The sequence below is a fragment of the Passer montanus genome, unplaced genomic scaffold, assembly GCF_014805655.1.
Source record: "Passer montanus isolate IOZ18808 unplaced genomic scaffold, ASM1480565v1 scaffold5, whole genome shotgun sequence".
Lineage (NCBI taxonomy): Eukaryota > Metazoa > Chordata > Aves > Passeriformes > Passeridae > Passer > Passer montanus.
The window spans coordinates 5,159,134-5,210,755 of NW_024369929.1; the positions used below are offsets into that span (position 1 = coordinate 5,159,134).

General features: G+C 38.6%; 1 protein-coding gene across 4 annotated transcripts; it reads left to right on the forward strand.

The window, feature by feature from the left end:
* The first annotated feature begins 1,009 nt into the window (after positions 1-1,009).
* NEDD4 (NEDD4 E3 ubiquitin protein ligase) lies at positions 1,010-50,277 on the forward strand. Of its 4 annotated transcripts, none has more exons than XM_039723230.1 (29): positions 1,010-1,108; positions 10,884-10,957; positions 12,451-12,529; positions 13,640-13,678; positions 14,073-14,126; positions 32,045-32,095; positions 32,914-32,975; positions 33,306-33,408; positions 34,076-34,245; positions 34,798-34,915; positions 35,023-35,190; positions 36,939-37,004; positions 37,604-37,723; positions 38,126-38,332; positions 39,445-39,522; positions 39,781-39,835; positions 39,925-39,983; positions 40,826-40,891; positions 42,164-42,393; positions 42,953-43,074; positions 43,176-43,246; positions 44,714-44,809; positions 45,876-45,949; positions 46,105-46,165; positions 46,711-46,770; positions 46,870-46,977; positions 47,572-47,668; positions 49,843-49,915; positions 49,993-50,277. In XM_039723230.1, the coding sequence occupies exons 1-29, from the start codon at positions 1,064-1,066 to the stop codon at positions 50,093-50,095; spliced, it is 2,709 nt and encodes a 902-aa protein (XP_039579164.1). In that variant the 5' UTR covers positions 1,010-1,063; the 3' UTR covers positions 50,096-50,277. The 4 variants fall into 4 exon arrangements, with proteins under 4 accessions (XP_039579164.1, XP_039579165.1, XP_039579163.1 ...); XM_039723229.1 differs by lacking the exon at positions 1,010-1,108 and adding an exon at positions 1,248-1,564; XM_039723231.1 differs by lacking the exon at positions 12,451-12,529.
* Positions 50,278-51,622: the final 1,345 nt, after the last annotated feature.

Consider the following 51,622-nt stretch of genomic DNA (forward strand, 5'->3'; position numbering starts at 1 on the left):
GGCTTACGGTTACAAAGCTCAGACTAAACCACTCTGTTTACAGCTTTCTTAGCACAGCTCTTGCTGTTGTTCTCTGCCTGCTGGAAGGTGGATGGTCAGGGAGGCATTCCTCAGGGATTGATTCACAGCCTTGCATGGAGCATGGGGGGCAAGCAGATTTTTTTCTCGAGAAAAGTCTTGACAACATCGTTGTTTTGATTTCAGACATGGCTTTCACAGTTTATTTTTTTCCTGTCCTCTGGCATTCTCCTCGTTTGGATGTGATGTCAGGTCATCTCCTCGCACAGCTGGGACTTCCTTCCTCCTCAGAGCACCCTGGAAGGCAGCACTGCCACATCCTGGCGGGGAAAGTCCTTTTTTCCTCTCAGTGTTCCCTAAATTTTTGAAATTTCAGGTTCCCTGAGTACGAGGGGTTAGGCAAGAGCTCCATAGCTTAGGCCTGGCTCTCAGAGGTGCAAAAATAATCTCAAGCTGCAGCAGGAGAGGTTTAGGTTACACATTTGGAAGAATTTCTTCATAAAAAGGGTGATTAGATACTGCGCAGGGAGGTTGGTAGAGTCACCGTCCCTGGAGACGTTAAGACAAGACTGGTCACTTGGTGCCATGGTCCAGCTGACACGATGGTGTTCGGTCGCAGGTTGTACGCGATGACCTTAGGGGTCTTTCTCGACATAATGGATTCTGTGATTCTGTTACAAGACAGTGTAAACCACTGGGAAAAATTTTGGAAAGGCGGCGTTATCCCGCGGCGGCCCTGGGTAGGGCTGCCGAGCAGGGCAGGGCGGAGCACGGCGCGGCTCCCGCGGCGCCCTGAGGGGCGGCGGGGCTGAGGGCGGCGGCCGCGCGCCCCCTCAGGCTGCCCGCGCGGCGCGTGTCTCCAGGCGGGGCGTGGAGCGGGAGCCAATCCAGAGGCGCCGCCGGCACAGGGGTGGGCGGGGCCGAGGTTCCGCGCGCCAATCAGACGACGGGGAGAGGAGAGGGGCGGAGCTCGGGGCGGGCGCGGGGCGTGGCCCGGGGCGTGGCGTAGGCAAACACGGCGGCGGGGGGCGCGCGCCGTGCGGCCATGGCGGCGTCTCCTGCGGAGGTGCTCGGGCTGCCGGGCGAGGAGGTGAGCGAGGCCCCGGGCCGCCCCCCGCGCCCCCCGCTGCTCTCTCCACGGAGCCGGGCGGCGGCTTCCCCGCGGGGCTGAACCCCCTGCGGTGGGCGGGTATTCCCTGCGGACCTGCTGCGGCGTGGAGCGGGGCGGGGGAGCGGGGTGAGGCGATGCGGGGGGCTCCGGCGGGGTCGGCGCCCCGGTGCCGGCTGCCCCGCGCCCCGGCCCGCCGTGAGGTGGCGGCTGCCGTGGCGTCTAGCGCCGGCATTCCTGTCTTCTCCCGCTGGAAGCTGTGGAGCCTCCTCTATGGACGGAGGGATCCGCGTGCGCTCGCAACTTCCTCGTGCCGGAGAGGAGCGGGATTTCTTCTCCCCCCGCGCTCTTCCCGGTACCGAAGAATCGCGTCTTTGTTCCGGGCTTTGTCGCGGGCAGTGCGACAGGAGCGGTGCGCGGATTAGAGCGGGACAAAAGGTAGAGCGGTGCCCGAGCGATGGGGCTCACCCCGGCGTTGCCATCAGCGCAGCGTGAAAACCTGTCTGCGTGTCAGTGTTCTCTGCAGTCAGCCCGTGCTGACCGAGAGTGACTCCTGCGCTGGCCTCTGGCCGCGGGTCGTAGTTCCTGAGCACGTGGATCTTTTGGAGGGTGGCTGGGGCTGGTGTACCTGCTGCTGGGTGTAAGCGGCAGCCGGGCGGGGGTGGATGCTGCGTATAACCGAGGCTTGTGCGTGGGGTGGAATATTGTGGAACAGTTAACTTTATCGAGAAGAAGGAAAGTCAGGTTTTGTTTTGTTTTGTTGTTTTTTTTTAATTGTAGATACAGGAAGGCTGAAAGCAGTATCTCTGAAAGCTGTTTGGTGACCTGTGTGAAATGTCAGTAATGTTGTCTTTGAGCCAACAGGATATTTTACCAAGATTGTCTTTGATCAGCTCTTTTTTGTGTTCAGGCAGTGATGAGCTCTGTGTCAGTGCGTACTTGTTGCATCCATAATAGGAATTCAGTTTGTTTAAGCTCTAAAACACTGTTCCTTTTCTTGTTAGCATAACTCTCTCTCTCAAGTTGTGCTTTATTTATGGAGAAGTAACTAAAAAGCTATTGAATGACTTTTTTTCTTCATATTTGAATTACATAGGATTTCTAATACAAAATTAGCACTCCATACTGCAGGGGTTGCATAACACTTCCTATTGCAAGATCCTGTTTTCATTTGCTAGTAACTTTCTGAGGCTATGTACTGTACTAAAAGATTCCATGCCTTAGGCTCTCTATTTTAACATTGTTAAGCTTTGTTCAGTTTAGCTGCTTTGTAGCCTCCATTGCTATGGTGAAAATATTTTGAAATCTGCCTAAAAATTAACAATTCTGATCTTTCCTCAATCTTTTTGAGCATAAATATATTCCTTTGGAACTGGGGAAAAGGGGAAAAAGCATGTAGAAAATCCATTAAAACTAACTTCTTCTGTAATTCAAAAGCTTAGCTGAACTTTTTCAAGTGACATGTGAAAAGTCAGACTTTAATATTCAGAGAGTACATACTGATTTGTGTGCAAAAAAACTTGCTCAGTTATCTCCATAGTTTGCATGTGAGATTCTACATGCACAAATGACAAAACAAATGATCTTAGGGTTACAAGAAAACTGCTCTGCTTGCTGCTCTTGCCTAGGATACAAGAATGGAAAGTAGAGTTCTCCCTCCTTGGATGGTCTTTTTCTGTCTTCACAGAGTTTAAATCTGGAAGATTGTGTACACAGAAGCACAAGAAAAACATGGTCAGAAACCCAATTCATATTGAAAGTATCATCAAGGACTTTTCTGTTGTCCCCCCACATTGTTTTGCAGTCTTGTCATAGTTGGTCTGCACACTGCTGCTTTCCCAGGGCTGCTCTGGGGCCTGTTCTGCAAGATGGATTTGCTTTGGGTGTAAATCAGAATTGTCTAATGAAAGAAAGCAATGTTATCTGCCAAACCTCTTGTTGCAGCTTTTGGATATGATCCTATGGTAAATATAATAATTATAAATGAATTGCTATTAAGGAAGGCAGGTGAGGAGAATTGGTGTAGTTATTGAGGCAATTGAATGTATTAGTGTGGATTACATCACAACTCAAGTTTGGCATTTATGACAGATTTCTTTGTTATTGGTGTATTAATCACTTGGACTCAATAAAGGATTGCTAATATGATATTGCTGACAGAAAAAGGAGCTGGGATAAAAAAGAATGTGTAATTGAGGTTATTGTGTATACAGTGGGTTTGTGTATATGCTGTGTGTAGGTATCTGAGTTGCAGTGCCTGAATCTGTCAGGTGCAGTTGTCCTTAATTTCTCTGGCTCAGTTTTTCTTTTGTAAAACTATCCTGTCACCCACAGGACTTATGGCTTAGTTGAATATTGAAATAATGAGCACTGGTAAGGCCAGTGTGAAAAAAACAATAGTTCTGTATTCAGAGCAAGGTCTTGGCAGTAGAAAAGTAGATCTCAAACGGTATGGAAATAAGAACAACATGTTGCTTTTTATCATCCTGATAACTTTTTTTAAAGGGGAAAGGAATGTGATAAAATGTACTTCCTTCTTCGCAGCAGGTCGGGCTGCTCTCCCAGCGCTCTTTGCTGCGGGTTCCTCGGAGCCACCGGCGGGGAGCGGGAGCGTTCCCTGCGAGCCCTGCCCGCTGCTGCCCCGCTGGGCTGCATCCTCCCTGCACACCCGCAGGAGCACACTGACACTGCTGCTCTTTGTCACGGCAGGGTTTTGGGACAGGGGCTTTCTCATACAAAACTTTCAAGTTGTTAAGATTTGGATTTCTGGAGATTAATCACTCTGATCAAGCATTTCCTAATCAAGCATTGTCACTTCCATTTACTGTATTTTTGTGACAATTGACTGCAGTACTAAATACAGTATTTTCTAACAGTCATTGTGGAATGCTCTTTCAAAGACTGAAGGAAGAATTGTTGATATCTTAGCTAATGCATTGTTATTTCTTTGATTACAGGAGGAATTAATTTTTTTTCAATGGTTTGCTGTGTTAAAAATACAATTTTTAGAGAGTTGTCCAGTATCTGTTTCTGTTTTCTATTATAATACCTGCTTGCACTGTAGGGCTTTGGAATGGCATTCAGTAAAAAACCACTGAGTGTCTATGTCTTTCATAGTTTAATGTACAGATGTCTGTGTATCGGAGTTCCTGCACTCCCAGCCTGAATTGAAGACTTCTTATTTTGTTTAGCTCTTTTTGTGTTTCCCAGATAACATTCTAAGTTAGATAGGGTTTTAGATCTTTTGTATCTATTATGTGGGGTTGCTTTCAGGGATGAAACTAGAAATGGGATCTCCTCACAGGCAAAAATACACTTCCTACATGCAAGTATTTGCCATTTCAGCTTGTTCATTCCCTTGAGAACTGTCCTGTGTAGAACAAGGATTCTTGTTTAGTGCAGGTTGCCTAAGATTTCTCAAAGGCATATGGTATTTCATTCTGGAAAGCTTTAGATATATTATTATGTTCCTTTCGGCTCTGCTGCTGGAGTAGGTTGTTTGTGGTTATTTAGGTTGTACCTGGTGAACTGAATGTCTAGATACATGGTTTGTCTTCTCAGCTTCTGCACACCTTGCCCCACAACTCTTCCCGTATTGCTGTCTTTTGAAGGTGATGCTGATGAGTAGAAACATTTCAGACATGACTTCAGAGACTGGCATGGACTAATCTTTTGGATTGCCTCTGACAAAGCCAGTAGTGTTGTTTGGCTCCTTTGTGCCTGAGCTGGAGCAGCCCAGTGCTTCAGTTCCTGTTCCAAGCCTGTGGTCTCCCCAGTGCCTCTGTACGAGGTGTTTGCTATATGTGACTGTTCATATACAGGCACTCAGACAGAAAAATTCATGTCTCTGGGCTTTAGAAAGGCTCTCAATTTTTTCTAGGCTGTGAAGGACTTTACCATTGCAAGGCATGCCTAGAATCCCACATATCTGGATTGGTTGAGACTCTTGTAGAAACAGTGAAGCTTGCTGGCCTGTAGTCTTGAGAGGTTTCCTGATTTTGTTTGGAATTTGCTTGCGTTTTTTTTTAACAGCAGTGTAATTTGTGTAGGTCTGGTGGTTTCCAGAAGCTATTTTATGTCCCTCTGTTTGTTTTGTGTTGTTTTTTTAAAGCCTTTCCTTTACACAGAACTAAGAAACACTGAGTGGGACTGTTGTGGATACTGGGTTGCACATAGTGAAAAATTGTTTGGTGATTGCTTGAGGGGCTTTGGATTTTTAAAATTTTGTTGGCAAATTGGTAACTCCATTAGTGGGCTTCTGTGGTCTTGAATCTCTTCCTTAATTTGTAGTCAAATGCAGCTGTTAAATACAATCTGTAGTAAGAGCCAGCATTTCTTGATGGATGAGACTTTTGTATTTATGTGCACAAAATGCTCACATGATACAATTACATTTTTCTAGTGAATTACTAGGAAGGGGAGGAAGTTAATGACTTTCATTATGTTTAAAATATCAATTAATGTAGTTTTGTAATAGGAATCTTTGGGAATCTAAAACTTTGTTTTGAAATAATTTCTTAGAAAATGGTTGTTCTGTTGGTCACTGTAGAGTGTTCTCTGGGTTGTGAAGCAATGGTCAAATGGGAAAGTCTCCTTCCCATTTTCCATCTCCTGGTGAAATGAAGTTTCAGTGCCTAAAAGGACTTGCTATCATTTGGATGTCACCTAATGTCACCTGCCTCTCTTGAGAGGTCTGATTATTGCAGGAAGTACTTTTTTCCAGCTAAGGTTCCCCATTCTTTGGGAAATGCTTTCTTTGAAGTGAGTACTGTATGCAGACATGATGTGAATCTTCAGAAAGCTTTAATGTATAGTTCCTGATATTGCCAGAACCTTTAAAGCTGATGCTGCTGTACTGTTTTATTGTTGGAATAAGCTTTGGTGCTCTTATCTTGGCTTCTCAGTGGTAGTTGATTCTTGACCTATCTAACAGGAACAAAGAATAACAGGATGTTATTGCCTGGAGGAATTGTTTACTACCAAGTGTTCTCTGTTAGACTACTCAGTCATTTGTATATTGGCTTCCTCAAAAAAAAGCTATCTAGTAGTCCAGCAGATGCTACCATTTTATGTTTTACTTTAAATTAACCATCCTGGCTTTGGCTATAGTCATCAAGATGTCGCCATTTCTTGATCTGTGCCTTTTTTCTTACCCTTTCTTCCTGCTTGTATTTTTCTTCTGTCCTCTGCTCTTTCTTGGACTTCTATCACTAAGGTAGGATTCATTCTCCCAGTTGTCTTTGGTGTTATTTTCCTACCATGTGAATTTGGAAAGGATGGGAGTGAGAATGAACAGTTTGTTAATGCCTGTCCTTTGTAATTATTGGCTGCAATGACTGTAAGCCAGGCAAGACCATTCCAGTCTCAAGGTTGTGAACAAGTTTTAAACTGCTTATAAGGATGAAATTTCTGTCCAAGCACTGTTTTTGTGTCCAAAATGAATAGTTCAAGAATGTCTCATCTTAATGTATATTCATTGAACATAGGTAGTTTCTTAGTGACTTTTGTGGAATGAAACTGTCTTCGTCTGCAAATGCCACTTTGTTAGTTTGACACTTGCTTTGCTACTCTGAGAACACATTTTACAACTATTTTAATGCATAAATAAAAAGGATTTCTGTTTTATTATTTGTTCAAAGAATGACAAGCTAGAAAGCATTGCCTTTAAATCTTTAAGTTACTGATTGTCAACATACTGGCTCAGAAACCTATTTCATCCCTTGTTACACAGTATCTGCTAGTAAATAGATTGTTAGAGATGGTGAAAGTGGTGTGGTTTAGTAGTTCCAGCTATTTTGACTAGCATCTTGAACATGTACTTTAGAATATACTAATATGATTAACAATAAAGTAATGATAAAACCTGGAAGTTGATAATAAGATAACTATCTTGCTGACTCAGCTTGGAAAAGGATGTTTTGTCTCACTTAATCAGACCAGGACGTTTGAATAGTTTAGTCTCTGTAATATGTCTTAACCTTATTCCCCTACCCCTTAGTTTTGAAATGCTATATAAACCCTAAAAACAACTTAAGCCTGAATTTGTTTGGAGCAACCTAACTGATACAGACTGTGTGCAGGCACTCCCTGACAGAATTAGTAATTTTAACAATATTTCTTCTATTTCCATTCACTGTGTTTACCTGATTCGTGTTGTGTTACATTCTCAGAGGGAATAGCTTAACAGTTCAGTTTTGACATTATTGTATTCTTTTTGTTTGTTTTTTTGCCTCCAGCCTCTGGAATGGCTGGCAGTCAGAAGTTGTCAAAAGAAGCTGAACGTCCTTGTTCCATCTGTACAAACAATCCCTGTGCAAGCCTGTGCCCAGAGCTGCTGCCTTTGATGGGCTGTTGTGTGCTTGTCTGTGGTACAGAGCAGCTGGGCACTAAACCTGGACAACTCCCCCTGTGTGCAAAGCAGCAGAGGATGCTCAGTTTCTTTAGCTGTACAGACAGAATAAATTCAGATTCATTCAGGTTAATGTCAGGACTGCAGAAGGTTGGGTAGACGTTTATATCCAGGGAGAGACTCTTGAGGAGATAAATTGGGCTGAGAGAGCAGTCTCTTAGATAAACTGCAGTGGTGCTAGGCATTGCTGGTGTGTTCCTGTTTACTGGCTAGGTGTCCCCTCCTCTGCCGCCAGAACCACTTGAAGCATGGCAGTGGTGTAAAAGAGTAGCAAGGCAAGCCTGAGAGTGTCTGTAGTGAATATGGAGGAGTAAAAGGTACAGGCTGCTGCCTGTGTATTTTCTGGACTACAAAAACACTCCTCTTGCAGCTGCCGCCTGTGGATCTGCAGGAGTTGCTGATCCACAGTTTAGTGTATGTGGCTATGAAGGAGGCAAATAAGGATCTCCTGAGCAAAGGTGAATGAAGAGGATGAGGTTCAAAAATTGCCTTTCAAACCATGAAATTTTGATTTTGAATCTGTTCCTGGTGGGTGTCAGAATCAAGTATCCAATGCTTTGTCTCCGCGCAGAGCTTGCATGGCGTAATTTTTGTCTGCATTAGATGAGCTTCAAAAGGTCCTGGAGCTTTTTGGCTGTTCACTGCTTTGTGGGATCAGTGTGTTTGTGGCAGCTTTTTTGAGCTGTGGCAGCAGTGGCTCAGTAATTCTGCCATCAGTGGGTGAGGAGGAGAGGTCGCAGCTGCCCGGTGTCCTGAGGGCAGCTCTGCCTCTTCAGGATGTGCAGGGTCACGGCACCGTGGCCCCTTCCAGTGTCAGGCCCTTCTGCCAGTGTTTGGATCAAGCTGTCTGAATTTCCCCTGATGTTCGTGGCACACTGGCCTGACCAGAGAATAGGGAGCCTTGTATGTTGTGATTACATATTGCCCTTGCATGTTAGCGTGGGTTTTTTCCCTGGAGTTTCTGGTTGCCATAGCTTGGGAAAGGAAGAAGTGCACCCTTGAGTGTCACCTATCAGCTTGAAAATAACAAAAAGGGGTGGGCTGGCTTTTGGCAGTGAGAGTGGTTAGTTGAAAAAGTGAAAGTGAAAATGGAGACCTTTTGGGAAGCTTGTTGTGAACAATTCAGGAATTTTTTAAACTGTTTCTGTTAATTTAGAAAGGTATTTCTAAGGGGCATACCTTTTCATACCTTCATGGTGGTTTGGTTAGTTGTTCTGCTCGGCTAACTAAAATGCTGTAGCTGTCCTAGTTTGGCACTGACCCCAAATAAATAACCTTTCTTTCAGCAAGGCATGTTTAAATCAACCTTCAGCACGCCAGCATTGGGTTTGTGGCTTCTAGTTTCCTGAGGCTATGTGCAAAGCAATTTGTTTTTCTGTAAAATAGCTTTCATATCTCTATTATGATACAAGTAAACAAACCATGTGATTAAGCCAACTTTAAAATCTCAGGAGCATGGATCCTATTCTGGGATCTCCCCTGTGTGGGCTACATTGATGTAGTATTAAGCCTGACTCTGGGATGCCTGTGCCCAAAAACATCTAATTGTCTTTGCTTTTCTCATGCTTGAATAATGGAGCAAATCTCGTGGTCTAAGCAACTGCATGCAGAGACAAGAATACCTATTTGTCTTTTAGGGCTCTGTGTCCCACATCAGCCTTGGCTCTCAGTGTTTTTCTGAGAAGGAAGAGGTGGGGTTGTTTGTCAAGATGACTTCTGTCAGGTGGGTCCCATGGGCTGTGACTGAGGACCATCCTCCTGTTGGAAGGGGGGTCAGTGCAGAGGTGCTCAGGCAGAGGGGAAATGCACATGGGACTCTTGAGTCATCGCAGAAACTCACTCATGTTGAATGTCACTGAAGCCAAGGAATTGGTAGAAGATAAATTGGACATTTTTTTAGAATGTAAGATGGGTGGGCATGTTAGGATATTTGTTATATATAAAAATGTTAAGAAATAGCTCTTCTTAATTTGATGCCAACATAGTTTTTTACTTATGTTTTCTTAAATCTGGTCAGTTCTGTTGTTGTCATAAAACACATGATAATGTTATGTACCTTAAAAACCTGGTCATGACTAAGGATTTTGGAAGCTTAGACCACTTTCAAGTGGTCAGTGCTGGGAGGGGTTGTCTGTTGGTCTTCCTTTTTTGAACTCTTAGAGTTACTAGTAGGAGACAATTTCCTTTGAGGTGAAGGCTGAAGACAGACTTGTGACTTGGCTGGAACGGACTTGTTTTGTCAGTGGGTGGACATTGTAGATGTTCATCTCAGTTCCCAGGCCATCACCTCTAACTGTAGAGAGTGGGAGAAACTTGCATACGTTTTTATTATTTTCTTTTTATTTAGTGGTCTGTTCTCAGTTTTATATTTTTAGCCAGTAGTTCCTGCCTATTAGGATGCAGTTCTCTCCATTAGCTTTAAGAACCATTCCAGTTGGGGTTGGTTAGGGAGTCTAGCCCTGTGGTTATATAGAAGACCAATGATCAAGCATTCCTAGTGCTTGCTAGGAGTCTTCTGTAGAAAGCACTTCCAATAGTATGTGGAATTCAGGAAAGCCCCGGGGGGAGCATCTGCTGCTTCACCATTGCTCTTGTATCTGTTTAATTCCTTAACCTAGATTGGATCAGCTTTCCTCACAAGTGTCTCTGGCTCACCATCTCCTACAAACAGCCCTTCATCTGGAAATCTTTTTGCTTTCCAGAGAAACAATAATCATTTGTCTTCCTTCTCTGATACAGTCACAGCTGTTGGGAATTTTTTTTTGCCCCTCTTGAATTCAGTTCGTTATCAGATGAGCCATGTAGGACTGTGCAGCTGTATTAATTAACAGAAGAAGTGCAATTACTTATGTCACTCCTGTGAAGCTAATTTGTATAATGTGTAATTAAAGTATTTTTTTGTTTCTTAAAAAACTCATGCCTTGCTGGCAGGTCATATCAGTAATCCTGATATTTTAAGTATGACCTCTCTGTGCTGTTTACTAAAAATAGATGGAAGATTTTTTTGTTCTTACATTTCTTTTCAGAGTTTTACTGCTTTATTAATCCATTTTGATAAATTTGATATCCTTTTCCTTCTTCCCAGGAAATAAATGTTGTCAGAGTCTATTTCCCTCCCTCTGATGCATGCCAAGATACCATTAGGTGAAAACTTTTGTGGTCCATGCAGATTTGTCTGAGTGTTACTGATAGAGCTATTTCTGTCAGACAAAGTAACTGCATCATTCAGTCTGTAGTTTTCAGTGTGAATTCAAAATTATGCCCATCATTTCTTTTAGCTTTATTAATTGAAAATAGACCTGAAAAAGAAATCGGAATGTATCTTGACTATGTTACTTTGTTTTTAAGGAGAACACAAGAATTGTCCGGGTGAAGGTTATAGCTGGAATTGGCCTGGCCAAGAAGGATATCTTAGGAGCCAGGTAAGAATATGTTGTTAATGTATTAAGGGACAGCTGCTTCTTTATTTTCCTTCTATAGCTCTTTAGTTCTCAGTAAAGTCTTCTGTGCCTCTTGAAAAAAAATAATTCAAACTCCTTCAACTGGCAACTTTATAAAACTATAAAAGACTATATAAACATGAAGATATCTGCTTTCATGTCCAAGAGTGACTTGGACAGATCTTAAGTCTTGGCAAAACAAAGTAGAGGAATGTTTTATTCTCTGCATGATAAAGTAGCTCTGCCATGGAGGATAGATCCATGTCTGTGTTTCACTTCAGGTAGGCTGCAGCTAAAATAACTACAGTTAAAATAACTAGAGTTAAGTTGTAGTCAGAGTTCTCATCTGTGCTTGAAAACTTGGAATGACCACAGTACAAAACACTGGTGGCTATAAGACTGGCTCAGCTCAAATTATGTGCACTGGCTTAAAATTTAGCAAAGGAATGATCTGATGTGTGTTGGTAATTGAAATGGTTTTAGGGTCGTGTAGAATTGACAAGTGGCAGAATGAATTTTGTGCTAAAGCCACTTTTGCTTCTGGCCTTTGTACAAAAGGTCTAGAAAAGTATTGATGGGTTAGTACAAGTTCTGCTGTCAGCTGCTTTGGCATATGTACAGGAATGTTGTTATTTTAGCACAAAATTGCTGTGTGTGACATCAGTTTAGCAATAGAAAAAATTATCTTGTGAAATTTGTATTTTCCCTAAAGCTAGACAGTCTCCCTTAAATTTTTGTTCATGTACAATTAATTTTTTTTGCTTCCAGCAAAAATAGATCAGCTTTTCTCATCATAACTAAAATATGTGAAAACCATATGCTCTTTTACTGTATGGCAAACAGTCTTGGGTCACCTTTTGTTACTACTCTGAGCAATTGAGTGTTTTGGTTGTTCATGAAAAGTAGATATTCGTATAATATGCTGGGTTTAGTACCACAGGAAAGGAAAAGGCAGTAGGACATTTTAAGCAGGAATATTGACATTTTCATTATCAGAAAAATTCAGGTTAAACTCAAATTCTGTCAAAATGATAGAACATTTAGTAAAATTGTTGCATGTTTGAGGAAGTACCTCAAATTCCAGGTGTTCTAAAGTGTTGAGATACTTAATACTTCAAGATTTTTCAGTCACAACTGATTTTTTTCATGCTTGTCTTGTTGAAATGTGAGATGATTTATTGAATCTGTTCTCCTGAAATAACTGTGAAAGAAAACAGAGAGTCAAATTGTACTGGTACACAGAATGGCATAGCTAATATGATCATTATCACTACTAGTGTTTATATTAGTTTTATCTCTAAAACTGTGCAGGAAAGGATTGTAATTACAAATGTCTGTGGTATTTATAAAAGTAATTGTAACCCCCTGGTTACATAACTGCTATTAATTTAAGCCTTTCAAAACTTGACTGCTGATAATGGTGACCAAGAAGCTCATAGAGCAGCATACTACTTGTTTGGTTTTTTCCCTACCAGTGACCCATATGTGAAAGTGACATTGTATGATCCAGTGAATGGAGCCCTTACCAGTGTTCAGACAAAAACTATTAGAAAGGTTAGTCATCTTATCTCTGTGGGTGTGGTGGGGTTTGTTTGGGGTTTCTGGTATTGTGTTGGGTTTTTTTTTAAAAACAGACTCCAGAGGAAAAGTTAAAGCTGAAGGAAATACGAGAATTCATGTCTTTGAATGAATGGACCTGTGGAAAGGAGTGTTCAATGGTCTGCTCAGTTTCTCTGTTTATGGCATTATTGTGGTATTTTCTCTTCCAAAATTTTATTGAAAGGTAGAGGGGAAACTGAGGAATATAAGGTAAGTATTGATTGAAAACTATGTCATTAATGAGGTACTGGATTGTTCGGATTGTTCTGAGAACTTTAATGATATTAGAATCTTTCTTGTACAACTTTTTATCTTTTTATGTTAAAAACAAAACCCAGTTTGTTCTGTTTAAACATCATATTGCACCACCTGAGTTGATACTATGATACTACTTGTTTTTCTAGAATTCATGCAAGAAAAAGTCAGTACTGCTAACTCAGTTTAACTAAAAATGAAGAACTGTATACGTGAGAGGGAAAGCACTCTTCCAAGTTGTTCTTGGATAGTGGCTCTGATTTATGACATCACTCATGCATTTTTCCTTCCATGTTGATAATTGTTACATTAAACTCTCTTTGTGGCTAAACTATCTGTAGTATTTTTTTAAATATCACAGTCCAAAGATGAGCTTAGCTGAGTGAGTTATGCTTTGTTTGGCCCATCTGTGCCTGGTCTGTGTAGTTTATGTTGCTTAGAGATTTGGCATTTGGTAAGAGCTTGCATGTAAGTAATGTGGGTGTTGAACTGAGAGGAAGGCAGTGATTATTACTGAAGGGACATACTCTAAATTAACTGTTTTCAAGTGTCTCATGCACTTTCTCTGCATCCATGGCATAGCCAATAGCTCACAACACCTGCATAAATTGTCTCCATTCTGCACTGCATTAAACAGTACAAGACTCCTTTGACTTTTACCAGCAAAATCAAGGTTAAAGGTACTTTTTTCTTAAGTCGATTCTTACATGGAATAAAATGTGTAGTACATCAAAAATTATGTATGTTCGTACAGAATTATCAATATAGCTAATGTTCTCTTCTTTTTTTTTTTTGTTCCTTTGCACATAGTCCTTAAACCCAAAATGGAATGAAGAACTCTTATTTAGAGTAAGTGATTTTGTTTGTAGCCTTATTACATGTTGGATATATTACACATTGGGAAAAACTACTCACTACTCTCCCCACTTCAGAACTCTTCCCTAATTCAGAAATAACTCTATAATTAATGTTTTGAAAGGCTCACAAACTGCTTTCCTTAGAAATACATTTGTTAACTCTGGGACAAATGTCAAATTTTCAAGTCTTGGCATTGCCTTCTTTATTCTGTGAATGTTTATTTAGAAAAGGTTTGGGATAGTAGTACTAGTTATGTCTTATTGGTTCTAGTAGAATTGCTAGAAGGAAATGGTATTTCTTTCCTCCTGCATAAACACACTTTTGCTGAAGACGAGTGCTGGAATTCAGTACATATGTTAATTATCACTGTACTTCTTTTTTGTAGGTTAATCCTCAGAAACACAGACTCCTTTTTGAAGTATTTGATGAAAACCGTTTGGTAGGTCTTTTTGTGTTAATTTTGCAGTGTATTAAAGACTTGAATGAAAGCAAGTCCATCACTATTCAATGTGGATAAAAAGCCCACTCCAAACAACCTTAATTTCTATAATGAAACCTAAAGCTAAAGGCAGACCTGATTATTATCTGACATTACCACACTCCTGAAGCTCTGAAGCAGTTACATTATTACTGTAAACTTAAAATGTGCTTTAACTCATGAAAGCATCTTTCTTTCATAGTGCTGTTCACATGACAGGACCAAATTCTTTGCTGATATTGAAAGCTCTGCATTGGATGTTTATTTTTCTCTACAAACAAAGCAGTATTGAGATGTGGTGTGAGAAGCTTCTTCAGTGTGTGAGGAGTAGCATGACAGAAAGCATACATAGATTTTCTTTGGAAAGCTCAAGAAGTGAACAATGGATTGTAACCTTGTAGATAGGTGTCACTCTGAATAGCAGGTCACTGGTGAGATAAGGCTAGCTTGTGCTTCTATCTCAGTGCAATCAAAATTCCTCCTCTGACCCAAGCTGTTATTTTGTGTCCAGATGTCTGATTACCTGTATTTGTTTGTGTGTTTCATTATAAGTGAGTAAGCTTGTAGCAGTACAGTCATGACACTGGCATCCATTTCACTGCCGTTCCTTGTCACTGAAATAAATACCTTTCCCTTCTGCAGGAGTTTGGAACTAATGGGAGGGATTGAGTGCTCTTGCAGGCCAAGCACAGTTACATTCCAAATAAAGGATCTCTTTGTGCTTTGTGCTTGAGTAGTGTGTTTGCCATGAAAAACATTTTTTCCTAAAATGCATATATTCAGTAAACCATTGTGTCTTCTGTGAAGGTGCTGCTCTTCTGAGGTTGGGAAGAGTGAAAATATGTGTAAATAGAAGAACAAACTGCCTAGAATAATGAGATTTAAGAAGGAGGAGGCTTGTCTCTTCATTATAGATGTTACACAGTCCCCAGGCCATTTACACTTAACTGGTGATATTACCTGTACCAAGTATTCAAAATATGATGTCTCTTTGATTTATTTAAAAGCAGTGTTAAAGACACTTGTCCCTCCATGGGAGGTTAAATGTGATTTTTCAGAATGCTCAGATTTTCATCTGCATATAGTATTATGGGCTGGAGCATATCCCTCACGTCACTCTGTCCATTGCATGTCTCCTTAGAGCATTGCTGCCACCACCTGGAAGCCACGAGGCACGGTTAGAAAGTAGGGTTCTTCATTTTCTGGGGGAGAAGGCCAGTGTTTCCTTTGTGTTTTCCAACAGAACTCCTTCACATTCTTTCTCTGATCTAAATATGTAAGTTGTTTGATCTGTTTGCTTATGGAACCAGTTAAACATTTTGTGGGTATCAGCTGGTGAATGGAACAGCCCATCTCCTGATTTCTCTTCAGCTTGCTCTCAGAAGCTGTTTTTATCCCAGATGTCTTGGGTTGTTTTAAGTAACACAAGTTGTTTCCTTAGCTATGATTGTTATTTAGTGTTGACAAGCTCCCCCACTTCTGTTAATTCATCCTCACATGTCAAAAATCATAGGGGCCTTGCTAAGTAGCCATGATCAAAAGGTGTTTCATCTTCTGTTATTTTAGTATTTTATTCTGTTATTTTCAGTGTTCTTTCATCTACCTATTAGATGACTGTTTAAATGTGAGCAATCTGGTAAAACTGAAATATTCTTATTTGTGTCCTCCCAATGGTTAATTTTCTCTTTACAAAATTTTCTCTCAAGTGCTTTTATTTCCTTTAACTTTTAGGGATAAATGGAAGCCAGAAATACATGCTTGTTTTTAAGAAATGTTGTGTTCTTGAATACCAGCCTCAAAACTTTCTTCAGAGTTTAAGTAAAATTTCAGGTCTTGCTGCATTGATTATATTGCCAGTAGTCAGCATTTTGAAATCTGCTTGTAATAGCTTAAAAACTTTTCAAAAATCACTTGTCTTGGATTTGGTAAAGGAGTGCTAAATCTAGTTTGTTCTTCTGACTTGCAAACCCTTGGTACAATAAAGGGCTTGAGCAGTTTGCAGAGTCTTTAATTATGGTTGTCTTCTAAAACACACTAGAAAAATGTCAAGAACTCTGAGATCACTTAGGAGATGAATCAGTGAAGAGACCATGCCTCTTGCTATCTGTCTTATACCTTGCCACAGTTTAAGTATATTGCAAACTAAGTGCCTAAATCTCTTATTGAAACTGAAGAAATCAATGATATTAAGCTTTGAATGGAACTATTGGTACATTTAAAAAATACTAACTTTTAGTTTATTTTTATGCCAACTCTAATTCAGCAACATTGAATTTAACACTTTAAAAGCCATTTTATATTGCCTGAGAAAGCTGTAGTTGGCTGGCTATATCTATACAGGTGTAGCTAAGGAAGAGGGACATGTCAAGAAATTTTGTTGGAATCTTAAGCCTTGAGTTACCAAATTATGTCAGTTTGTTTTCTTAGGATTTCTTTAGTAAAATTGAACAAATCATTTCAGATCATCCACTGGGGTAGAAAGTAAGGCTTTTACTAAAAGAAACCAGCACCTCTAATGGTTGCACTTCACATCACACCAACGTGTTACAAACTGTGCCACTAATATATTTGTTCTTGGGGAGGGAAGAAGCCTTAAGAAATGTATTTTTCACTTTTTGCTCACATATCTTAGGGTCGCTTGCTGATGCTTTTGGTTTGGTTGGTTTTATGGGTATTTTTTACTGTATTGCTTGAAGTACAAATGTGACTTTTTGTAACTGACCAAATGAATCTTTCATGGTATTTTCCTTTCCTCTTCTCTCCCCATCTCAGTCCCCACCAACATATAACTTTAGAAGAAGTCCTGTTGGTTATAATGAAATAAATTAAGTGTTGTATTTGTTGGCTTTTTATGAATAAGCTAGTATTCATTTATTGCTGCATTCTAATAATGGAATTCAGGTAATGGAGGTTAAGTAAGCCCTGGAGTATAATTAGAAAACAAATTTGTTGCTTGCAAACAAGGTACTGTGAATTTGATTCTTGGCTCTTTTTTTGGGAAGGAGGCATAAATGTTAATTTTACTGCCTTCTAGCTTAAAATACAGTAAAGGTTAAATAAATATGAAGCAGAAAAAACTCCTGGTAGTATGACCTATAAAAGTATAAATGGCCTAGTGTTCTCTTCTGCTTGTACTCTTTCAGCAGCTCTAAGTAATTTCATGTTAAAGCAGTAACATTCACTACTGCATCATATATGGCTTATGTATTCAAAAATACATTCTTAGCCAAATGTTGGTGTTTTTCAAAACAAAACCCACAACAGAAATCCCACTTAACAGCAAGATTCAAGATTGTCTTTTATCAAAAGTCCCACTAGGTGCCAGCAAAGGACCTCTACAGACAATATGAGCCAGTGAAACATTTTGTAGGAATTCTCAATCTCTTTACTCTTGGAAGAATTGACAGTGTATTAACTTCTTGACATGCTGACTATTTTGTTTTAAAAAATGAAAACTAAAAAAACCAATTAGTTATGATACCGTGAGGCAGTTTGTATAGAATGACACAGAATAGCTTTCTTCTGTAATTCTGTTTGGTAATGCCTTTGCTCTGTGTATGCTTTAGTTCAGTGTTCTAAAGTCTGTGTAGCTGGTCACATATCTGCAAATCACATTGAACTGTAATGAATGTGTCCTTACTCTGGGCTTCCAGCAAATAAGATGAGGTAGTTTGATTTGTAAGAATAATTTTGTTTCTTTCTACCTTTAACAGCTGTAGTTAGAAAAGGTCAAACTAGAAATAAAAACAAATGCCAAGTTATTAACCAGCAAAACTTTTTTTGGCTCCTTTTCAGTTGCACCTCATTTAAAATTATGAATTAATCAGCACAGAGAGTTCCACTATGTGCAAATCTTTAGAAAGTGTGATTGCTTAGCAGCATGTGGATTGCAAGATAATGCCAGATTGCTTTCAAGTTTTATTTAAATAGTGCAGAAAAACATTTTCTTAAGGGAGAGGAGGCTTATTTCACTAGTTTGTGCATAATTCAGACCTCAGCAGTTTGCTAGCATGGTTACTATTTGGAAATTCAATCCTGGACTTGATACTCAATTATATGGGACTTCATTCCTACCAACTTCCTGTAATTCTAAACCTAAGGGTAAAAATATTAGTAGTCATACGCTGCTGAGGAAAGTACGGACACATTGACTCAGCTCGTGCAGCCGCAGCAGGCGTTGCTGTTTGGAAGTTCTGGAAGCCTATTATAGCATTCATTTATGCAAATTCCAGAAGGTGTAATTGAAACAAGGTCAGTAGTGTTTGTCAGTGTGTCGCAGCTGAGGTCCTTGGAACATAAGTGCTTTTTAAATGAAGGCTTTCTGACTGCAAGCAATCAACGACAGTCCAGAAACTGCAGTTCAAGGAATGGCTGACTTATTTCGAGAGGTACTTTCTTTTAAAATGCTAGTATCTTGTAGAAATTAGGACAAAGACTGCAACTTTTATGGGCTTTTACTGTTGCAATGTACCAGCTCTGGGTTCTGTGCAGCTGCCTGTAGCCTTTCTGCTGAAGGATCTTTGTGGGTTTCATTTGCTAACATGCGTGGAAATGAGAACAAATGGCACGACGGTTAAGATTGCATTTTGCTACCCAAAGAAGCAACACAGACCCATTATCAGAAACCTCTGAAGATTTTTTGGATAGTAATAATTGTGTGTACTTCAAAAAATCACAGACTTCTGCACCTAGCTTCACACAAGTGAAACTGATTCCTAGACAAGCTGCTTATGCACCTGTAGTGCAACAAGTAATTAATCAAGAGAAAAGCACAGCTATTTCTTCACTGCAAATAAAAAAGAGCAGTTCACTGCACATTTCCTTGCAGTCTAGGAAGCAGAGTGGATGTTCTAGGTTTGGTGATGCCGTGGCTGCTGGTGAAGACACTTCATTCATTGGTATTGGTAGTGAAGGGAGCTGCGGCGCTGGAGCTGTGTCTGACCATCGAGCTAATGACAGCCTTCTGAGCAGTGCTGCCCTGGGCAGGGGCAGCCTCAGCAGCATTGCAGCAAGTGACAGTGGCTCGTTCAGCAGTGCTGGCAGTGACTACGGATCATGTGCAAGTACCACAAGTGATGGAGGTTCATATGCTAACAGTATCATCAGTGACAGTGGCAGTGGCACTCTTTGGACAAGTGACAGTACTTTCTGTAGTAGTGTTGCACATGGTGACTCTTCATATAGAAGCACTGGAAACAAATGTAATCCCTCCAGGAGCAACTCCTCTCAGGAAACACTGTACAGAAGTAATACTACTTTTGACCAAGATGCTTTGTCAGTGAGGAAGAAAACTAAAATTCCATTGCGACGTTGTTCATCACTGGTTATTTTTCCTAGGAGTCCTTCCAGTACTCCTCCAGCTTCTCCAGTAAGCTCAGGTCAGCTACCACACAGAGGCACCTATCAAACATCTCATAAATTAATTATTTCTCCTAGTGAGCTGGCACAAAAAGAAGATCAGACTGTTTCCAAGGGATTCCTTTCAACAGCAGTCAATGGACTTAGACTGTCTAAAACAGTTTGCTCTTCTGGTGAGGTCAGAGACATCCGACCGCTTTATTTGAATGCATCATTACAGGACAAAAGTCAGATTTTGAGTGGTCCTCAGCAGGCAACTTGTGAAGAAGTACCTGATGGCTTCTCACGTGTTTCAGTTCATCTTACACAAAGAGCATTTGCATCAAGCAGTGAAATGGTTAATGGCTCTTGCAGTCCGGATTTAAATCTGAACTCTGGTACAAAATACCCTCATTTAAAACTGGAACGTAGCACATCTGCATGTCTGCCCTCAAAAATGGATCCAGAATATCAGATTAATATGAATGAACTAGGCAGACCGAATGCACAGATGAGCAAAACCCCCCATATTTTGCAAAGAAGTGTTTCCTTGGAAGGATCACGTCAAAAAGTTTCTTGCTGCTTATCCAGCCTTAAATACAAGTGTCATAGTGCAAGGACGTCTCAGTTGCACATTCAGTTCAAAGCTGGGAATGAAGGAAAAACAGCTGGTGTTAGGAAAAGATATGGAACCTCTAAAAGGGAAATGTCTAGCACTTTGTGGAGGCCCCAGAAGGTGAGTGTTGTGGTTTATAGAAAAATGTGATGGTATCTTAGAGTTGAAATTTAGCTGGAAAGTAGTAAAAGCTTGCAACCAAGGTTTAAGCGCAGTGATTTCAGAGTTTCCTAATGGTGTCAAATTGTCACCATTAGGAAGTTAATTTTTTAATTATCTGTAACATTTGGGTTTTAGATTAGTTCCTTAGAATATGGGGCATACAGTAACATAGGTGAATAGGTGTTGCTGTGAAATAAGTGTATTTAATAGATTTTAGACAATAGTTTGATGTTTACATGAGCTCAGAGGGATTTTCTCTTCTGGTTATTGAGGCATGGGAGTCATTTAAACTTCAGATTAAGTGTTGTAGTTATAAACACTTAACTTTTCAGTAAATTAATAGTAGTTACTGAAGTTGTTTGCATGTGAAATGGGTAAAAATGAGTGATCTTTTAGTTTTATTTCAGATAGGCTTTATTTTACAGCACAGTTTGTTGTATGTAGAATTAAAGATAAGTCGTATTTGAGCAGAGAAACTGTAAATACCATTTGTTTCTGTATACACCCTGAACCACAGGAATTTGAGTTTCCTCTCGCTCTTTTTTTCCTCCTTCCAACTACTATTTCAGCCTGAACAGTACTGAGTAACTTAATACCTCTTCCAACAGCATTGCTGTTCAGATTATAGTACTTGGGTTCTAGAAGGCTTATATTAAATATATATATTTTTTGTAATGAAATTCATGTCCAGCTAAACTGCAGAGGTGTCTACTCTTATTAACTCTTAAGACAGTTAGTAAAGCATAGGCCACATGGAAGGTAGATTTTAAGCCTTGTTTAGATAACATTGTGAGGACTTAAATTATCTGAATATTTTTAGTTAAGAATGCTGATAAAAGTGCAACAATTAATGGTTACTGAAATTGTTTTAAAAACTCATTCTCGTTGGTTTGACACTACTAGTATGCAACTAATATATTTATTTAAGCAAAGGGCTTTTTGCCAAAGACCCTACAGTTATGACAATCCCTGTCTAAACTAGTAAGACACCTTGGAGGGTGTTAGCCTGGAATTTTCAGTCTTTTGTTGCTCTTGGAGCAGTGCCTGATGATTCCACACGTTTTGACTTCTTTAGTGCATTTTGCTTAGACTTTAAAGAAAAATGCTCTTTCCTTCTTTGGAAACTGTGATTTCTGCTTAAGATTTTATGCTTAAGATTCTTTATAAAATTCACAGTGGAACACAGATAATCATTAGATATATATGTATATATTGTTTGGTGATTCTTCCCAAAATCTCACTGTAAAGTGAGGGGTAGAATCCACAATAAGCACAAACAGATTAGATCCAGACTAATTAAAATGTGTCAGTTATTTTGAAAGTATATTGTGAAAAAAATGTTGAGTCATGGACTTCAATTACATTTCCCATCAACTAGCACTGCTGGTCTCAGTTTAATGGCAGCTGATATGAAAGTCTGTATTTTAATCCAAGTTCAGGATTGGACTGTTAGCTGACATTTCCAGCAAACCTCCTAGGACACTGGACTGGCAGTAGTTTGTTTCAGTTCCCAGAAGCAGTGTTTAGAATGGATTGACACAAATATCAGGTACAGAAAATTTTTGGTCCTCAAATGGCTATTTTCAGTTTTTATGTAAAACCAGTATATAGGCAAATAGTCTATAAAACATCAAAAAATGTAAAAGCTTCTTCCACGAAACAGAAACCATAGCTGACTTCACAGCAGTTCAGTAATTCACTGGAATAAAGTAGATAAATACCATTGTATTTGTTATTAGTCTTTGTGACCAATACAACAGATTCTATGGCAATCATTTAATTACATAGTCCAGTTAATTATCATGGTGTATTGTGACTCATTTAAAAATAAACAACTCCCAAAATATTTCTCTTGACTCCAGTTAGTCTGGCCTAGTATATTGATATGCTGAGTCTGGGTTCAAATTTAACAAGTTGATACTGGAGTAGCATTTAGTAATGTCAGCTATCTGTACAGGGCAGCCATGAAATCAAATCAGTGCTGTGGTCAGAGACTCCAGAGGCTGAAGCAGCAAAAGGTCTATGCATTCTTTTCTTCCATGCCTTGCTACCAGCCTTCAGCCACCTCGGATCACATTTCCTGCTTTCCATAATCAACAGCTTGTTAAAGGCTGGCTTAAAAAAAATCAACACCATTTCTATGACAACTGGCTTTGCATTATTTTTAATTAAATTACAAAATGGGGCATGGAGGTGGCCAGTGTGTGCCTGCTGGTCTTTACTGGAAACTTACTGCACAGGTTCTGTAGTAGATGTTGGAATTCCATTTATGTGAAGCAGGAGAAAGGAAAAAGTCCATGGCTACAGCATTGAAGGTTGTCCTTGACTATGTATTTCTCCTTTAATGTTTTGGGGTTTTCGTTATTGTTTTGGGGTTTTTTTTAGGGCATCTGTCTCTGCTTAGGGTAGAAATAAATCTGCAACTAAAGCATTTTGACATCACAGGATTGGAGTAAGGGAACAGGTTACTTGTTACATACATGAAGTCCAAGAGGCACAGAGAAAGGCAGAAACAGTGAATACAGTTCCAGTTCTTGTAGAGCATAAACTTCTAAAAATTTAAAAGTTCTGTTAATCTCTTCTACAAGTATAATATCATATTGACATCCTTGTTGACATTAGCTATTCCTTCCCCATCAGTATCACTCTCTATTGGATAATGTGAGTATTGTAAATGTACTTGCAAATCTGCTTCAGCAGCTGTATACCTTTAAAATTATTTCTTAAACAATTGAGGCAATTAAATGTGTTATAGACCTTACAAGTAATTTTGCTCAAGTTTTGTCTCTAGTTATTGAAATGACATGTTTTGAAGCAAAAAAAAAACCATCAAACTTCAGAGATGGTGTAAAATAACCAAATTGTCTTTCTACTGTCAGATTCACGTAAGGGAAACCTTTTAGTTGGAACTCTAGAGCTTTTTTCACCGAACTCTGAAACTTTGCTTTCGTAAAAGATGCTATTTGAATCTTGCTGTACTAAATTTAAATTTAGGAAAAGAGTAATTTGAGGGGGCTGTGTGTGAGGATTTCTCTCTTGAATAACTTCCCAGCTGATCTGAACATGCTGAGGGGACCAGAACCTGTGTCTGGAAGATTGTGGTTCCCTTGATAATTGCTGCACCACAAGTGAGTGCTGAATAGTCTGAGGTTGTCTTCTCTCTTGCATTCCCCTTAGGCACAGAGCTTCTGTGATAGCATAACTCCCTCCCAGAAAACTGTGATCCAGCCAGGGAGAAGCGCCAAGAGAAGGGAAGGACAGCTGTGGCTCAGCTCCAGCTTTGCACATGGAGCAAAGGGCTGCATGTGTATCAGTGTCCCAAATCTGTGCAAGGGAGTGAGGTGGAAAAGGAGCAGCAAAAGCAGAAGATTATGTAGCCAATACAAAGCAAAGCACAAATTGGCATCACTTTATGCTACTGTGCTGTGGTAACCCCATAATCTAACAACTTCCATATTGTTCAGTATTGCATATCTGAGAGGATCACATTACAGGACCATGTGGTGCATTGCTGTGTCATGGTCTGTCAGTTCAGTCAGGGAGAGTTGGGATTGAAAGGAAGGTGGTGTCTTTCTGAGGAATTGTGGGAGTGACTATGTTAGACTTCAATCACATAAGAGTGTGTGTTGTGTCTCAGACAAATTTTAGAAGCTGGAGTGTACATCAATACACTGAAGGGAAGACAGTGGAAACTGTGTTAATCACAATAAAGAGAATTTATAATTAGTTGTAGCTAATTTCCTGCTTATGTGCTTTAATGACCTGTAGTGCTTTAATAGCTGCTACTAATTTCTTCTGTTTTTCCTCTTGCTTAAATGCAGAGTTTACTTACAACTTCTCTACCTTTCTTCATGCTTTAGTTTTTGATTAGCAGTCTTTCTTCAGGGGAAGAAAAAGATGGCACACAAAGGATGGGATAGATCTTACAGCCTGCTACGTGGATGCATTAGGAAAGTGATGCAAAGGAAGTGATCAAATAACATTATTTGGTAATAACTCGATCCCTGAAGTTTTTCAGGTTTTGCAGGTTGTATTTGGCAACTATGAGCCATATGTAACTTTCAGAATATCATCATACTGTAAGGAAGCAGATACTTGAATATACAGTATATTAAAGCTCTAGCACTTTGCAGTCCTCAGCAAACATTACATGTACATATTAAGGCAGTTTTATTTGATTGTCCTCTGTGGAGATTATGATTAGACTAATTCTGTTTACAGTCTGCAGCTGAACTGAATTTGGGCAGGTTTCTCATGCCAGAAAAAAAATGGGGAAACTAAAACTGCAAAACCATGCAGAGCAGGCCTTCTGAAACAGCTTATGTAAATATGTAATTATCCAGCCTCCAGGGTGATTCATGTCCTTTTAATCTGCCATGAGAGAGTGGGTAGCGTTGATGCCGTGGCTTCTTTAATGTTGCCACAAGCTATAGTTACTCTGTTTTTTAAAATGTGGTATACCTACAAGAATGTGTTAAATAAAACTTGTTCACAGGGCAAGCTAACGACGTTCTTCCTTTACTCCTCACTGCCTGAAGAACTTGCAGGCTTTTGGATATGAGACATGATCATTGCTTTAATTTAATTTTTTTTCCCAAATAGGCAATTTCGAAATCAGTGTTGAAAAATTCCAAGTACTCCACACATGAAAAGCAGCTAATGATGTACCCTTGATGATGGCCTACTATACTGGTCAGGAAATGGTTTGTGTCATGGGGAAAGACTTGCTGAAAATGTCAGCTCAGATCTTGTTGACAGGCAAATAAAAGCTCAGGATTTATTAGGGAAGAAATAAACTAACAAAATTAAAACCACCGTTATGGAATTGTACAAATCCACATAGGTGCATGGCAATATTTCTGGTGGTTCTTCTTCAGGAAGCATGGATAACAGAACTGAGAAAAGAAAGGTTGCAAGATTGGGGTGAGTTTTATGTCAGGATAAACACTAAGTAGACCAGGGGTTTTTCAGCTTTAGAAAAAAAAAAGGTGGTTTAGAGGGAATCTATAAAACTGTACTTTAGGGGAGGTGAATTTTTCCATTCCACTTTTTAAAAAATATGTTCTTTTATGTGTTGCTGAGCAAATTGTCTCTTCAAAAGATCTTCATATCAAAAGTAGAAATGGATTTTAAGAAGTTAAGTAAGTTGAAGAAATGTCCATCAAAGGGTATTTTCAATATGTATTTTAATGTCAGGATCAAGGGGTCCATGACCGCTTATTCATTGGAAACTGGGGGTTGTATCAAAGGAAGTACTGTTCTTAATTGCCACTACTATTATTATTATTATTATTATTATTATTATTCCTTAAGCATCTGCTCTAGGCCATTACATGGGAAGGACACAAGGGTAGGCAGAGTGTTAATCTGACCCCCAGGCTCTCTGGTGCCTGCTCAGCCCTTGCAGCCACAGAGGATCAAGTGGTAGAAATGCTCTCCCCTCACCCTTGGCAGAGTGCTCTTCTGTGTTCCAACACGTGTTTTCTCATCTTCCAGAAGTGGATGAATTTCACAGATTAAGCAAGTAAGCAAAACTGAGTGGCCTTTTCAAGTCATTTGCTTATGACTGACTTTCACCCTTGTCTGAAGGGGACTGCCCTGCATTTCTGTGAAGTGTCTCTGTTTCAAGTGTACTTTTTTCCTTATTCCCTGTGACAAACAGAACATGCTGATTTGGGAATGCAGCCAGCAAAACATTTGTAGCTCATTGCAGTGTTAGTTTATGGATCTGTAATCATCTCTGTTTCAAGAGAGTGCATCATTCTTTTTTTCTGTCATGATAGTTTACAATAAACTGACAAGTCTACAGATAGCTGCAATTATTGTCTGAGACCTTGGGCTGCTTTCAGCTGTATCAACTGTAACATAAGCAAACAGAATTTAAGAAGGACATCAGCAAGTTGCTGGCTGAAATTACATACAAACTTGAATTGGAGTCATTGAAGTTAGGGCGTATTAAAATGCAAATGAGACACTTCAGCTACTCAGTAAGAGGAATGTGGTAAGAAACACAGAGCTGGATTCTTTCAGACCTGGAGGATTTCTCTGGCAATCAGTGGTTTTCCTAGCATAAGGGAGATGGCCTCTTTGGTAATGTCAAAGTACAAGGGCTTTTTGAAGGAAAAGGGATTCCAGAATTTATTATGAACGTTACTTATTTTTCAATTGAGTTTCTACATTAGCCAGTTATTCTACTAATCGTTGTTTCTACTAAGTTTGTTTTGGGACAAATATTTAGCTTTTTAATGAGAAATCTGAAGTGGTTAACATCTGATAAATTATAGGCTAATAAAACCATGTCTGAGGTGGGAAGTGTAATACAACTTTGTTAATGTCTTCGAGCTTGTCTGAAATAAATTGTAATGCTGTTTTGTTGGAAAAGTGATCGTGGTTGGATTGTTTGTGTTGTGGTCACCTTTTGTCATTAGAGGTTGAGGCATCCAAGGTCAGTTCTTGCAGACTGGTTTTGGACAGGTGGGATTTATAGCTTGAGCACAGCAGACCTTCAAACAAACCCAACCACTGAGTTCTGCCCTAGCCCTGTCCTGAGTCTACCCTTGCCCCTGGCAGCAGAGGATTAGGCTTGGGGCTGGGAGAGGTCCATAGGTGGGGCTTGAGACTCCTGTTGAGCAGTGGCTGGGGGCTCAAGCTGGTGTGGGGAGCTGTGCTGAGGCTGGCAGTGGCCACCACCAGTGTGCTGATGCCCAGGGCAGCCCTGAGTCAGTGTTGGTGCTGCATTTGCATCGACAGTAGACTTGGGCGTGCTTTGAAAACTGCTGGACTGACTTTGGAGCAGGGTGAGGCCGTGCAGCCTGCATCCAGCCCTGCTCTAGGCTTGTGCTGTGAGAAATGGCCAGGTACCTGTAGAGCCCTGGCCATCTGATTTAATTTAGGGCTGAAAAGCAGCTTCCAGGTTCAGCCTGACTTTGTGCCTCTGTGTGGTCCCGAACTGGATCAAGTGAACTTCACAGGAGTGAGGCCATGATGCAAACATGCTCCAATTGTCTCCTTTTTGGAGAAAAGTAGTTCATCTTATTTTTAATTCTATTTCTTCCCTCTTGTTCTGATTTCATAAGTCAATCAACAAAAAGTTGATTGACTGTATGAAATCCTTCAGGTGAATGTGTTAATTAGCCACTGTACTAAACATCTGCAATATCTGGTTTATCTGTTGTTATTTCTGGGAGCAAATTACACATGCAGTTTTAATATTTGATAAGAGTTTTACATTTCTGTGTTTTAAGCTTTATAGTGTTAAATGGAGAGGGTGAAAGTGTGCCTGGAATTGTTATTACGAGAGTATGTTTTTCAGACTTTGAAATCTTAAGATTTGGCAAAAAAGCTTTCACAGATGTAGGATTTTTATGTTTTTATACTATTATAAAGATAACTGACTTGATGTCAGGAATGACTTGTTGAAATAGTACCTAATTAAATATTTAGTACTGTTTCCTAAATTTTTTGTGGTGAATATTGACAGATATAAAACAGAAGGACAAGTCTGGATTGGCTATTGACTTTTCATAAAATGTAATATACCTGCTTTTTATATGGTAGCTTGTTTGGCACATGTATACATCAAACCAAAGGAACTCAAAGTCCTGATGAACGAAATTGATGCTTTAATAACTTTTGACATGTTCTCTGTTTATGTTGTTCTGAAGTATGCTTTGATTATATTAGACAACTTGCCTTCCTGTGAACTGTATAAAAAAAAATCTATCTTAAATTGCATTGTTAATAGACTTTTAAGGACAAGTTCTTAAAGCAGCACACATTGAGTGCACTAATATATGAATGTTGTAAAAGTACTGTAAACTAAATATGATCTTTAAAGTAAGTTGTAAGATTTTGGTGCCGTATAAAATATGTAAGCTATAAATGGAGAAACAGATGATGCTTTTACTCTGGTCTTTAGCTAAACAGTTGTCTGAAAATATCTTTGGAAGTGAGAGAGAATTAGTGAAAATAACCTCAGTGTCATTTCTAAATGCTGTCTGTTAAGCAGATGGTAAAACTGCTGAGGCATGTTGTGCTGACACCTTGCTGTTGAAACAGCCAGCAGGGCTGAAGGTCCTGCAGAAACACATGTTGTGTAATAACCCTTGACCTAACAGTATGTATTTTCCCTATTTTGCAAATGCTGGTAGGGTCTTGTATCTCTCTGCCATAGATGCCAACTCTAAAGAAATGCCTACGTGGCCTACGTATCAGTAAAAAAAAAAAAAATCTCGCACAGGGGACCCACAGGTCCCCCTTAAAAATACAGGAGATTGGGACTGTAATGAATTCCATGCAACCAAGTATTTATTGCATTGCAAGACAGAGAAAACATTACTTGTGGAATCTGTGAATTTGGTACAATCTCAATGTCATAATTGAATCTTGGTTTTTTTGAAACTGTAACTTTTTCATGATGAATAGCATATGCTGGCAGTATTTTATGGAAGAAAAAAATGCTCACTTTTTTCAGTTTAGAGTTTAAGAGAACCAAATAATACACTCAGCGCAGCATGAAAAGAAAAATACTTGAATTTGTTAGTGTAGCTCAGGAGAGTTTTTTTCATTCTCATCAAGCTTGTAGCTAATGTTGATGTTTGGGTGTTTAAGCAAGAAGAATGTTGGTTTTATAAGGCATCTATTGAGCTCATGTTTTCTTAAGCAGCGATAGTCCAGATCACGGTTTGTTTTTTCAATTTGAATTGATACTTATGTTCCCTCCAATAAAAGCTGTATGCTTTCTTGTTTTGCCATACAGCTGTGGATTTCTGTGCAAAGACCAACCTGTGCACAACCAGCTGCCTGTTTATTCAGAAAAAGACTGGAAATATGCTTGGATTCTAATTAATGCACTAATACCACCAAACATTTGTCACAAAAACTGGTAGAGAAAATGTTTGTTATTTCAACACCCTGGTCTTAGACAAGAACTGTTTCAAAAGGCTATGTGGTGTATCCAGCGATTAAGAAAGGCATTAAATTCAGTGACCCATTTTCAAACCTGATAAATTTTGGATTATGTTCTTGGTACTGCTATTAAATGTGACTCAGATAAGCATGTCTGTTTAAAATCTACTTCAATTTCCGATGGGAGTTGCAGAAAAAAAAGTCCAAAATCTAAAAGTTAGTAAGCATATATTTGTAAAGTAGATAAAAATGAGTTTTCAACAGAATTACTGTCTTTTTGAATGCTTTGGCATTGCACTGGAGTTCTTCAAATGCATTGTGTACAGCAGCTGTCTGTCCTCACCTGTTTTTAATAACTTTCTATAGACTAAACCACTGAATCAATAAAATACAAGGCCTCTCTGTTAGCACAGTTTATCATTAATTGAGGTTTATGCCAAGCAGAAAGTTTGAGTTCTCTGGCTGTTAAGAAATTAGAAGTTGACAAGAACAACTGACCCACTTGTGTGTGTTCCTGCTGTGATGGAACAGAGATCCAAACAGTTTCAGCTCCACTGGCATTTAGTTGTTCCTGTGTGCCGTGTCTGTTGCGAAGCTGCTTTGGCACCTCTTGGCAGGCAGTTAGTCAGCTTGTCATGGGGGACACATTGCTGGAGATCATTCCTGCTATCTGATTTATGTGTTACTTGTTTGGAGGTCAACAAAAATCTCCACTCAGGGTTTTGCTTTCTGGCTGGAGGAGAAAGTACTGTTAGTTGGTTGTCGAGGCTAACTCTGCTAAAAATAGGAGGAGAGGCAGCAGAATAATAAAGTGAATAACAGGAGCCCATACTCAAATTATGCTGGTAACAAACACAATGTTCTGAGGGTTTCTAAAATAGAGAAAACTTTTGTCCCACATTCCAATAATTTATTTGGAAGGCATGTTCCACTTGAGGCTTGCCAAGAACTTTACAAATACTAAGCCTTTTAACATGTCTAAGGTATGTGCTGTGCCATTTAAAAAAGAACCTCATAGGCAAAAATGATAACTATTTTTTCCAGAGTCCTGTGGTCTATAATAGCACAGAAAGTGTTCCTTCAGTAGTTCAGGGAAGCCTCCACAGGTATGAAACCTGTTGTGGCTTTCTAGCTCAAATGAGTTTGTGGACTAAAACAGTGGATGTTTTGTGTATGTTTGAATTTTTGTCCCCTTCAGTTCTGAATATGGCAATCACACTGCAAACTGAATTTGAAGTGACCTATCTCCAAATTTCTACATTTTATCACCTGTAACAATCTAGTTGCACTTTTTGCAGGTGTAAAAATTAGAGGCCCATGTGAGAGACTAAGTCATACATGTATTTGTAGAATCAAAAGTTAAATGGATAAACTTAGGACAACAGAGCTAAGGAAAAAAGATACCAAAATTACTAAGGCAAAAAGAACTGCTTCAAGAAATACCTGTATTTTAATGTCAGAGGGACCAAAAAAATGGCTAGGATTGGATGGGAGTTTTAAGGCTGTAAAACATTTGAAGTGAAAATTAAGGTAAGTTTTCCAGAAGAAAATTGAAACACTTGGTTTTGCCCTGGGGTGAAGGAAATAGATGTCAGCAAGCTGCAGAGCCTTGGGGTGAAAAGTTTTATGGACAAACATTAAAAATCTGGGGAGATTAGTTTGAATAAATTCAACAACAGATTTAGGAAAGAATAGGCACCAAATTTTTTGTTAGCTAGAAAAATCAGGAAGCCTAGAATTTCAGAGTTTGCATGAGCCACAGAGTTGAAGACTTTTACAGCTCCTTACTCAGTCTGTGCAAGAAAGTGTAGTCTTGTTGTAGTGTAGGGCTTTTTTTTTTAAGCCATAAGCTTATACATACCGTCAGAAACTTCCATGCTGACCTGAGTGTATTCCACAGGCACTGATATGTCTTCATGTTAAATGACCCTTATAATAGATTTTTCCTGCTTTTTTGGAGGTTCACAAGGTTTTCAAATCAATAATTAATTTGTAGCACCTTAGCACATGCTCCAGTAATCCAGCAAGAAGTCAAGTAAAGTACTGCTGGTGGTGATTATTGGTGAATACTGAAATTATCTATGTAGATTACTGAAACTGTAATTTCTTTGACGAGCAAAAATCCATTATGAAAAGTCATATGTTGTCAGTCCCTGCCCTGGTCTGACAGCTGCTGTGTTCATAGTCTGGTCCCAGCTGGACAGTCCAGATGTCCAGGTCAGGTAAAATCTTTTGGATGGTCATTGTTAAAACTAAACTCTGCAGTGTGTGTAGGCAGAAGGCATTTTTTCATAATTCTTACAGATTGTCATGCCAAGCTTGGGACCACTGGAATTGCTGGAACTTCCAAAGCACTTACCACAGATTACACTTACTTTTGCTTCTTGCTAGCTTTGACAGTAGCTGTATGATTTGCTGTAAAAAATAAAAAAGTGCTTATACATGCCTATTTGAAACAGCTGCCTAGGTTTATGGAAATTGTTGGACCGCCCTCCTAGGAGGAGGGTCCTTTAGGACAAGGTTTCTACTGGAGATACTGACAGTCTCAGTCCTGATGCTGAGCAACTCTCCTGTTTTGTTAACATTAGACTGTATAATTTAGTAAACAGTCTAAACCTCCACCTCCAGCTCCCACAATTTTTGTTTTGAGGAAGGCAGGACTGTCCAAGGCTCGGAGTGTTGGGTCAATCAGAACTTGCTCTGTGCAGAACAAGTTATTGCCTGTAATTCAAAAGTGCCTTCAGGTTCTAAGAAGGCATTGGTGTGCTATCCGGGTGTGGGGGACAAACACTTTGCAGCTTTTTAAAACACTTTGCAGCTTTCAACTTTCTGTGGTGTTTGTTTTTGTTTTCTGTAGACTCGAGATGATTTTCTTGGACAAGTGGATATTCCGCTTTATCAGTTACCGGTTTGTATACTTTGTTTGTTTTTAAGACTACAAAACGGAAATAATGTTTCTATATGCACTCTGTTAGTCATCTGAGGAAGTTAACAATACTGGTAATAAAGTGATTAAATTCTCCTGCTCTGTGGGTTCTTTGTTTTATTTTGTAGACCTGTTTGGGGTTTTTCAGTGCTGATATTTATGAAACAGTGTAGGTTACCTTGTTTTCCAATACTGGAGTTATTTTAGCTTTTCCATAGTTTTACAGTCTTAAAGATAAGAAGAGATTGTAATTATTATCATGCCTTAAAATATTTCTTTAAAGCCTGTAAATTCATTTTTACTGTTCCTTATTCACATAAACAGATACAAAAAAGAGGGTAAGTGGGCAATAGAGCTACTGTTGCTTTGGTCATTTTTTTTCTGTTTCTTGTAATCCTTTTGCAAGGCAGATAATCGGTTTTTAAGAAATATCACTAAGAACATTGAAATAAATAAGCTTTTTCATTTACTTCTGAAATCTTAAAATATTAGCAGATACTAATAGATTTATTATAAACTGTCTTAAAAATGGGTAGCAACCATGGCAAACCCTTTCCAAGAGTAGGTGTTTCATTCTGTAATGTGCATAGACACTGAAAGGCAGTTGCTGTTTTCTTGAACCAGAGTATTGGTCTTACTGCTAGGATTAAAGCTGTTATTGCTGTTAGTGTACCTGAACCTGTAATCTAAGTTTTAAAATGTTACAAGGCCTTCAAAGAAATCAGCTGGAAATTTCTGATAGTTTTCTTTGATTTCAAATGCTTGATAAAGATTTTTCTTGAAAAAAATTCTTATTCCAGACAGAAAATCCGAGTATGGAGAGACCATATACGTTTAAGGATTTTGTTCTTCATCCGAGAAGGTTGGTAAATACCACATGGAAATTCTAATTTTTATATCTAAACAATTAGTTGTAACTACATATGCATTTTCTAAGTTTTTCTGTTTCCATCAAAGTAATTTGAGTAGCCATTTCTAAGGTACTGATGTTCTACTAAAAAGTCAGCATTATTTTAAATACTTACTGTATTCAGAAGTCTGAAGCCTCAATGCTATTACAGAATTTTATTAATGTAAATTATAGGAAGTCAAGTTTGTGTTGGAACACTTAAGAATAATCTTCTAGCTGTGCTTTTTCAGCGATTTTGTTTTACAAGTGCACAATAAAATAAAATTATTTTCTCTTCTGCAGCCATAAATCAAGAGTTAAAGGCCACCTTAGATTAAAAATGACTTACTTACCTAAAAACAACGGGTCTGAAGAAGAAACCACAGAACAGGCTGAAGAATTAGAGGTGGGAAAAAATGTGTTTATTGCTGAAAAAATAATGTTAGGAATCACTAAGCTATAAATGATATTTTAGAAACAAACCAGTTAAAAGTGATTGCTTGTATTGTGCATACAATTTAAAGTGTTGAAGTTTCTGTTGTAGGTACTATTTAATGTTTGACCCCAGAGAGACACTAGCATCTCTCTGGTTTTAGAATTTCAATTCTCTCCAATCTATAGGGACATTATGATCTTACCTACCATGTGCATATGATCTTTTAAAGCACATCCAATGTAGATTAATGGATTTCTTTTCCAAACTTAACTCTATTCAGCATTACCTGCTTTGCTGTAATTAAACTTGTTACAGAAGGGTGTGTTCACCTGCCTCATACATTCACAGCATGTGTATGAAATGACAATATTTAAGCTTTTAATGTATTCTGTGAATGCTGTTTATTTTCCTGGAATTGACAACTTCTGGTACTAATATATTTAAGGATCTTGAGTTAAAAATAAGATTTCTGCATGCATTATATGCCCTGTCATTTTTTGGAAATAAACACACTAAAACCAGAGTCAAATTTACTGGCTTGAGATGAACTACACCTTAAAAGGGGGAATGGCTTAAAAAATTATGATATGTTTTTCAACTTCTGTAGTATTAAAGGTAATTATATTATGTCTTTCAGCCTGGGTGGATTATATTGGACCAACCAGAGGCTGCTAGCCAGCCACAGCAGCAGCAGCAGGAATCTCCTCCACTGCCTTCAGGCTGGGAAGAAAGACAAGACATCCTCGGCAGGACCTACTATGTCAATCATGAATTCAGAAGAACACAGTGGAAAAGACCAACTGCACAGTAAGTCTTTTAACCTGCAAATTCAAGTCTTATATTAGCTAGTGTAATTCACCCTAGTTACCTTGAAAGCAAGGAGAAATAAAAAGTGAACAGCTGTTAGAGAGCTTTCCCTCACTTCACCTGGAAGCCCTCATGCAGTGGTCACTGGCTAGTGATCATTTTGACTGTACTGTGCTCTGGAAGTTTGTGTTCAAATAGAAACTGGTTGCAGTTGGAGAGATAACTATATAGGAATGGAAGATAAATAATTTTTCAGTTTTCAGCCTGTTTTTTTCCTCCCATCAGGGACTTTGTTAAATTGTTTGCTTTTTTTTTTTTGTTGTTGTTGTTCCCCGCTCCTGCCCCGGAATGCTACCTGCTTCTTCAGCTTACACTTCACATTGACATAAATGCTTATTCATCTTAAACAGTTTACATTAATTTATGTAGTCTAGACTGTTTCTTTTTCTTCTGCCAAAATGACTGTGATGTATGTTTTTGCTGTTAGCCTGGCTTACTGTTGAAAGATAAACTCTGGCTGCTGTTAGCTGACTTCTCCCCCTGCCCCACCAGGGACAGTGTGGCTGTTGCAGATCTTGGCAGTGTGCAGCTGGAGGCCCAGCACGTGTTCACTCACCGGCGACAGATTTCAGAGGATACAGAGAGCACCGACAACAGAGATTCCCCTGAGGTGAAACAATCTATCTCCACGCGTTTCTGAAATAAAAAGCTTGTCTTAATTAATTGTAACTTGGAATTACTTTTTAAAAATGTTTTCCCTTTGTTTTCCTTTTAAAGAGCTGGGAAATTATAACTGAAGATGAGGCAACAATGTACAGCAGTCAGAATGTTCAAATACCTCTCTCGCAGAGTAGCTGTGATATACAGAGTCATCTTGCAGAAGAATTGAGTAACAGACTTACTACCTCTGGAAGTCCAGCTACTGGCCAGTCAACAGCCTACACTGTAAATTATTTTTCTCATTGTTCTGACAGAATTAGATCCATAAATACTTTATTTAGGAATTTTATTTTTAATTTAATCTCAAAAGCACAGGCTTTTGAGAAGAATAGTCTTTTTGCTGTAGAATCCCATCTAAGCAAGCATTTTCTTGCTCTCTGCTTTGCTTATATGGATTTCTGCCTGAGGTTAAAACAGATTTGTGTGAACTATTTTTCAGTCTGTAAATCTACCTCTTAGTCTAGTCTCATAGAGTGCTGAAAACTAAGAATGAAAAAAATCTGTATCTTGGAAGCTTATTTCTAAGGGAGTTGTGCTATGTGAGTTACTTTTCCAGTTAGAAGAAGTTCTAAGATAGACCATTTTTCGTTCTGAATATTGGGATAAGGTTTTATGATTGGGTTGTGTAAACCTGCTGCTTCCTTAGCAGCAAAATAGGGAGCTTGCTCATACAGTTCCACAGCCCTTGTGCCAGCTGTGGAACTTGCCAGCCCTCTGCACGAGGCTGTTCAGCTTGCTAACCCAGCAGTAAACTATGCTCTTTTTCCCAACTCTGCTTTTTTGCAGTTTGAGCAAACAGCATGCTGGATTGTCTGACAAATGCTGCAGTAGCATAGGGAAAACAGCAGGAGCATGTAGCCAGGGTGAAACTCGACTTTTTGGTGGTGTGGTAACAAGCAATTAAATAAGCTCAGCTGTCCTGTGAAACCCGAGCTCCACAAACAGCCTTGTAACCTGATATGTGACGTGAGAAATCCACTGTCCATTGAGGAAAGCCTTTAGAGGTGACCCAGGCCATCTAGTCTGTTAGATTTTGGTATTGAAATAATCATTAGTTTGTGTGATGTTAAGCATACCCTTCCAAATGTAAATTTGGAATTGACAATGTTTATCAGAGTTTGTACAAAGTATCACTAGTGTTGTGGGGGAAATAGTCAAGTGAGAGTAACAGGACTTGATCTCTGCAGTTCAGCATTCAATGGGTAGCAAAGAAACTGTTATTTCAGCTTGCTTGGGTGGCCTGGGCAAAGAAAGAAGCAGATGTTCAAATTATTTGCAAGAGTCAGCTAGAATGGCAGTGTTGCCTTTTTTCACCTGCATTACACCCCACCCCCCACCAAAAAAACTTTAAAAGTTAATAATGTTTTTTTCTTTGAAGTACTTCAGTAGTATGTGAATAGGGAAAAATCCTTCAAATAGTTGGGGGAATTCTGGAGCAAAATGAAATACAGGTGCCTAATTAAGTAGCAAGTGAGATCTAAATGTGGCTGTAGGCAGGAAGGTGGACACTTAGGCAAAGTCCAGGGATTTAATTGCTCTTGTCAAACTGATTATCTCAGACTCTCATACCTTTTCATTATTGACCTAATTTACTCTCTGGAAAGTTGTGCTAGCTCTTCTCTATCACAGACTTTACTTAGAACACAGAAAGTTCTATATTGTAAACTCAATAGTACTGTAACTATTTGTAAATAATGTTTTACATGCCAAAACATCTCTTGCTAGAGTATTCTGAACTTTCACAAGCCTCTGTCATTCTAAGGTTATAATAGAGTCTGTGAACTTGATGTTAATAGCTGTTAAAACAAGATTTTGAAAAATACAATATTAAATCATGTTTCAAAATAAATACAACACTTTGCTCAGGGTGGAAACTGTAATAGCTTGAAGTGTGATAGCCATTGTTGGCTGTTTGCTGCCATCCTTAAAGCTGCAGTAATAGCTAATGTGTCATTCCTTTGCACTCCTTCAAGAACCATTCCAGCAGAAGAGGTAGTCTGCAGACATACAGACTTGAAGAGCAGCCTGCACATCCAGTGGTAAGTCATTTTTCAAAAACCACAGGCTTTTAGCTGTGTTAGCTGCTGACATTTCAAATGAGATTTGGCCTTCCTTGCCCAGCAGCTGTCCTGACAAAATGGCAATTATGGGTCTAGTTCAGCTGCAAAGCTTCCACGTTTCAGCTTTGTTTAGCATTATCTTGATGCATAGCCTGCAGAAGGAAGTAGTCTTGCCCTGATGATATGAGTTTCATTTTTCAAATGGTTTGCCTTATAATTGTTTACTTCTAATTAAAAGCTATCCCACATTCCATTCTGCTTTTATGGTGATACTGCAAACTGTGATCTCATAGCCAGAAGTACTAGGCTGGATCAGCCTAAACCAGGTATATAAATGAATCCTTTAGCCTGAGGAGTTTGAATTTAGTATTAAAAAAAAAAAAAAAAACAAATAAAAATCTGTTACTTCATGCTATTTGTAAAGGACTTAAATACTTCTTATCTGTTTCGTCCAGTTCATAAAGTCATGAACCTTCTGGAATATAGTTTTGTTGTTTTAAATTGACAGAGGAAAACCTTTTCACAGTAAGTTCCATAGTTTCCTTAATTGTTTTTTGTCTGTTGTCACTAACATTTAGTTACTGCCTACTTCATCTGGATTACCCCCAGGCTGGGAAGAACGACAAGATGAAAAAGGAAGGTCGTATTATATAGATCACAATTCTAGAACCACTACCTGGATAAAACCAGTTGTACAGGTATTGCCTGCCTTCAATTTACTGATGTTTGTATTCACTGAACCTTTAAAACATCTCGTGTAATAGAAGTGGAGATGGCTTTGAAATAGAACACGTGAAAGGCATAAACTGTCAAGTACCACATAAAATACCTGAGAGACTGCATGGAGAGTTAGCAACAGCAATGTTTGTAGCAAGTCACTGTCCCTTCTGGAGAGTGGTAGCTGACTGAGGAGGCTGCAGAGCTTCTGTAAACCTTCACCACAGTCTGTGATTGTTGGTCACTGTGGTTGATATCATGGCATCTGTCAGGGACTTGCTTTATGAAACTGCTTTCATGAGTCAAAATACGGGTTAATAGAAAAAAGGTATTGCTTTACAGGGCTTTGACTTGATAGGATGTTTTCTGGTCCTTTACCATAGATTGCTGCGGAAACAAGTCAGGCGTCAGCTGCACAAAGTATTCCTGTAGCAAGACAGCCACAAGCAACATCCAGTGATTCATCACAACAGTCTTCTCAGCAGCAGCCTGAAATGGAGCAAGGGTTTCTCCCTAAAGGCTGGGAAGTCCGACACGCACCCAATGGGAGACCATTCTTTATTGACCACAATACCAAAACTACGACATGGGTAATGGAAAACTGTTCTCATGAACTGAAATTCTAGTTCCTCTTGAATCAAAACTTTGCTGTTTTCAGCAAGCTTCCATATGTTTCTTTAGTGCCAAGATAGTTGTGTCTGTCTGTTCAGGAGCATGGTCAGATCATGGTGCTAAAAAAGCCGAGCTGGGGCATTCCGTCCTTGTACAGGCCATGGAGATGGACTCCATGATCATTGTGGGTCCCTTCCAACCCAAAATATTCTGTGTGAGTCTGAGTGATAATGTAATAAAAATGCCAAGTTATAATGCCTGTCATGAGTAAAAGATTATAAATTTTACTAATTGTATTGGTACTTGAAAGTTTAGCTTGGAAGGAGGAAAACAGGAATCTCCTTTGCAGATGTAAGCCCCTCCTAAATGACATTGCAGAACTGTGGTGGCTTATAGGAGCTGTTCACAGAAATGAGTTCTGTAAACATACCTTCAACAGGAAATCCATTACCTTGAATTTATCACAGGGCACAACACAAATTTCTGTGAATGCTTAGAAGAGCAGACCAGGTGCAAGTGCCATATGGATGAGGGAGCTGTGCAGCTGCAGTTCCACAGAGGGGCACTGCTCACCACTAGGCAGTGCTGCTAGATGGGATTAAGCATCTCCAGAGTAAGTCAGTGTTACTGTCAGATGAAAGGGAAGGAGAAATTCATTAAATTGATTCAAAATGGGTATTCTTTTCTCCAGGTAGATTTAAAGAACTCATATGATACAACCACCTCCATCTTAGCTCCCACAAAAAACTCCAACCTATCAACCGAACAACAAAAAACACCACCAAACCTAAAAAATATAAGGTGTGTCAGAAATTGTGTGGAAAGAGTAATTTGACTCAATTACACAAAAATTGAGTGAGTGATTTATCTTTATATACATGTAAGTAAAATAAAGTGAGAGGTTATTAGATGACTGTAAATTACTAGAGGACTGAGAATCCACAAGGATTCATCTGGCTGCAGAATATGTAACCATTACCTAATTAGTACTAGGCATATTCTTGACAAAATCATTAATAAAGACAAAAAAATTAAAGGCAAAACAAAGCAGCAAAAGGATTTTAACATGCTGCTTGTTTTCTTTTCAAAGGAAGATCCAAGACTGAAAATCTCTGCTCATCCAAGGAGAAAGACTTCCCTAGATCCAGGTGACCTGGGCCCATTACCAGTAAGTAAACCATTTTGTACTTGTTTTGGAGATGAAAAATTTAACTGTTTAAGTTAGCATTATTGAAATTTGCACTTGAGAAAATGCAGCCTGCTTTCTTTGTACAAAAAATACTGGTTTGAATTTCAGTGCTGACAGTAGATGAGGGAGGAATGCCCACAACTGTAGATCATGTTGAGTTCTATGCACGCTGTGTGATCAGAAATTTATAATTAAAATGTAATCAAAAAATATAATAAAAATGTTGTCTTTTTACAGCCAGGGTGGGAAGAGAGAACTCACACAGATGGAAGAATATTCTTCATAAATCACAGTATGTACAATGTAGTGTTCTTCCCTAATCATAATTTTATTTGTGATCATTATTTTAATTAATGGAACTAATGAAAAATTTTCTTGCAGATACAAAGAGAACACAATGGGAGGATCCTCGACTCCAGAATGTGGCAATAACTGGACCAGTAAGCTTTCCTAATGTAGATTTTTCATACAGTTAATACAGTTTTCATACAGTTAATAGAACCCAAACAAATTCTTGTCATTTATCAGTCAGTCTAGAAAGTGAAACTTTCAGAGTGTCTGAACAAAGCATTTTTATTTATTTTTAAAGACAGTTTAGGAAGCTTTCTGAGGAAATGGTCTTTAAATGCCAGAAAGAAAAAGCAGTTCCCATGGTAGTAAGAAAGTTTCTTTATAGACTGGGAGGAGGGCTTTGAAGTGGGTAAGGAAGTCTTATTTATTTCTTGCTTACACTAGCTCAATTCATGAAGTAAATTTGAGAAAAAAAAAAAGAAAAAGAAAACGGCTTAAAGAGGAATTTGATTGATTTTCAACTGGAAAATAATTATCCAGCCTCAATACTTAATCTGAAGTGTGAAATTATCAGAACTAATTGCAAAGATGGTTTGCATTATAATTATAGATGGGTTTTAGTGTTCAGCTGATATCTGTGTTTATTAATAGCCTGCATATGTAAACAACCTTCCCTGTCCATGGAAAATAGAGGTGTTTGTAGCCAGGTCTCTCATGATCCAGCAGGGAAATGGACGTCACCAAAGGCATTTTGGTCACTTTGATCTGGGCCACTCAGGGATCTCAGGCACTTACATCAGCTAATGGGAAGTACAGCAAGAATTCTGTGCATCTGATCTGAACAGTGAAGTGCTTTTCATTCCTGGTGTTTATAAATTGGAAGTTTCCCCTGGCACTCAGTAAAACATGTATTCCTGTTATCTCAGAATTTAAATGGGTTGTCTGTGTTTCACAAGACACACAAGAATTTTTTTTCTTTTTCCCCCCAAAGGCTGTGCCTTACTCCAGGGACTATAAGCGGAAGTATGAATTCTTCAGAAAGAAATTGAAGAAACAGGTTAGTAATCAATAGGAATCCAGCAGAAGGTTATGAAATTTAGGCCACTAAACAAGGGAAAGCAAATTTACAGGGAAGGTAAATTTACTGTCTGATCACAAATACGTTTGTTAAGCACCAACTTCATAATAATTAGTATTTAGTAACCCCCTCTAACAGCAGGGTTTGTGACTTTATGCACTGATGAAGAATGTAAGCAATCTGATTTAAAAAGTAGAAATTCTCAAAGGTTAAAATGTGATGAACCTGAAAGTAAGACTAGCAACAGAAAAGTTTGGAAATCACTGATCAAGCATAGAATGGTTTTTGAAAGTCAGAATATGGAAAGTTCTCACAATAGATTTTAGTCTGTCTATGTAGAAATCTCTGCTGTCATCATGATCAGGCTGGATGACTGCAATAAATTGTTACAGCTTTAAAATCTGATGTTTATGAATGTTGTTTCCAAACTCTAGTTTGAAGTGGCAGTGCCAAGTATATTTATAACATGTAGCATAAAAGACTGTAACTAGCATCTGGACAGCCAGGTAACAATGAGTCTGCACAAGTTCAATCAAATTTTACATCCTTGCTCCCAAAAAATATATATTTTACATATATAATAATAGCCTTTGAGTTTAGATCCATGCTTCACCTTCTACCTGCCAAGTCTGCCTGTGCATTTTGAGCTGCATGTGCATTGCACACAATTATATATGCACCTCTTTTTTTGTGTTCCTAGTAAAACAACATTGACATTCCTTCAAATGTCAATATCTTAATCTGAGAGAGAGAGCTCAGCCACACAATAGAATTGTGGTAATTTAAGAATTAAATACAACTGTAGATTTTGTCTTAAGTAAGAGAATGGGACACCTCGGCTCATAGAATATTGAACTAGAGGTGAATAAGTCAGGAAAAATGGTTCCAGATAATTTTATGTGTCAACTGTGAGCTGTTTTTAATCAAGTGTGTAATATGATAAATGTTCAATGTCAGAAGAGACTCCATGCCTTGCTGCATGCAGAGCAACTGCCCATATGCTGTTACTGGTAAGAACTTCAACTGTATTTTCTTAGCATGAAATAGAAGTTAGTGTCTGAAATTCTCTTTGCTAGTTGAATTGTAGGTAAATGGAGCCTCTTTTCAGTCATACTGTGTTATGTTTCCAAGTTATGTAAGGAGACAGTTTCTGTGCCCTCTTTGTCTATTTTCAGAATTTGTATATTCTACAGAACTGTAAGATGCTGGGTTTTGTTTTATTATTCTTTGTTTTCATGTTCTCTTTTTTAGAGTGATATTCCAAATAGGTTTGAAATGAAAATTCATCGCACAACAATCCTTGAAGATTCCTATAGAAGAATCATAGCTGTAAAGAGAGCAGATTTCCTTAAAGCAAGACTTTGGATTGAATTTGATGGTGAAAAAGGTTTAGACTATGGAGGAGTTGCCAGGGAATGGTTCTTCCTTCTCTCTAAAGAAATGTTTAATCCTTATTATGGATTGTTTGAATATTCAGCTACGTAAGTAATACTGCTCTGGAAGATGTGAAAACTTAGGAAAAGATATTGTGTTTCTTGTACCTTTTTTAAAAATTCCCTGGTTTAAGGGTTCCTGCTGCCCTTGCAAATGTACCAGAGGGTTTAGCTGATAATAACTGCAATAATCTGCACCCAATTGTTTGACAGAAGAGTAATGTGGAGACAATATTGGGGGGTTTTTTACAGCAGTCTAACATAAGCTATGGCATTTTTGCATGGACAAGCATGTGCTTGCAACAGTCTCCTGCATACAGAAGAGGCAGTATGTAACCAGTAATGCAGAGAATGTTACTCTGCTTTCCAATAAATGGGAGTTAATCCCTTCTCTTTGGTATATTTCTAATTCACTGAGGTAGTTTGTGGTTGGTGTTTCTTATATACTAATAGCCTTCTGTTGTGCATTGTTTAATGTTAGATATCATCATGAAAAGCAAGAACTGATTTCATAAGTGATGTCTTTCAGATCTTCAAATGTGAGACTGGTCCAATAGTACATTTTTGTTTTTCTTTCTCTTCCCTGTTCCCTCCTTCAACTCTTCAGAGATAACTATACTCTGCAGATCAATCCGAACTCTGGACTTTGCAATGAAGATCATCTCTCTTATTTCAAGTTTATAGGTCGTGTGGCTGGAATGGCTGTTTACCATGGCAAACTTTTGGATGGTTAGTATTTATCTTATGTAATGTGATATTCAGATTAATATTGCATATGTTTTGAGTCCTAAGTCCTTGCATCTGTTAAATTTATTTCTTTTTCTTCAAAGCCTTTTTTATTCGTCCATTTTACAAGATGATGCTCCAAAAACCAATAACACTACATGATATGGAGTCTGTGGTATGTAATTTGCTTTATCATGTTGACAAATTTAATGTTAATGTATAATTTTTATGTGTGTGTGGGTATATATATCTATAACGACATTTTGAAGGTTGAAAATGCATGATTTAAAGATATTAGGCTACATCTTTTGTAAGTCTGTAAGTTGTATAGGAATTAAAACTTCCAATGAAAATCAAAGACCTAGACTCAGGTTCAAGTCAGTTAAGCTGTATTGGAAACTGGAACTTAACTTTCTGTGTAGACACTGGTTTAGACACTGAGATTGTTGGAATATAAATACTTTCAGGATTCCTATCTTAACCTGTTTTTAAAATGAGTTTTTTTCTTGAATTATAAAAATTAATAATTTTCAGGGACTGACAATTGAGTGATACAATGTAACATTTTTAGAGGAAAACATGTCCCTTAGACTTTTCTTGTTTGGTTGGTTCCCTGATAATGATTCTTATCTAGAATGGTCATGGACAAAGTGATTTTTTTATTCAAGCTTTTTAATCTGTTAGTGGTTTTGCTGCCCTTTAAGATGACAGTATGTAGTTGCTGTCTGTTTCTGACTAATAGTTTTATGGATGTGTCCTGATTTTTTTTTGGTTTGGTTTGGTTTTTGTTCAGTACTTTAGAATGATGGAATGGTTTGGGTTGGGGTTGCAAGGCAGGGACACCTTCCACTAGAAGGGTGTGGCACCAAGCCCTGTCCAACCTGCCCGTGTACACTCCCAGGGATGGGGCAGCCACAGCTTCTCTGGGCACCCTGTGCCAGTGACTCACCATACTCACAGGGAAGAATTCCTTCATGTCCAAGCTACATCTACCCTCCTCCTCCTATCACTACACTCCCTGGGAGAAGGTCCCTCACCACCTGTTCTGTAGCTCCTGTATTGATGCTGGAAGGTGTCCTGGAGCCTTCTCTTCTCCAGGCTGAGCTCCCCCAGCTCTTCCAGCCTGTCTCCAGAGCAGAGGTGCCCCAGCCCTCACAGCACCTTGGTGGCCTGCTCTGGACTCACTGGAGCAGCTCCATGTCCTTATGCTGGGGGCCCCAGAGCTGGGCACAGCTGAGTAGAGGGACAGAATCACCTCCCTCAACCTTCTCGTCATACTGCTTCAGATAGAGCCAGCAGGTGGTCAACTTCATGTTAATTTTCATTTCCTAAGGTTCTTTGTAGTAATGCCTGACAAGAGAAAGAAGATAAATAGAGAATGAGAGACAAGAGAAGAGTCCAAAATATATTGCTTCAGCTAGTGCTATACCATCTTACCACCATTTTGCTATTGGAGACATTTGCATAGATTGCTGAGCAATCAGCTTTTAAAGGTCTTCAGAGCTTTGTACAACTGCAGTGTCTCTGTATCCAGTATAGGATTACCCTAGGCAGAAGTGTTCCCTGGGCTGTCATGGAAGCTCTTGCAGTTTATGAGGTGGCTACTTTATTTAGCATTTACTCTTTTGTAATTTTCTCTTAGGATAGTGAATATTACAATTCTCTGAGATGGATTCTTGAAAATGATCCAACAGAACTGGATCTCAGATTCATGGTTGATGAAGAACTTTTTGGTCAGGTTAGTATGTTCATGTAATGTGGAATAGAAAAAACATGGAACAAAATACTTGACCTGTGAAATTGGGGGATTTTATGTGTATGGTGCTAAGAAAAGCGCTTTGCTCACTCAGCTCTTTCCACTCATGTGGTGAGTGCATGTGAGTGCATCACACCTTCAGCCTGGTGTGATGAAGGATTTGGAAATAAGCAGAGCTTTAAAAAATTGCTTGTGCTTTTTTGTTGAATACTACTTGCATTGAAATGTAGTTGTTGCTGTGAAGGTAACCAAGACTAAGATATCCATAGTCCATTGTTTGATCTGGAGTAGAGGTTAGTTCATGTGACTGGCTGGAAAGGATGAGTTCCTTTGGAAAATGCTGGAATTGCTGGGAGATAACATGTTTCCTTTCTCTTAAGATGTACTAGAAACCTATAGAATAAACAAGCTGGTTATTGCATACAAAGCTATTTAAGATAAGTCATGTAGAAATACCACAGCTCTTGAATAAATCTGCCAAATTGCAGTTGCCAGCTAGATCTAAGGGTAATAACCTTTATGGTCTTGTGTAACAGCAGTGATCCTCAGAAGAAGCAATGAAAATGTACATCCATGATAACATCCATGTTATCTATGAACAAATGTACATCCATGAAAATGAGTTTTTTGTCTTCTGAGGTTCTAGTGTAGTATAAGTCACTTTGTAAGGGAGATATATATTGATTCACTTACTGACTTGATTGCTGAAGTGGTTTCTGTAATTGTTTTTCCTTGAGATTTGGAATGAGGGCTGGATCATGGAATATGCAGTTAGAGAAATGTCCCTTACTGTGAACCTGTGTACAGTCTTGGGTGGTGTGCTGTAGCAGGTCAGAAAAATGCAGGTTTCCCATTGCACCCCTTAATAATAGATATTTTTTTTAAATGTACCACATTCTATTTATTAGGTGATCTGTGTGACTGGATCTGTTTCTCATAGTTCTCAAATTCTGCAGTCCTCAGGAGTTGAATGAATTATCTAATAGTAACATAGCAATTCTGTTATATATTCACCTTATTTAAGACCTCTTCTGTACATTGCATTTAGACCCATCAACATGAACTGAAAAGTGGTGGATCAGAAATAGTTGTCACCAACAAGAACAAGAGAGACTACATTCAGTGAGTAGTGGCTGCAGTGTGCAGTGTACCTCCCTGGATTGCCTGCTAGCACAGGGGCTCTGTGTTAGGTTTATTTATAAAAGGAAGTTGTTGCTTTGTATATAAATCACTTTTATTTTAAACGTGGTTTTGTTTGGGTTTTTATTTTTTTGCAGTCTTGTAATTCAGTGGAGATTTGTGAGCCGAGTACAGAAACAAATGACAGCCTTTAAAGAGGTACAGTTCTAATTACAAAATAAATTCTTCTAGGAGTTTGTTGCATCTGAAGACTCACTAGTAATTTTGTTAAAGTATTAGAAAAGGCAGGGATACTGTTTGTAGTGTCAGCTTTGAATTATTTCAGAGTTTAAAATATTTTGGTATGTTTTTACTGGGGTGCTTAATTCACCTTGAAAAATTTGCTTATTTCTCAATCCTGACTGACAGCTTTAGCTGTAGAACAAACTATTTAATGACCTCTGTAGAAATGAAACTTAATTAATTAGTTTGATTTAAACTAGGCAATTTACCGTTTTTTGTACCAATTGTACTACATAGATGATATTCAGACTTCCATACTCATTCATCACTCAGTGTTGCACAGTAAAGGTGTGAGAAATCAATTAAAAGTACTATAACGGAACTGAGGACTGGTGTCCAAACATCTGTCTTTGATATATTGCTTTGGCTGTGTTTACCAAAGCCTCCCCATATCCTTCTTCTTGACTAAAAACTAAAATAATGCTTCCTTGATTTTTATGAATTTCCCTCATCTTTTTTAGGGCTTTTTTGAACTGATACCACAGGATCTGATTAAAATTTTTGATGAAAATGAGCTAGAGGTAGGTGTATCATGGAAAAGAGAGCAAATTATGTTGAAACTTTAGTTTACTGACTTAAACTTTGGTGTTGTTTGTTTGGTTTTTTGTTTATCTCTGTAGTTATTAATGTGTGGATTGGGAGATGTGGATGTGGCTGATTGGAAACTACACACAAAGTACAAAAATGGCTACAACATAAACCATCAAGTAATACAGTGGTTCTGGAAGGTATTGTGAAGTTCTAATATTTTCTTCTTGAAAATGTGTTCAAAAGCTGCTGCCTTTCTGCTAGTTTATCATTTCATTCATTAAAAGGTTAGGTAAATATTATCTGACCATTAAAATTCCTGAGAAAGTAAGAAAACTAAAGATGAGATGCATGCTAAGAATGTAAATGCAATACTGATGATTGCTTTTTCAAAAATATCCCTGTCTGACTGGGGCTAAAAATATTTGTGTAGGTTTTCCTGGCATGGTTACACTAAAGAGGTGTTAAACTCTTCTGTTTAATAAATTACAGGATTTTGGCTTCTAGTTCATAACATAAGAAACTTCAAAGAAAGTAGGGGACCAAATCTTCAAGGGAAGCATTTTAACAGCCTGCTAAGCCAGTGACCATACTCTTGTTACAGTGCCATTAAAAAATTGTTGAGTTTATAGCTTTCAGCAATAGGCAGAGAATTAGACTGTGTGTGTCACTAAAAAAATGCATATGTATTTCATAGATAATGATTTAGAGGTAGATACTATTTTGCGTAAGTCTATTAGCTTACAACCTTAATTTAAAAAGAAATCTTTAATTGTAATCGTTGTCATACATAGGCAGTCTTAATGATGGACTCTGAAAAGAGAATAAGATTACTTCAGTTTGTTACTGGCACATCACGTGTTCCCATGAATGGGTTTGCTGAGCTGTATGGTGAGTACTTAAGATTATCTTCACAATTAAGTAACAAAGAACCTGATGCCAACATTGTACTGATGTTTGACTTCAGACATTGTCAATTTTTTTTTCAAATTTTGTTTTAAAATTTAGTATGTACTGGCAGTTATAAGACACAAAGTTAGAGAAGAGTCACTTATGTGACATTTTCCCCATGTTCTATATGGGAACATATTGTTTTAATTTTGGTTTTGGAAGTTTTTAAATGTATAGGAGTTCTCAAATGAACGTGGATTTTTAAAGTTCTCAAGAGCTGCAAAAATCCCTGTTTAACACATGATTGAGCTTGAAGAAAATTCTCAGTTATCCAAGATCTGATTACAAAGACATGCTGGCATCAGCAGTTAACTTCAGTTCCACAACTGCTTTTATCTGCTCACAAGCCACGCTTGTGCAGATGCAGTTGTTTGTAAGGATATACTCCAGAGGGGACCACTGAAATGTCACGAGTTAAACATAAAGTCAGAGGAAAAGTAGTGAACCTACAAAGCTGAGACTGAGACAAGCAGAGGACAGCAGGGAGCAAATTTCAATAGCAAAGCCAGAAAAGCCACTGTGGGCAGACTGCAGGCAAAAGCAGATAGAGCAGCCCACAAAGGGTGGGGATGCTTGGCTTAGGGGAGGTCTGTTCTCAGCTGCCATCAGCTATTATGTTTTCTGCTAGACTACTTTATTAGGGATAAAAGTGCTTGAGATGCTGTGCAAATGACTGAATAGTCTAACTTGCCTCTTTGATTAAGCATTTCCTTTTTTATAAACAGGACATTAATTTGTTTATAAAACAAAAGGATTGTGGACGAAACCACCCATCTTGTGTTCCCATTTCTCCATGTCTTCATTTTCACCATAAATACTTGGTTTATTTTTTTTTGTTCCATCAGTAACTGATGTGAGTTGCAGTGGGAGGAACAGTGTGCTCAGCAGGCTTAGCCATGTGTCTGCTGCTGCACCTGAGCCTTGGCATTGCTGGTGCTGCATCACAGGGGAACCCAATCAGAATTCTGCTGCCTCAGGAGCTCTGCTTGTTTGTCTAAGAACACTACTAGAGGTAGAACTAAGAATTGATACAGGGAAAGAAACTGCTGAAGTTGTTGGCTTCCTTCTGCCCAGGGATTAGAATATACTTGAGCAGTTTTCTGTAGTTGAATTGTTCATTAACGAGTGAGTGAATACAAGTAGCAGCTGTCTGCACAGTGCTGTGTTTATTTCTCTTACAGTTATTTCTGCTTTACTGCGGCCAGCATGCCGTCCTTACTAAACCCCAGTAACAATTCCATTTCCTGTGCCTTGTGCTGAAAGCTGTACGTGGTTTTTCAGTGTTTTCTGCGGGTCCGTGGTGCTTTGCTGCTGCCGGGGGTTCCCTTGCCGGCCGCTCCCTGGCCGAGATCTCCCTCTCGTGGCACTGCCGGGAGCTCCTCTCCTCCAGCACCAGTGCTCCCAGCTCGGAGCAAACCCAGCCGGGACCCTGAACAGACATTCTCTGAGATAGTGCCGTTTTTGTCCTTCTCCTTTTTTAACTGCAGTCTTCTCCCAGCTTAAGGAAACGGTTATAAAATATTCCTTGCATCTGCTTGGTGAGAATTGAGAAGTCCAAGAAACTTAGAGATGAGATGCTGTGAGACAGTTGTTGGAGGATAGAGGGAGCTGGGGCTCTTTTTGCTAGCCAGAAAATGTTCTCAGGTGCATAAGAACATCTTGGTAGTGCACATATGATTGCTATGTTTGCAAAAATTCTGTTACTCTTAATTTTGTTGCTGCATAGGTAGGATGGGCATTGACTATTTTCTGCCAGTTTATACAATATATGGTGATAAACATGTACAAGTTTTTACATGTAAGATTTATAAAAGTATAAAATTCTTTTGTCCAGAAAACTTCAAAACCAGCTACTCTGCATGTACGTTTAGGTCTTAGGCTTCTGAGCTGAAGGTGTAAAATCTCCTGAAACTGAGGTACAGCAAAAAATAACTAAAATACAAGGGAATTGGAACTATTGGCTATTACTTTCTGTGGTCTGTATTTTATTCATATAGATAGCTCCTTCTAATGTCAGACCTGGATTGCAAAACCCCCAAATATGTCATCATTTGAATCTCTGATTACAAAAGGATTTCATAATAGGGTGAAAATTGATGTGTTCTTTTCTTCAGGTTCAAATGGACCACAGTTGTTCACAGTTGAGCAGTGGGGTACCCCTGAAAAACTGCCAAGAGCTCATACCTGGTGAGTGTTTAATTCAGATAAATTATGACCTCCAGTATAAGTGATAAAATACTGAAGAGTTTTCATCTGTTTTTCAGCTTTAATCGCTTGGATTTGCCTCCATATGACTCCTTTGAAGATTTATGGGATAAACTTCTTCTAGCCATTGAAAACACTCAGGGTTTTGATGGGGTTGATTAAGACACAGACATTATGTTGGTCCAGTGCTGCAATTTTATGTTAAGGGTTTACAAACAAATCTGAATTTTCCAGGGACTACCATTGTATTTAGTCAAATGGCTTGAACCTTCATATATATATATGAAGTGTATACCGTGTATAGAATAACTAAGTATTAAAAATCAGTAACTTTTGAAAATAGATTTTGTCATTTCCATAGTTTTGTGTATTTGCCCATCCATGCAATATACACATTGGATCAGCCAGTGCCAAGTAAGTCAAAAATGAAAATGTTTTTAGCAGTTGCCTCTTGTACGATATTTGAGACTGTCCTGCAGTAAACTACTGAAGTAAAGCTGTGAAGAAATCTTTGCAGAGGTTTTAAATTTGATTTGCTGCTTTAAGAGGAGCAACTGAAATTGCTAAAGTGTTTTAAAGAAAACCCAGCCAAACAAAAAGCCCAACAAACTTCATGTATTACAATATCTTGATTTTTGCTGCTTCAGGCTCTTTGCAACAGATCTACCCAAAGCACCTTATTATTCAGCATATTAGATAAAACATTGGAAAACTTTTGTTTGCAGAACACTGACTTGCTACAGTTGTTAGACTTCTAACTTGCTTTTGCTAAAACAGTGTAACAAACCCAAGATTTTTATACAAAACAGATAAGCAGCATAATTCTGACTTTTAATGAGAAATTATATCCATTTTTTGTTTGAATTTGTATACTGATGTTGGTTTATTGAGTTTTCATCACTTTTTTGGATAAATTTGTAGTTGAACGATAATATTTTCAATTCAGCCTTTTGCAACAAATCAATCTTAAAGTGAAATTTGTATGGATATCACTCAGTATTTCGTTACTGATAGTTAGAGGCCTTTATTATCCATTCTTGCAGTATTGCACTACATAACAATAAAGAACATGTTTACAGGGTTTTCTGGGCCAAATTCAGCAGTCTGTTATGTGCAAACTCCTGAATTGCAGGGAGGTTATGCACATGTGATCAGGTGCAGAATTTGGTTCTGTGATATGTTTACAGGTTGCTAGTTTCTACAGCTGCATTTTTATATTTTTTTCTCCAGTGTTAGTCTAGAAACCAAATTTGTTAATACAGTATAACCAAAGTCATAACCAACAATGTGCAATTTATTGTAGATCAACTTGTCATATATAAATATTAGTTTGATTTGTTTTGTAAATGTGGGTCTTTTTTGTATTAATATTAACATTTTTTTTGAGCAAGTGCTGGTTAAAATGATTAGCAAAGTTGGTTCTGAAAGAAAAAAAATTGGTTTGTATACCTGGCTTGCTCAAATTTTAACATTTTATTACCAATATGATCTGAGGAAATGACAGTACCTAGCTTTGGCCACCAAATTTCTGTTTAGTCACAGTCTTTATAAATATGCAAGAAGGAAGTGTAGCACATCTCTCTGAAGATATGTAAATTATGTAACAAATATTAATGGGTCTTAAGGGATATTTAAAATCCCACTTTGACTTAAGGGATATTTAAAATCCCACTTTGACTTAAGGGATAT

What these genes read in the sequence shown, in the direction of transcription:
- NEDD4 (XM_039723228.1), top strand. Translation starts at nt 18,727, where the DNA reads ATGGCACGACGGTTAAGATTGCATTTTGCTACCCAAAGAAGCAACACA. An exon ending in ATACCAAAACTACGACATGG is followed by an intron (nt 38,333 to 39,444) that starts GTAATGGAAAAC and finishes TTCTTTTCAAAG; the next exon opens with GAAGATCCAAGACTGAAAAT. An exon ending in AATATTCTTCATAAATCACA is followed by an intron (nt 39,836 to 39,924) that starts GTATGTACAATG and finishes ATTTTCTTGCAG; the next exon opens with ATACAAAGAGAACACAATGG.